At 42.6% G+C, this 68,585-nt stretch overlaps 1 protein-coding gene across 1 annotated transcript; it reads right to left on the bottom strand.

Moving 5' to 3' along the window:
• Positions 1-21,706: 21,706 nt before the first annotated feature.
• Positions 21,707-54,283, bottom strand: LOC129867854 (septin-4-like). The gene is made up of 14 exons (XM_055941338.1): positions 54,275-54,283; positions 45,465-45,704; positions 37,463-37,559; positions 37,198-37,284; positions 36,890-37,013; positions 36,583-36,717; positions 36,385-36,502; positions 35,891-35,992; positions 30,234-30,330; positions 29,959-30,104; positions 24,446-29,791; positions 24,262-24,317; positions 22,867-22,989; positions 21,707-22,714 (listed from the first exon to the last, which is right to left on the bottom strand). The coding sequence occupies exons 1-10, from the start codon at positions 54,281-54,283 to the stop codon at positions 29,986-29,988; spliced, it is 1,128 nt and encodes a 375-aa protein (XP_055797313.1). The 3' UTR covers positions 21,707-22,714; positions 22,867-22,989; positions 24,262-24,317; positions 24,446-29,791; positions 29,959-29,985.
• Between the last annotated feature and the right edge of the window lie 14,302 nt (positions 54,284-68,585).

Here is a 68,585-nt window from a genome sequence, read left to right as displayed (position 1 = left end):
GCCAAACCCTCCCTACCCCGGACGACGCTATGCCAATTGTGCGTGGCCCCACGGACCTCCCGGTCGCGGCCGGCTGCGACCTCAGTACTTTGTTGAAACACCTTTGGCAGCAATTACAGCCCGAGTCTTCTTGGATATGACGCTACACGCTTGGCACACCTGTATTTGGGGAGTTTCTCCCATTCTTTTTTGCAGATCCTCTCAAGCTCTGTCAGGTTGGATGGGAGCGTTGCTGTACAGCTTTTTCAGGTCTCTCCAGAAATGTGATATGGGGGAATCAAGTCCAAGCTCTGGCTGGGCAGCTCAAGGACATTCAGAGACTTGTCACGACGCCACTCCTCCGTTGTTTTGGCTGTGTGTTTAGGGTTGTCGTCCTGTTGGAAACTGAACCTTCACCCCAGTATGAAGTCCTGAGCACTCTGAAGCAGGTTTTCATCAAGGAGCTCTCTGTACTTTGCTCTGTTTATCTTTCCCTTGATCCTGACTAGTCTCCCAGTCCTTGCCGCTGAAAAACAACCCCACAGCATGATGCTGCCTCCACCATGCTTCACCATAGGGATGGTGCCAGGAGTCCTACAGGCGTGACGCTTGGCATTCAGGCCAAAAAGTTCAATCTTGGTTTCATCAGACCAGAGAATCTTGTTTCTCATGGTCCGAGAGTCCTTTAGGCAAACTCCAAGCAGAATGTCATGTGCCCTTTACTGAGTAGTGGCTTCCGTCTGGCCACTCTACCATAAAGGCCTGATTGGTAGAGTGCTGCAGAGATGGTTGTCCTGGAAGGTTCTCCCATCTCCACAGAGGAACTCTGGAGCTCTGTCAGAGTGACCATCGGGTTCTTGGTCACCTCCTTGACCAAGGCCCTTCTCCCCCGATTGCTCAGCTCTAGGAAGAGGTTCCAAACTTCTTCCATATAATAATGATGTAGGCCACTGTGTTCTTGGGGGACCCAAGAAGAAAGCAGAAATGTTTTGATACCCTTCCCCAAATTTGTGTCTTGACACAAACCTGTCTCGGAGCTCTAAGGACAATTCCTTCGACCTCAATGCTTGGTTTTTGCTCTGACATGCACCGTCAACTGTGGGACCTTATATGGACAGGCGTGTGCCTTTCCAAATGATATCCAATCAATTGTATTTACCACAGGTGGACTCCAATCAAGTTGTTGAGACATCAAGGATGATCAATGGAAACAGGATGCACCTGAGCTCAATTTAAAGTCTCATAGTAAAGTGTTTAAAATACTTACACAAATAAGGTATTTTATTTTATTTATTTTTTATACATTTGCAAACATTTCTACAAACCTGCTTTCACTTGGTCATTATTGGGTATTGTGTGTAGATTGGTGAGGATTTTTTTTTATTTAAATCATTTTAGAATAAGGCTGTAACGTAACAAAATGTGGAAAAAGGGACAGAGTCTGAATACTTTCCGAATGCACTGTATCTACAGTTGAATTCGAAAGTTTACATACACTTAAAACTCGTTTTTCAACCACTCCACAAATTTCTTGTAAATAAACTGTAGTTTTGGAAAGTCAGTTAGGACATCTACTTTGTGCATGGCACAAGTAATTTTTCCAACAATTGTTTTACAGACAGATTATTTCACTGTATCACAATTCCAGTGGGACAGAAGTTCACATTGACTAAGTTGACTGTGCTTTTCAACAGCTTGGAAAATACCAGAAAATTATGTCATGGCTTTAGAAGCTTCAGATAAATGATGTCAATTAGCCTAAGTCAACTGGAGGTGTACCTGTGGATGTATTTCAAGGCCTACCTTCAAACTCAGTGCCTCTGTGCTTGACATCATGAGAAAATCAAAAGAAATCAGCCAAGACCTGAGGAGAAAAAAAAAAATGTAGACCTCCACAAGTCTGGTTCATCCTTGGGAGCAATTTCCAAATGCCTTAAGGTACCACGTTCATCTGTACAAACAATAGTACGCAAGTATAAACACCATGGGACCACGCAGCCTTCATACCGCTTAGGAAGGAGACGCGTTCTGTCTCCTAGAGATGAACGTTCTTTGGTGTGAAAAGTGCAAATCAATCCCAGAACAACAGCAAAGGACCCTGTGAAGATACTGGAGGGAACGGGTACAAAAGTATCTATATCCACAATAAAACGAGTCCTTTATCGACATAACCTGAAAGGCCGCTCAGCAAGGAAGAAGCCACTGCTCCAAAACCGCCATAAAAAAGCCAGACTACGGTTTGAAACTGCACATGGGTACAAAGATCGTACTTTTTGGAGAAATGTCCTCTGGTCTGATGAAACACAAATAGAACTGTTTGGCCATAATGACTATCATTATGTTTGGAGGAAAAAGGGGGATCCTTGCAAGCTGAAGAACATCATCCCAACCATGAAGCACAGGAGTGGCAGCTTCATGTTGTGGGGGTGCTTTGCTGCAGGAGGGACTGGTACGCTTCATAAAATAGATGGCATCATGAGGCAGGGAAAATATTTGGATATATTAAAGCAACATCTCAAGACATCAGTCAGGAAGTTACAGCTTGGTCGCAAATGGGTCTTCCAAATGGACAATGACCCCAAGCACACTTCCAAAGTTGTGGCAAATGGCTTAAGGACAACAAAGTCAGGGTATTGGAGTAGCCATCACAAAGCCCTGACCTCAATCCTATAGAAAATTCGTGGGCAGAACTGAAAAAGTGTGTGCGAGCAAAGAGCCCTACAAGCCTGACTCCGTTACACCAGCTCGGTCAGGAGGAATGGGCCCAAATTCACCCAACTTATTGTGGAAAGCTTGTGGAAGGCTACCCAAAATGTTTGACCCAAGTTAAACAATTTAAAGGCAATGCGACCAAATACTAATTGAGTGTATGTAAACTTCTGACCCACTGGGAATGTGATGAAAGAAAGAAATAAATATTCTCTATTAATATTCTACTATTATTCTGACATTTCACATTCTTAAAATAAAGTGGTGATCGTAACTGACCTAAGACAGGGAATTTTTACTTGGATTAAATGTCAGGAATTGAGAAACTGAGTTTAAATGTATTTGGCTAAGGTGTATGTAAACTTCCGACTTCAACTGTATTCATGTGTATACATAAAACACTCAGCAACAAAAGAAACGTCCCTTTTTCAGGACACGGTCTTTCAAAGATCATTTGTAAAAATCCAAATAACTCCACAGTTCTTCATTGTAAAGGGTTTAAACACTGTTTCCCATGCTTGGGAATGAACAATCAATGAACAATTAATGAACATGCACCTGTGCAACGGTCGTTAAGACACTAACAGCTTACAGACGGTAGGCAATTAAGGTCACAGTTATGAAAACTTAGGACACTAAAGAGGCATTTCTACTGACTCTGAAAAACACCAAAAGAAAGATGCCCAGGATCCCTGCTCATCTGTGTGAACGTGCCTTAGGCATGCTGCATGGAGGCATGAGGACTGCAGATGTTGCCAGGGCAATAAATTGCAATGTTCGTACTGTGAGATGCCTAAGACAGCTCTACAGGGAGACAGGACAGACAGCTGATCGTCCTTGCAGTGGCAGACCACGTGTAACAGCACCTGCACAGGATCGGTACATCCGAACATCACACCTGCGGGACAGGTACAGGATGGCAACAACAACTGCCCGAGTTACACCAGGAACACACAATCCAATCAACAGTGCTCAGACTCTCAGCCTATTGTGGACAGAGGCTGGACTGAGGCCTTGTAGGCCTGTTGTAAGGCAGGTCCTCACCAGACATCACCGGCAACAATGTCGCCTATGGGCACAAACCCACCGTCGCTGGACCAGACAGGACTGGCAAAAAGTGCTCTTCACTGACGAGTCGCGGTTGTGTCTCACCAGGGGTGATGGTCGGATTCGTGTTTATCGTCGAAGGAATGAGCGTTACAGCGAGGCCTGTACTCTGGAACGGGATCGATTTGGAGGTGGAGGGTCCGTCATGGTCTGGGGCGGTGTGTCACAGCATCATCGGACTGAGCTCGTTGTCATTGCAGGCAATCTCAACGCTGTGCGTTACAGGGAAGACATCCTCCTCCCTCATGTGGTACTCTTCCTGCAGGCTCATCCTGACATGACCCTCCAGCATGACAATGCCACCAGCCATACTGCTTGTTCTGTGCGTGATTTCCTGCAAAACAGGAATGGATGCACATTTGTGGCCTGCTGGAGGTCATTTTGCAGGGCTCTGGCAGTGCACCTCCTGGCACAAAGGCGGAGGTAGTGGTCCTGCTGCTGGGTTGTTGCCCTCGTACGTCCTCCTCCACGTCTCCTGATGTACTGGCCTGTCTCCTGGTAGCGCCTCCATGCTCTGGATACTACGCTGACAGACACAGCAAACCTTTTTGCCACAGTTCGCATTGATGTGCCATCCTGGATGAACTGCACTACCTGAGCCATTTGTGTGGGTTGTAGACTCCGTCTCATGCTACCACTAGAGTGAGAGCACCGCCAGCATTCAAAAGTGACCAAAACATCAGCCAGGAAGCATAGGAACTGCGAAGTTGTCTGTGGTCACCACCTGCAGAATCACTCCTTTTTTGGGGGTGTCTTGCTAATTGCCTATAATTTCCACCTTTTGTCTATTCCATTTGCACAACAGCATGTGAAATTTATTGTCAATCAGTGTTGCTTCCTAATTGGACAGTTTGATTTCACAGAAGTGTGATTGACTTGGAGTTACATTGTGTTGTTTAAGTGTTCCCTTTATTTTTTGGAGAAGTGTGTGTATATATATATATATATATATATATATATATATATATATATATATATATATATATATATATATATAAAAAAATTATTGCTGGACATAAGACTGTAAAAACACCAGGAAATTAGCTCCATATGATTTTATTTCAGAAATCTGTTCCCAAGTATTCCCACACATAATAAAGAGACACGTGATTGTGTGCAAATGTAAGCAAGGTTGGAAATGTATGTTTTAGTCAAATATATGTTTGGGCTTCTTGCAGTCAATTTGCAGTCTACAAATGATTTGCAATTACGTTCTGGATCCCCGACCATCTGCTCAAGAAAAAAAATTGGGCCGTGGCTGAATCTAGTTGATGATCTCTACTGTACAGACACAGGGATCTGAGATATCTGATTGGCCAGTGGTAAGCCTGTATGTGCACTTGATTTGCTCTCTGGACACTATTTGCCTTCCCAGCGCTAGGGCTACTAATTGAAGTGCACCTACCACCAACAGCGCAAAAAAATATATAATTGTAATGCAAGGTTTTCGTTGTTTTTTTTACAGAAATGTTTGGTGATCGACTAAGAATGCCTTGAAGATCGACCAGTCGATTGTGACCGGTTGGTTACTACTGTTCTAAATCATTCTAATTCTATGGGACCAACATCCTACCCGTCACATCATATTACCCACAACCCACTACAACGGGCTTAACGCTAGGCTCTCTCTAATACGCTGATCTCCGGTAAGAGGGGGAGGGGGGGTTGGCGACTTAGTCTAGCACACGAACACACACTTGTTTACCTACTACAGTACATTGTAACCTACAACAATTCAACAAATATAGATGTAACTAAAGGTCTAGATCTTAAACTCTTCTTCTCCGTATGTAGGGTTTTCAGCAATTACATTTGCCCACATTTGGCTCTGTGTAAACTACAATTCCGACACTATTTTAACTTTTAGAAACGTCAAAAATCAGCACTTTCAATAAGGTTTTTCTAAACATATACTGATGTGCCTCTTATCTTTCAGCTAAACGAGAATCTTTCAAATTAAAAAGATACACTTACTGTAGCAGTTTTGCACAGATCCATACACCGTGTGTGCCTCCAGTTGAGAAACTACACTTCCTCCCCAGTTAGCTACACACAGGTGTTCAAAGCAGTTAGCTAATTAGCATATGTGGGGGCCAGTCTTTCCCGAAAACAAGTGCTGTAACATGGAGATCTGGCAATGTGGGAACACTAACCTTAACCCTATAAAAGGTGTGTAGTAATTTACCTTTAGTTTTTTTTATTATTATTTCTTGCTGATATGAAAGATATATTCCTTATGTTTCCAAAACAGTACGACAAGCAATGTGAGTTAATGTTTAGAAGAAGTGTTGGGCTCTTAACAAAGATACTATCGTTAATAGGCGCTAAAGTCTATGAATGGGGTACTAAAAGGTCCTACCTGGATGTCTGAACAGAGTGCAGAATAGAGACCAGAGGAGAGGGTAGGGAGGACACAAGAAGTTATGGGAAGATAACATGCTGTTCAATCAATAAAGAGATGAATTGATCAATGTAAAACTGTCTGACCTGGAAAAACGGATATCAATTTAAAAAAAAATAGACTATAGCAGAATAAACTAAAATATAGACCATCTATTGCACAAAAAAACATTATCCAACATAACACCATAACTGCAAGTAAAAGTAGAAAATGTTAAATCATACATAGAACAGAGCGTAGGCTCTTTTTCAATAATATTGCAGTTGCTATTTCAAAGTGTTAGATCCCATGACTGCACCCCGAATTTACCAGGTTTGAAGCTGCTACGTAACCTGACAGGCGTCGATATGTGGTCCATGTTGCGGTGCAGTGCGCTGTCAGCTGGTCATCGGACGGCTGGATCGCGTACCTTCCGTGTCTGTCAAAACAAACTCGCTCCGTCAATGACCGGATTTTGATCCAACTAGGCCTTAAACCAGGGGTTCGTTCAGTTTGCTTGAACGTTTGCTACGCTGCAGAACTGCTTGTACTTAACGACACGTTTTGACAAAACGTTCTTGAACAGACTTTGAGATATGTGTGCGGGGGTGTGGCTTGCAGCAACGAGTGACCTATTTAAAGGGCAGCGGTGAATTTTGAACCCACAAGCCAACCTTTCCCCGTTTTTCAACTGGTTACGCCGCTCCTTTTCAATTGGATGTTCTGTACAATTTTTATGTATTCAACGCAGCCCTGACCAACTGAGCTAATTGATCAGCTCACTTCAACACGCCTGGTCTTCCAGGTCGGTTAAATAACAAACATGAAGTGCCTGCGCCACACCAAGACCAGGGTTGCCTACATATTTCAGTGGGTTCAAGACAACTCGGAAAGAAAACTAGATCCGACTGGGGAGAAATCGTCATCCAACTCGGAATTCCAAGTCGGAAACTCGGGCATCTTTCTAGAGCTCTGACTTTCCGACCTGAAGCTCACTGACGTCATGATTTGATCTTGTTTATTCCCGAGGTCCCAGTTGTCTTAAACACCATTAGTCAATGCTTATAAACTGAATATTGTATGTGAATTTCTATATGACACTAACAAAAGAGTTGAATTGTTAAGCAACATGTGCAGTTAATGCTAACATGGCTTTGGTGATGAAAGGTACATAATGCTTTTATTGTCATATTCTTATCAGGCCACTGCACTGCACTCCACCTTCAGTGGTGCCCGGAAGCACAAAGCCCCTCTCTGTCTCACAGCCATTCTTTCAACATGCATTGTATGTAACCACTCAAATTCATGCGAACCACTACAGATGCAATCACTGACTTATATTCACAATGTCTACTTGTCCCATTCTTCAATCTTGTCTGGGATATATTTTAGTTGACACACCTGTGTGATGTCTGATATACATGAATACAAATGTATTCACCCTGGACATGACACTTGCATTTACTTTAGACCATCTGAATCATAAGCTCCAAGTTGTCTTTGTTTAAGTTACCGCAAAAGTCAGTGTGAAGACCAATGTGACAAACATGCTATGAAAAAGTTGTTTTGTAATCTAACAATAATTAAAAAAAAATTAGAATACAAAACAATTGCATTTGGAAATCCCCAAAATGTTTTTAGAAAGGATGCAACTATGAAGACTTTCTAAGGGAACTGTATGCTGATAGCTGACAACAGGTTGGCAGGTTATTTTTTTATAAAAAATGTTTACCCCCTTTTCGTCCCCAATTTCGATCTTATCTCAGAGAGGCGAAGGTCGAGTCATGCGTCCTCCGTAACATGACCCGCCAAACCGTGCTTCCTAACACCCACCCGCTTAACCCGGAAGCCAGCCACACCAATATGTTGGAGGGAACACCGTCCAACTGACTACCGAAGTCAGTGTAACCGATGGGAAATGGCTAGCTAGTTAGCGGTGGTGCTCGCTAATAGCGTTTCAATCTTTTGTCTGGACAAAAGGAGTATGGCGTGTCACCTTTTCTGTCCAGACAGTATCAGATATGTAGTCAATGTAAGACAGGGGTGTTGTTTCAGCAGAGAGGGAGAGGCTAAGCGAGAGGGGTCACTCTCGCTAAAATCTGTCCTGAATAAGCTCAATACGTTTCGATCAAAATAATATGCAGACCTAAATTTGTCGACTGCATTACCGCCTTGTCATTATATATGGATCTCTGGTTTCAGCCACTTGCAAATTAGAAAGAAAAGTTGGTGGGTGCATTGTTCGGATGCTGACTTCCCCTAAACCAAATTGATGTTTTTCCACAACTATATAATTACTCCTGTCTAAATGAAATCATTTAAAAATACTTAGCTACACAGGATCATTACCTTCTTTTTTTAAAAATGCTGTGGATTGTTTCAAATCACAAGTGCATAGGCCTATGCAGTGGCGACCTGTCATTCAGGGCAGGTGGGGCTCAAAACAGGTGGGGCTCTGCATACAAACATGGTATTTTTTTTGCTTTCTTGTATAAGGGAGCTCTAAAATGCAGGTGTTTAAGCCTAGCTCAGTGCTTTCTGTGGTGGTGGGGCAACCAGCGGAAAATACGGAGCGTAGGGGTTGGTAATGTTCTCTAGTTGCGCCGTGATTGGCTCAGTGTTCTGTCACTCATGGGGACTCTACGTCACAGCAGAAACTACGGGTATAACTCAAATTCAACCCCCCTGGGTGCTGCCATAGTTACATTAGAAGTACCCCTCCAAGAAGGCTCAAGGTCATTGGCACCAGATAATATTATGTCAAATCAGGTTATATCTACCGTAGCTTTGATTGGACTGATCATGTCAACATCATACTTTCAAAATCTTAGCTAGCAAGCTAGCAGTCATCATCATGAATCAAGTCAACAATCTACTGGCAAATTATTTTCAATCCTTGTCATATGAAGAGAAAGTATGAAGATAAAACGTATCGGTGCTCATTGGCCATTGGACATAACCATTACACAACAAGTTGGAAATTGCATTTTCAACAATGAGTGGTTTGGAAGGAATCAGTGGCTCACTGCAAGCCTTGCAAAGTAATCACTAGCCTGCTATTCATTGGAGTGGGTGCGTGGCCCAAATCTGTGTTTTAGAAGCACCCACCTGTAGCACTCGCTCCAGCACGTATATCTCTCTGGTCACCCCCAAAGCCAATTCCTCCTTTGGCCGCCTCTCCTTCCAGTTCTCTGCTGCCAATGACTGGAACGAACTACAAAAATCTCTGAAACTGGAAACACTTAGCTCCCTCACTAGCTTTAAGCACCAGCTGTCAGAGCAGCTCACAGATTACTGCACCTGTACATAGCCCATCTATAATTTAGCCCAAACAACTACCTCCTCCTCTACTGCATTTATTTATTTTGCTCCTTTGCACCACATTATTTATATTTCTACTTTGCACATTCTTCCACTGCAAATCTACCATTCCAGTGTTTTACTTGCTATATTGTATTTACTTCGCCACCATGGCCTTTTTTTGCCTTTACCTCCCTTATCTCACCTCATTTGCTCACATTTTATATAGACTTTTTTATACTATATTATTGACTGTATGTTTGTTTTACTCCATGTGTAACTCTGTGTTGTTGTATGTGTCGAACTGCTTTGCTTTATCTTGGCCAGGTCACAATTGTAAATGAGAACTTGTTCTCAACTTGCCTACCTGGTTGAATAAAGGTGAAATAAAAAATAAAAAGGGTCTCTCTTCCAAGCTTAAAAGGATAAACATTCCACATTGAACATGCTGTCAATCCAGCATGACTTTTGCTGCGTTCAAAACAACTGGAAACTCAGAACTGGGAAATCTAAGATTTCAGTGAGTTCAAGACAACTGGGAAATCGAGCTCCGACTGGGAACGGTCATCCAACTCGGAATTCCAAGTCGGGAACTCAGGCCTCTTTCTAGAGCTCTGACCTGAAGATCACTGACGTCATGATTCAACCTTGTTTTTTTAATGAGTTCCCCGTGGTCTTGAAAGCACCATAAATCCAGAGAATGTTAGACATTGAGGACAAAATTTTCCCAAGAAGGACCGCCGTGCCACCTTCCTGTTTAAGTGAGCACAGCACAACAAAGTGAGTCCAAAAATGTATTGTATGCTGCTGCTTAAATGATGTAATATGCCAGGGAGATATGTATACTGTAGCTAACAAAATAATAGTACTAAGTGTATGTTGCGTAGTAAGCTGTTAGTAGCCCATGTGCCTCAACCTAATAATTAGGTCCCCCTTTCCCTCTCATAATTTAGCCTACTGTTATGACTTGGTGGTGCATATGTAGACTATAGTCTATTTTAGAGAAATGTAATCATTGAATATTGTAAGAGCTTTCATTGTCTGCTTTTATACCCCCTTTATTTATCCTAGGGTTCTGACTTGGTGTTCAAGGAGAATACTGTAAGAAAGGCCCATATTCTGAATTGTGTCGCTGTACACTTCAAAAGTGCTGAACAAATAGTTATTGACTACGTCCATCCTAGCTCGCTCATTAATGTCTTAATCGTAATTACAGATTGCCTCTTATCCGCTTGTTGTCCCCTTATGACATAGTTAGGAGATCTCAGTTGTCAGTAGAAACCAATTATTTTAAAGCACGTCAGCCCTATCAGCTATGTTTTTTATATATATATATATATGTGTGCATTTCTCTCCAGAATGTTAACACCAATAAACCCATGCGTTTAAAACATATTCTGTAAATGTCCACCTAGCAAGCCAGGCAACTACAAGCAATTTTCTAAACAATGTTTCAGGTTCGTTGCTAGCTAGCTGGTTGGCCAATTCAAATAATGACCAGCGTATAGCTGACAATTAGGGGTGTGCCGAGTAGTTGGACAAAACAAGTATTATAACGGATATGGGAAATTGTCCTGATACGATTATGATCAGATTTTTTTTTTGTTATTATCCGTGATCATTTTTCAAATCGGGTGCCAGCGCGCATCTTTCAATCACATTCAAGGTGCTATGTGTCTGTAAAGAAATGGGCAGGCTGTACGTTGATCCTGCTGCTCTGACTGGATAAAGCGACAATGTATTTCTAAATCCACTCGCTTCGTTTCGTAATTTTACCCGAAGTTGCATGTTTCGGTCTGGTCATTTCTTGATGCTGCCTTCTGTTAGCCTGCTACTATGATAAATCAAATGGGTAGAATGTTTGCTCAAGCTACAGTGCCTTCAGAAAGTATTCACACCACTTAACAAAATGTGGAAAAAGTTGTTACAGCCTGAATTTAAAATGGATTAACTTGAGATTTATTGTCACTGGTCTACACACAATACCCCATAATGTCAGCGTGGAATTATGTTTTACAATATTTGTACAAATTAATTAAAAATGAAAAGCTGAAATGTCCTCAGGAAACTGAGGATGGATCAACAACATGACAGAATGAAAAGGAAGCCTGTACAGAAAAGAAAATATTCAAAAACATGTATCCTGTTTGCAATAAGGCACTAAAGTAAAGCTGTAGCAAATAAATTAACTGTATGTCCTGAATACAAAGCATTATGTTTGGGGCAAATCCAATACAACAATTCACTGAGTACCACTCTCCATATTTTCAAGTATAGTCGTGGCTGCATCATGTTGTGGGTATGCTTGTAATTGTTAAGAACTGGGGAGATTTTCAGGATAAAAAGGAAACTGAATGGAGCCAAGCACAGGCAAAATCGTAGAGGAAAACCTGTTTCAATCTGCTTTCCATCAGACACTTGGAGATTAATTCAACTTTCAGCAGGACAAAAACCTAAAACACAAGGCCAAATCTACACCGGAGTTGCTTACCAAGAAGACAGTGAATGTTCCTGAGTGGCCGAGTTACAATTTTAACTTGACTCTATTTAAAAAGGTCAAGACCTGAAAATGGTTGTCTAGCAATGATCAACAACCAATTTGACGGAGCTTGAAGAATTTTCAATAGAATAATGGACATGCTGCAGAATTCAGGTGTGGAAAGCTCTTAGATAATTATGCAGAAAGATTCACAGCTGTAATGGCTACCAAAGGTGCTTCTACAAAGTATTGACTCAGGGGTAAATTATATTTTTACCTCTTTACTTTGGTCTGGGGGAAAATGTATCCATAACTGATATAGGGGTTAACTAGTTTGTTGTCTTCTTTTACTAAACCAGAAGTAAGTATCCTGGGTGACCTAAATTATGATTGGGAAATGCAGGCTTCAGTCAATCAAAACAGCATGTGTAATGATCTAAACCTAACCCAGCTGGTGACTAAACCTACACGGCCCAACCCTAGAGATCCTGCAAAGTCAACTCTGATTGATCTTAATTTAATGAATACACTGGTGTCTTCGCCCAAGACATTAGTGACCATTGCCCAGTTGTTTGTGTTAGAGATGTGTGGATACAAAAATCCAAGCCTCGTGTCATCACAAAGAGGAACATTTAAAAATTCTGTGATCTTTATTTTAGTGACCTTGATTATATTTCAGCTATCCCTGAACCTGATTTAGACTGCTGCCTCTTTGCAGATGTCTTCAATACTGTTGTGGAAAATCATGCTCCCTTCAAAGAATTAAGGATTAAAAGGTAGACCGAATGCCGGGTACACCCCAGAATTCAAGTCATTCATAAAAGTGATGATGCTTGGGTCAAGGCCAGGAACACAGTCTTAGGCCTAGACTGAAAAGCTTTTTAAGCAACTCAGGAATCATTTTGAAAAACAAATCAGAATGGATAGATCTGATTACTATGTAACCACTCTATCAGAACGTCATGGTAACCCTGCTAAATTCTGGAAAACTGTCAAATCCCTGAAGGGTTCTACTTCCTCCTCTCTGCCACAAGATATTAATTAAGACACTGACCTCATTTCGGAAGAAAATGCCATCATTGATGCATCATTTTACTCCAGCGGGCTCCTGATGGCACAGCGGTCTAAGGCACTGCATCTCAGTGCTTGAGGTGTCACTACAGACACCCTGGTTCGAATCCAGTCGTGATTGGGAGTCCCATAGGGTGGTGCACAATTGGCCCAGCGTCGTCCGGGTTTGGCCGGGGTAGGCCGTCATTGTAAATAAGAATTTACTCTGTAAACTTGCTGAATGATCAGTGAAATGATAGTCAAAGTTTTTCTTTTAGGCTATTTATAGACAAGTAAGTCCTGGTGCTTTGCTAGCAATAGACAAGGAATCCACAGAGTCCGACCAATTGGATCCTGTTCTGCTTAAGTGTAGCGCCTATCATTGTTGGCTGAATAACACACTTTTTACTTAACATTGTTATCAGGAAATATTCCACAAGTATGAGAAAAGTATTTTTGAATGTTAATCAGTCAAGGTTTATGCATGGGCATAGCACTTATCAAAACAAAATCAAATCATTAAAGCAACCATTTTAGTTGTTAATGATCTTGTCAATGCTTTAGACACTAAAATTAAATGTTTTTTTAGTGACAGAACTCAGGCTAACGTGACTGATGGGGTTAACTCTGAATTTCTTAAAGTACATAAAGGTGTACCACAGGGGTCAATTTTGGAACGTGTTCACTTCACTACTTATATAAACACCATTGGTCAATCTGTAAAAAAATTGTAAACTTCATCTACACTACATGACCAAAAGTATGTGGACACCTGCTTGTCGAACATCTAATGTTAAAATCATTGGCATTAATATGGAGTTGGTCCTCCCGCCTCCAATTCAATCAAAATGTGTTCGATGGGGGCTCTGTCAGGACTCTGTGCAGGCCAGTCAAGTTCTTCCACACCGATCTCGACAAGCCATTTCTGTACGGACCTCGCTTTGTGCACTGGGGTATTGTCATGCTGAAACAGGAAAGGGCCTTCCCCAAACACACCTACTAATTCAAGGGTTTTTCTTTATTTTTACAATTTCTACATTGTAGAATAATAGTGAAGCCATCAAAACTAGGAAATAACACATATGGAATCATGTAGCAACTGAAAAAGTGTTAAACAAATCAAAGTATATTTAAAATTCTTCAAAGTAGCCACCCTTTGCCTTGACAGATTTGCACACTTTTGGCATTCTCTCAACCAGCTTCATGAGGTAGTCACCTGGAATGCATTTCAATTAACAGGTGTGCCTTGTTAAAAGTTAATTTGTGGAATTTCTTCCCTTCTTAAACCTGTTGAGGACAGAGGGCGCTGTTTTCACTTTGGGGGAAAATCGTGCCCAATTTAAACGGCCTCGTTCTCAATTCTTGCTCGTACAATATGCATATTATTATTACTATTGGATAGAAAACACTCTCTAGTTTCTAAAACCGTTTGAATTATATCTGTGAGTAAAACAGAACTTCTTTTGCAGCAAACTTCCTGACAGGAAGTGGAAAATCTGAAATCGATGCACTCTTCTAGGGGCTGCCTATTAAAGTCCTTGTTATTTATTAGTTTAGATGCACTTCATACGTCTTCCACTAGATGTCGACAAGCAGTGAGAGAAGAAATTGAGTGTGTAACTTGATCTGGACTTGAATCATAGCTCTTGGCATGACGTGTCACCAGTTTCCTGTTTTCTGGAGAGCGCGAGGAGGGACCTGGATTTGCCTTCTGATAAGCTGACGTTATGGACGACTAATATCTCCGGCTTTGATTTTATTTGATACATGTGACAATATCATCGTAAAGTATGTTTTTTCAATATAGTTTAATCAGATTATTGAATTTTTTTCGGGAGTTTTGCCGTGTTCCGTTCTCTTCCGTTTGTTGACATGGAGAGATTTGCGCCACTTGGCAAGTGTGCTTGCTAAATCGAGAGGGAAAAAGGCCGTTCTAAATCCAAACAACGATTGTTCCCGACAAAGGACCCCTTGTACAACATTCTGATGAAAGATCAGCAAAAGTAGGACCCATTTTATGATGCTATTTCATATATCTGTCGAACATGTTGTGCTAGTCGTTTGCGCCCAGCTTTTGGGTACTCTCTCGCCATACCTAAGCTGGATGTCGTAATGAAGTTATTTTTAGAATTCTAACACGGCGATTGCATTAAGAACTAGTGTATCTATCATTTCCTATACAACATGTATTTTTTAGTTATGTTTATGAATAGTCATTTGGTCAGAATATGTGTGTCAGAAAGTGTCAGAAAAATATCCGGACGTTGTGGGAAAAATCTGCTACGTTAGCACAATGTATAACCACTGATTTCAGCTCTAAATATGCACATTTTCGAACAAAACATAAGTCTATGTATAACCTGATGTTATAGGACTGTCATCTGATGAAGCTTATCAAGGTTAGTCAAAAATTATATATCTTTTGCTGGTTTGTCACGATCGCTAACTTTTACTACTGGGGAATGGCTTGTGTTTCTGGCTATTGTGGTAAGCTAATATAACGCTATATTGTGTTTTCGCTGTAAAAAATATTGGCTGGATTCACAAGATGCCTGTCTTTCATTTGCTGTACACCATGTATTTTTCAGAAATGTTTTATGATGAGTATTTAGGTATTTGACGTTGGTGTCTAATTATTATGGCTGCTTTCGGTGCAATTTCTGATTGTAGCTGCAATGTAAACTATGATTTATACCTGAAATATGCACATTTTTCGAACAAAACATAGATTTATTGAATAACATGTTATAAGACTGTCATCTGATGAAGTTGTTTGTTGGTTAGTTTGGTTGGTTCTTGGTTAGTTAGGTTGGCTTTGTGCATGCTACCTGTGCTGTGAAAAATGTCTGTCCTTTTTTGTATTTGGTGGTGAGCTAACATAAATATACGTGCTGTTTTAGCTGTAAAACATTTAAAAAATCGGACATGTTGGCTGGATTCACAAGATGTGTACCTTTCATTTGCTGTATTGGACTTGTTAATGTGTGAAAGTTAAATATTTCTAAAAAATATATTTTGAATTTCGCGCTCTGCCTTTTCAGTGGAATGTGGGAGGTGTTCCGCTGGCGGAACGCCAGAGTAAGACAGGTTAAGCCAATCAGTTGTGTTGTGACAAGTTATGGTTGGTATACATAGCCCTATCTGGTAAAAGACCAAGCATATTATGGCAAGAACAGCTCAAATAAGCAAAGAGAAACTACAGTGCATCATTACTTTAGGACATGAAAGACATTCAATATGGACCATTTCAAGAACTTCTTCAAGTGCAGTCGCAAAAACCCTAAAGAGCTATGATGAAACTGCCTCTCATGAGGACCGCCACAGGAAAGGAAGACACAGAGTTACCTCTGCTGCAGAGGTACCATCCTCAGTAATTGCAGCCCAAATAAATGCTTCACAGAGTTCAAGTAACATCTCACATCAACTGTTTAGAGGAGACTGCGTGAATCAGTTCTTCATAGTCGAATTGCTGCAAAGAATCCACTACTAAAGGACACCAATAAAAAGAAGAGACTTGCTTGGGCCAAGAAACACGAGCAATGGACATTAGACTGGTGGAAATCTGTCCTTTGGTCTGTTGAGTCCGAATTTTAGATTTTTGGTTCCAACCGGTGTCTTTGTGAGACGCATAGTAGGTGAACGGATGATCTCCGTGTGTGTGGTTTCCCACCGTTAATTATGGAGGAGAATGTGTGATGGTGTGGGGGTGCTTTACTGGTGACGCTGTCAGTAATTTATTTAGAATTCAAGGCACACCAGCATGGCTAGCAAAGCATTCTCCAGCGATACGCCATCCCATCTGGTTTGCACTTAGTGGGACTATCATTTGTTTTTCAACAGGACAATGACCCAACACACCTCCAGGCTGTGAAAGGGCTATTTGACCAAGAAGGAGAGTGATGGAGTGCTGCATCAGATGACCTGGCCTCCACAATCACCCAACCTCAACCCAATTGAGATGGTTAAGGGATGAGTTGGACCGCAGAGTGAAGGAAAAGCAGCCAACAAGTGCTCAGCATATGTGGGAACTCCTTCGAGAGTGTTGGAATATCATTCCAGGTGAAGGCCAAGAGTGTTCAAAGCTGTCATCAAGGCAAAGGGTGGCAACTTTGAAGAATCTAAAATCAAAAATTTATTTTGATTTCTTTAACACGTTTTTGGTTACTACATGATTCCATGTGTTATTTCATAGTTTTGATGTCTTCACTATTATTCTACAATGTAGAAAATAGTAAAAATAATGAAAAACCCTTGAATGAGTAGGTGTCCAAACTTTTGACTGGTACTGTATATAAATATCTATATATACAGTTGAAGTCAAAAGTTTACATACACTTCGGTTGGAGTCATTAAAACTCGTTTTTCAACCACTCCACACATTTCTTGTAAACAAACTATAGTTTTGTAAAGTCTGTTAGGACATCTACTATGTGCATGACACAAGTAATTTTTACAACAATTGTTTACAGACAGATTATTCAACTATAATTCACTGTATCACAATTCCAGTGGGTCATAAGTTTATATACACTAAGATGACTGTGCCTTTAAAAAGCTTGGAAAATACCAGAAAATTATGTCATGGCTTTAGAAGCTTCCGAAAGGCTAATTGACATCATTTAAGTCAACTGGAGGTGTACCTGTGGATGTATTTCAAGGCCTACCTTCAAACTCAGTGCCTCTTTGATTGACATCTACATTTATTGGATGCCAACCACTGTATATATATAATAATAATAATATTACAAATAACAACAAATACCCTACCATCTACCACTATACTCACAAAAAAATAACAATAAATACCATACTCCACTATTTGAATCTATTCAGTTCTACTTCAGGCCAACAGCCTGAAAGGATGGGACACCACCACTTAACACACCATGTAACCATTCTGATGTCTCGCGCACCCAAACACCTCTTTGCAGCTACCACCACAATCTCTATTTTCCACGACTTACAATCCATCCCTGCAGTACAGTTGATAACCATTACTATAAATGCCAAAAATCCAATCTTACTGAAACATATATCACTTGTACTGGTACAGATCTACTACTCACACCCCTCCTCTCAGAAACCCTCCCCCTTGACCAATCTTCTTCTACTTTCTTCACTGCCTCAGCATATGACAACTTCTGCACTACTCGAAACCTCAACCTGCCTCTCTCGCACTGGACATCTGATCCCCAGCCCCATAGGCACCCCTACAATTAACACATACCACAACTTTCCCCAATGCTACATATTTCTTTGTCTCATGCCCTTTTGCACACATCTCACACGTTGGAACCTCCCTCCAACACATTGCTGCCACATGCCCATAAGCTTGCCACCTGTAACAACATAATGTAGTCGGCATAAAAGCTTGTACAGGATCATTTATATTTCCTAACATCACTTTGTCAGGCAAAGACTCAACATCAAAACTCAACAGAACAGACAATGACTCCTCTGTTTCTCCACTCACGCCATCCTGTCTGCGTCGCACCAAACGGCGAGCATCACAAACACAGGGAATCTTCAGTTGGTCAGCTTTCACATTTACTGCTACCCCCAGTAATCACTCTTTCAATGGCACCCTTTTCTTGAGAGCAAAACAATTCACATCTCTTGCCCCCATTCGTTTAACACGGAGCACCTGCTCCCTCTAACCAGCAAACACATACAATTGTCACAAGACCACTTCTGGTTACCCTCACCGATTCCACAGCATCCAACTGTTTTCACCTACCCTGAAACCTCAAATGGATCAGCCAAAAGGCAAGGGTCCACTTTACCAAAAACTTCACTCCTATTGTCACAGACTCATCTTTATCCTGACCCTTGGTGCAAACCTCGGGCTCAGAGAACTTCACACCAACCACCTCCAATACTTCGCCCTCATTCACTTCCATTTCTCCGCCTGTCTTCAGCTCCCTCTGCTTACACTTCCTACCATTCTTCTTTAATTAACAAACCATTTCCTTTTTCCCACAATTTTTAACCAACTCAAGCTCAACCTCTTCCTCCCTCTCTGACCGCCTCTTTTTTCTCCTTATGATAATGCTGCACTTCTCTTGACATACATCTTGTTCTTGCCTTATGACCATTTAACCAGCTGTCACAATCTCCGTACAACCAGCACAAACTCCTCCGGATGTAGCACTCAACAATGCATCCCACTTGTAAAGCAGCCACTTCGTCTTGATGTTCTTCTTTACCAATATCTACCTCAACGCTCTCTTTCTCCCGTATTCCTCGATTTCCTGGAACCTGAAGTCCGCCTCCAAACCTCTCCACTACCCTTCCCATTTGGGCATTTACACGCGCCTGTCATTATGCGGAAGCATCCCAAAACTGAGGGTGTAGATGCCAATTTGACCCTCCGATCCCAGTATGGCGCCACCGGTAGAGGGCGGCTTGAGAACGTTCTTAATGGTGGAGTTAATTTTGCATGGCCCGATGCCCCGGGTGAGCGGAGGTTGTCAATTGTATTCCATTGCATTATTTCTTAAGTGAAATATCCACTCACCCGGGGCATCTGGACATGCAAAACGAACTCCACCAATGGCATGACATGGCCCAATGACTGAGGTGCAACCTATGAATAGCAACATTTGTTTAGCATTTGCCTATTTTGCCCAGGTCTCAGATTGTGTGTATGTGTGTTTGTTTGCCAGCCTGTCCGTCTGTCTTGGACTATTCTATATTAGGCACTACTACAGTGCTAGCTAGTACATGTACATATGGATTTACAGAACTAATCATATTTCATTGATGTACAGGGTCCACTTTGACCCAAGAGAACAATCCAGACTAAGAATTTGCAAAAGGTAAGATCATAATGAATATGGACAGATTGGACTTGATCGTAGATCAGCACTCCTACTCTGATGGCAAATTCTCTCTCCCCCATCCTTTCTATAACTTCAGATTGGTCTATGATTAGTAGATGTGGGTGAGTGGACATACAGATCTGGAACTAGCCTGGCAACAGCAGCTCTTCTCAACTATTGGCAAGGATTCATTTGACATCCAATCACCAGGAGATGCTTTATTTTGCATTCAACACTTCTATTGCAGGAGAGGAGAGCACCTATCAGATCCCCCTGCTGTCCTTTGCCTCTTGGTGCAGTCTGCTGACCATCACTGAGGCCAGGAATAACTCCACCAGCCAAAGTAGGAGCCATGTTAATCGCCATGCAACGGTCTACTGACCGAGGTAGACTATTCTTTGAGTAGCAACTAACTGACATGCAGGCAGGCAGGCACACACACATTTTACATTACTCGTCGGTATAGGTACCCTCTTCTCCCTTCCCATTGATCTCCCTTTCACCACCTTAGGTGCCAAGTGGTCTCCCATCTCCTTCATAGTAGCATCAGCTGGACCCCGCTGCATAACCTCTTGGTCTAGAAAGGTGAATCAAGAGCTTCACCAGAGGCAGAAGTAGAAGTGAGACATCCCACTCCCAAATGTTTTCTGTTTCAATTCAAGTCAATGAACTAAGTAGAGCAGACCCAGCTGCTATCGGATTGGGTGTCTATGGGGGAGCCACCCCCTTAAATAGACAATGGTACACGGCCTGAGTAAACAATCTGAATTTATCCACCATCTTTGGCTTCCTCTGAAACTCCACCCTAAGTGTATCCCCAAAGATGGGGGAAGCACATCTGCTTGCTCTGTCCCTCCAGTACTGTTTACACCATATTTGCTTGAACAATTAAAGTTGTTGCTTGAGTCAATACTTTTAAAGATACATCTTGTTTCACGAGATAGAAAATCCTACAATAAATGCATATCAAGTGGTTCCTTGCCACTGTCAACATGAAAAGGTTGTGTGAGGTATAATGTAAATAACGTTGATATCATTAGTTCATTGATTTGTCATGGCCAATCTGAACATTTAACAATATACCCTTACTGTAGCCTTGTGGATCTATGATGGAAACATTGTCCTAAAGGTTACGCAGTCATTCTTGTCCTAAAAATGCACTGGTGTTCAACAAACAGGTTACAATTTTTCTAAGTAGTACGCAACTATACTAAACAAAAATATATACGCAACATGCAACAATTCCAACTATTTTACTGAGTTACAGATCATATAAGGATTAGGCCCTAATCTATGGATTTCACATGACTAGGCAGGGGCGCAGGCATAGGCCCACCCACTGGGGAACTAGTCCCAGCCAATCAGAAGGGGTTTTTCCCCCCAAAAAGGGTTTTATTATAGACAGAAATACTTCTCAGTTTCATCAGCTGTCCAGGTAGCTGGTTTCAGACAATCCTGCAGGTGAAGAAGATGGATGTGGAGGTCCTGGGCTGGTGTGGTTACACGTGGTCTGCAGTTGTGAGGCCGGTTGGACGTAGTGCCAAATTCTCAAAAACAGCTTATGGTAATTCTCTGGCAACAGCTCTGGTGAACATTCCTGCAGTCTGCATGCCAATTGCACACTCCCTCAAAACTTGAGACATCTGTGGCATTGTGTTGTGTGACAAAACTGCACATTTTAGAGTGCAGCACAATGTGCACCTGTGTACTGATCATGCTGTTTAATCAGCTTCTTGATATGCCACACCTGTCAGGTGGAAGGATCATCTTGGCAAAGGAGAAACACTCACTAACAAGGATGTAAACATATTTGTGCACATTTGAGAGAAATAATATTTTTGTGCGTATGGAATCTTATTTCAGCTCATGAAACACGGGACCAACACTTTACATGTTCCTTTTATATTTTTGTTCAATGTAGGTTTCCAACAAAGTGGACAGAACTTCACTAAAGAGCATGTACATGTCTGTATTGTAATTATATTTACAGAATACATTGGCCATATGACTATGTAACACCTACCGCCTATAGAGTTACCTAACATGGCCCAACTACCAGACTACAGCAGTTCCTTTTTACTGAGGGGGAACCATAGGAAGACTGGTTCGTGTCAAGCCACCCATTGAATTGGCTCATGAGTTCTGAGCATTACAATGGACCAGGCAACACTTTATAAAAAGTGTATTTTTAAGTTACAAGATTAAAACAACTGGCACTTCCTGTTTGTTAGCCAGTTCCAACAGTCATCAATCAATAATACATAGCCGGCTGGTAGTCTCAGACGGGTTGCCTCCCACAATGTACCGGCTTATACGTCTGCACGTTAAAAAAACGTCAGTTTGGCATTGAGGATCGGGCGGAGTTGGGACATCCGGCATTCCTACGTCACTGCCGTATCCGCATTATTGCCCTAGCGCAGTGTTTCACAACTCCAGTCCTCAAGTACCCCCAACAGTACACATTTTTATTGTAGCCCCAGACAAGCACACCTGACTCAACTTGTCAACTAATCATCAAGCCCTTGAGTTGAATAAGGTGTGTTTTTTCCAGGGCTACAACAAAATGTGTACTGTTGAGGAACGGAGTAGGGAAACACTGCCCTTTCACAATGAGGGAGTTCTATTAATCTGAGCTGCGGTGCAACGGGATGGCCTGTGAGATCCTGCTCCCCTAAGAGGTGATCAACCACAAACACCGGTGGACTACAGGTTATAAAAAGGCAGAGGGCATGACATGCAAGGAGAGGAGTTAAGTAATATGCTCTGAATCACAACAGGAGGGTATTTCAACATTTTCAGGTAATGAAACACAGTTGGTTGGAGTGGAGGCTCAGTAGTTGGAGTTGAGTACTGCAGGATGCTTGTGGTAGGAAGGAACGTTTGTGGTTTCTGGAATGGAGATACAAGCACGTCAATTAGGATACACATAATATAAAAAGTGCATGCATTTTACTTTTCGGGGAAAGGAGGCGGTAACCAGGCAACTTTAGGCCAATTTGGTACCACAACATCCCTTACTTTCCATGGGAGAACATCCTCACCTGGCTGATAGTGGGCAGATCTAAAAAGACAGGTGGTCTGCTGGAGCACCTAGAGGAGCTGCTGAAGTTAACTACACACTTCAATGGCATTGGTCAGGTGTCCCACTCCCTTCTCATAATCTCCTGAGGGTTGGAAAACAAAATAGATTAGGTGAAAGGCACACTGTCAGGTTGGGATTAGATGAAGTCTAAATTATTATAAACTAACTATACTGAACAAAAATATATAGGCAACAAGTTAAGTGTTGGTCCCATGTTTCATGAGCTAAAATAAAAGATCCCAGAAATGTTCCATATGCACAAAAACCTTATTAATCTCACATTTTGTGCACAAATTTGTTTCATCCCTGTTAGTGAGCATTTCTACTTTGCCAAGATAATCCATCCACCTGACAGGTGTGGCATATCAAGAAGCTGATTAAACAGCATGATCATTACACAGATGCACCTTGTGTTGGACATTAAAAGGCCACTCTAAAATGTGCAGTTTTGTCACACAACACAATGCCACAGGTGTCTCAAATTTTGAGGGAGCGTGCAATTGGCATGCTGACTGCATGAATGTCCACCAGAGCGGTTGCCAGAGAATAGAATGCTCATTTCTCCACCATAAGCTGCCTCCAATGTTATTTTAGAGAATTTGTCAGTATGTCCAACCGGCCTCACAACCACAGACCACATGTAACTACACCAGCACCTCCACATCCGGCTTCTTCACCTGTGGGATCGTCTGAGACCAGCCACCCGGACAGCTGATGAAACGGAGGAGTATGTCTGTCTGTAATAAAGCCCTTTTGTGTGAAAAAAATAATTCTGGCTCCCCAGTGGGTGGGCTTCGCTCCCAGGCCCACCCATGGCTGCGCCCCTGCTCGGTCATGTGAAATCCATAATTAGGGCCTAATTAAATGATTTCAATTGATTGATTTCCTTATGTGAACTGTGAATCAGCAAAATCCTTGGAATTGTTGCATGTTGCGTTTATATTTTTGTTCAGTATGATATAGAAAATAATTTATTCCAAAAAAACTTCTGTAAACTCCTAATCAGGCAACAGCCCACTTACAGTCCCCGGTACTTTACATTTTACATTTAAGTCATTTAGCAGACGCTCTTATCCAGAGCGACTTACAAATTGGAAAGTTCATACATATTCATCCTGGTCCCCCCGTGGGGAATGAACCCACAACCCTGGCGTTGCAAGCGCCATGCTCTACCAACTGAGCCACGCGGGACCGGTACTGTCCCCTGAGGGAATATAATCATTCACTATTGTAAGTCATCTGACCCTGATAACATTTCATTTATAAAGTAAAATCAGCGCCTCTAGAAGAATGTGAAGCCCCTAGTTGATAAATGAGGCTGGTGGAAGCAAACAGGATTGTAACTGTAATCCACCTGGAAGCCAAAGCCAGCTGAGGCCACCATGAAGTAGATGGGAGACCACGTGGCACCTAAAGTGAAGAAAGGGAGGTGAAATGGGATAGGAAGGAAGATGGGGCTACCTGTGAGTAGAGTGCTGTCACTATCAGGTCAAGTCAAATGTGAGTGCGTTTCAGTTGCTACTCAAAGCATAGTCTACCTCGGTCAGTAGAGCGTTGCATGGAGATGAACATGGCTCCTACTTCGGAGTTCTTCCTGGCCTCAGCGATGTTCAGCAGAATGCACCAAGGGGCTCACCTCTCCTGCAAAAGAAGTGTTGAAAAGGATAAAGCATCTCTCATGGTGATTGGATATCTAATAAATCCTTGCCAATAGTTAAGAGCTACTGTTGCTAGGTAAGTCCCAGATCTGTATGTCCACTCACATCTACTAATCATAGACCAGAGGGTCAATCTGAAGTTACAGAAAGGATGAGGGAGACAGAATTCGCCATTAGAGTAGGAGTGCTGATCTAGGATCAGGTCTACTCTGTCCATATAATACTAGTATTCATTATGATCTTATCTTTTTCAAATTATTAGTCTGGATTGATGGCACTGACAGAGATGGTCGCCTCGCTTCTATTCCTTAGGAAACTATGCAGTATTTCATTTTTTTAATGTATTATTTCTTACATTGTTAGCCCAGAAAATTAAGTGTTATTACATACAGTCAGGAAGAACTATTGGATATCAGAGTGCCGTCAACTTATCAACATCACGACCAGGAATACGACTTTCCCGAAGCGGATCCTTTGTTCGCACCACCAACAATCAGGACTTTGGATCTGATTCCAGAGGCCAACCTAAAACAACGTCGCCGCAGAAGAGGTAGACGTAGCGGCCTCCTGGTCAGACTTCGAAGGCATGCAACACCAACCACCTCTTCCGAGTATATTACTCGCCAATGTGCAGTATCTAGATAACAAGGTAGACAAAATTAGTCGGTACAGCCATTCTTTATGCGTCGCGCCGACAGAAATAAACATCTCTCTGGGAAGGAGGAGAGCGGGGGTGTATGCGTCATGATTAACGACTCATGGTGTAATCGTAACATACAGGAACCCAAGTCCTTGTGTTCACCTGACCTAGAATTCCTTACATATCAAATGCTGACCACATAATCCCCCAAGATAATTCTCGTCAGTCATTATCACAGCCGTGTATATCCCTCCTCAAGCCGATACCACAGCGGCCCTCAAGGAACTTCACTGGACTCTACGCAAACTGGAAACCATATATCCCGAGGCTGCATTTATTGTAGCTGGGGATTTTAACAAAGTAAATTTGAGAACAAGGACACCTAAATTCTATCAGCATATTGATTGTAGCACTCGTGCGGGCAATACACTGGATCACTGATACTCTAACTTACGCGATGCATACAAGGCCCTCCCCCGCACTCCCTTCGGCAAATCCGACCACAACTCCATTTTGCTCCTACCGTTCTATATAGGCAGAAACTCAAACAGGAAGTACCCGTGACTAGAACTATCCAACGCAGGTCTGACCAATCGGAATCCATGCTTCATGATTGTTTTGATCACGCGGACTGGGAAATGTTCCTGGCAGCCTCAGAGAATAACATTGATTTATACGCTGATTTGGTGAGTGAGTTTATAAGGAAGTGCATTGGAGATGTTGTATTATTAAAACTATTAAAACCTACCCTAACCAGAAACTGTGGATAGATGGCAGCATTCGCGCAAAACAGAAAGAGCAAAACACTGCATTTAACTACAGAAAGATGACTGGGAATATAGCCTAATATAAACAGTGTAGTTATTCCCTCCGCAAGGCAATCAAACAAGCTAAATGTCGGTATAGGGACACAGTGGAGTCGCAATTCAACGGCTCAGAGACGAGACGTATGTGGCAGGGTCTACAGGCAATTACGGACTACAAAAAGAAAACCAACCACGTCACGAACACCGACGTCTTGCTTCCAGTCAAACTAAACACCTTCTTTGCCCTCTGAGGATAATACAGTGCCACCAACGCGGCCCACTACCAAGGACTGCGGGGCACCCCTCTCCTTCTCCGTGGCAGATGTGAGTAAGACATTTTAACATTTTAACGTGTTATCCCTCGCAAGACTGCCGGCCCAGACGGCATCCCTAGCCGCGTTCTCAGAGAATGCTCAGACCAGCTGGCTGGTGTGTTTACGGACATATTAAATCGCTCCCTATCTCAGTCTGCTGTCCATACATGCTTCAAGATGGCCACCATTGTTCCTGTACCCAAAAAGGCAAAGATAACTGAACTAAATGACTATCGCCCCATAGCACTCACTTGTCATCATGAAGTGCTTTGAGAGACTAGTCAAGGATCATATCACCTCCACTTTACCTGCCACCCTAGACCCACTTCAATTTGCATACTGCCCCAATAGGTCCACAGACAATGCAATCGCCATTACACTGACCTATCCCATCTGGACAAGAGGAATACCAACGTAAGAATGCTGTTCATTGACTATAGCTCAGCATTCAACACCATAGTACCCTCCAAGCTCATCATTAAGCTTGAGGCCCTCTCAACCCCGCCCTGTTCAACTGGGTCCTGGACTTTGACGGGCCACCCCCAGGTGGTGAAGGTAGGAAACAACATCTCCACTTTGCTGATCCTCAACACTGGGGCCCCACACGTTTGCATGCTCAGCTAGGAGGCTGAAGAAATTTGTCTTGTCACCCAAAACCCTCAAACTTTTACAGATGCAGAATTGAGAACATCCTGTCGGGCTGTATCACCGCCTGGTACGGAAACTGCACCGCCCACAACCGCAAGGCTCTCCAGAGGGTGGTGCGGTCTGCACAACGCATCACCGGGGACAAACTACCTGCTCTCCAGGACACCTACACCACCTGCTGTCACTGGAAGGCCAAAAAATCATCAAGGACAACAACCACCCTAGCCACTGCCTGTTCATCCTGCTACCATCCAGAAGGCGAGGTCAGTACAGGTGCATCAAAGCTGGGCCTGAGAGACTGAAAAACAGCTTCTATCTCAAGGCCATCAGACTGGTAAACAGCCATCACTGACACAAAGGTTGCTGCCTACATAGACTCAAAATCATTGGCCACTTCAATAAATGAATCACTAGTCACTTTAATAATGTTTACATATCTTGCATTACTCATCTCATATGTATATACTGTATTCTATACCATCTTGCCTACGCTGCTCAGTCATCGCTCATCCATATATTTCTATGTACATATTCTTATTCCATCCCTTTACTTAGATTTGTGTGTATTAGGTATTAGGCATGTGACCAATAAAATTCGATTTGATTTATTCATAGGTTGCACCGCTGTCACGTCATTACATTGGTGGAGTTCGTTTTTGCATGGCCCGGTGTCCCGGTTAAGGGGACATTTCACTTAAGGACTCATGGAATGGTCTAAAATAAGCAAACTCTGCTGACCTGGGGCACCGGGCCATGCATAACAAACTCCACCATTGTTATGAACGTTCTTAAACCGCCCTCTGCCAGCAGCTCCATGGTGGTGCCAAAAAGTTGTGATAGATAGAGGCCAACGACTTTTGTCTAAATGGTCTGGAAATATGACATTGCTAAAGTAGGCAGATCTTTAGTAGGAAACAACTTTGCCATCATTATCATGTTGAAAGGATGGCAAGCTGTCATTAGCTAACAAAGTTTGTCAAAAACATAGCTAGCAATGCTAACGGTCGCTAGTTAAAATCCGCGTTGGTCTCCCCCCAATCTTAACATTATACTGCAACTAAAGTAAATCTGGGAACATCAAAAAATTATGACTAAAGGTTAATTGAATATGCTCGATCAGTCAGTCGGACATGCTTTCCAGATAGGGGCTTGCTTGTTCTTGAGAATAGCCATAGCTAGCTACCATAGTGATCATCTCGAGAGTATCTCATTTCAGTGCATCATTCAGATATAGTTTGTTAACTAGTTGGTTGTGCTAGAGAATATATGCTAGTTAATTGTTTCAACGCAACTTCCAAATATGAAATTACAAGACAAAAGGGACAGTTACCTAAACTCTTCCTCTATGTCCTCTTAGTTGCAAAGGTAGGAGCTAGTCTCCTTCCAAGAGACTTCTGCCCAAATGCAGTCCATAGGGGTTTAGAAGTAAATGTCTGACTTTGTTTTGGGTCACCACATAACCTGTTCGGATGCATTTAAGATGCATTAGTTTGTATCCATGAAATGTCCCATGTCTGCCCAGTTGATCAAGACGGAATAACGTTATGTCAAGGAGGTCCGATAGTTTTTTCTGTCTGCCTTAGAGAACTCAAATTTCTTTGCAATGTAGGTAAAATACTGACAACACCATCTACAGTATATTGCACAATGACACGAATATCTCCCAATGCCTCAAATTGTGGAGAAAAATAAAACTGGCCATAATGTCATGCTGTGCATGAGATGAAGTCAAGCCGGCCAAGTACCCTATGCTAACATTTCAGCATAATAAAGGCTCTCTCTCATAATAACATGCAATCAGCTTATTTCGTATTAACTTGATCTTTCATGTCTTAAAGTAATGGACTGTCGTTTCTCTTTGCTTATTCGAGCTGTTTTGCCATAATATGGACTTGGTCTTTTGCCAAATAGGGCTATCTTCTGTATACCACCCTACCTTGTCACAACACAACTGACTGGCTCAAACGCATTAAGAAAAGAAATACCCCAAATGAACATTTAACAAGGCACACCTGTTATTTGAAATGCATTCCAGGTGACTACCTTATGAAGCTGGTTGAGAGAATGCCAAGAGTGCCACTGGCCTCCCGGGTGGCGCAGTGGTCTAGGGTACTGCATCGCAGTGCTAGCTGCGCCACCAGAGTCTCTGGGTTTGCGCCCAGGCTGGGCTGGGTTCGCGCCCAGGCTCTGTCGCAGCCGGGAGGTCCGTGGGTCGACACACAATTGGCATAGCGTCGTCCGGGTTAGGGAGGGTTTGGCCGGTAGGGATATCCTTGTCTCAGTATGTAAAATGTAATAAAATGTATGCACTCTACTGTAAGTCGCTCTGGATAAGAGCGTCTGCTAAATGACGTAAATGTAAGAGTGTACAAAGCTGTCATCAAGGCAAAGGGTTGCTACTTTGAATAATCTTAATTCTAAAATATTTTTTTGATTTGGTTATGACATGATTACATGTGTTATTTCATAGTTTTGATGTCTTCACTATTATTCTACAATGTAGAATGTAAAAATAAAAATGTCAAAATAAAGAAAAACCCTTGAATGAGTAGGTGTTCTAAAACTTTTGACCAGTAGTGTATGCATTCCTCACTGAAGTCAAAAGCATTTTGTCTTGTCATCTAGCACAATAGAATGAGAAAGATTGAAAACAAACTAAACTGACACAGCATACTGTACACACAGTATCAAAAAGGGAAACCAATTCTACATTTAGCTTGTGACTTTATTCCAGTAATAGTGAAAGCAGTGTTTTGTTTCTTTTGTTTTACACCAAAGGCCTCCCGGATTAGATTGTAGTGTGTCAGAAGTCATAATCCTAAAAGAGAATGAAGTTATTGGAGATTTGACATATTGGCAATAAAGTATTATTCTATTCAATTAATAACTTATTTAATATGATCAATATTATTTCATCAATCAACAAAAACAATTGACCGAAATCATAAGCACAAGGACAAATCCCTTTCGCGTGTATCTCCCTACCACATCAGTGCGTTGGCTCTTGCACAGCTACTGTGCTCTGTAACTCTCGTAGTGTGTGTCATGGGTCATGTCCTTCAGGTCCTGCATATGAGTCCTCACCAACATGTTCCTCAGGTGGACAAAGTCACTGTGATATGGGTTCTCCACTGACAGCACAACAAGACAACAGTGAACTGCAATAAACTTAAATGGAGTGTACAGTACATTTATCTCAAGTTCACTTACAAGGTGTGTGAGTGTGCATGTTCGTGTGTGTGTCTGTATTTATTCTGCACCTTCCACCACTCCCCAGGGGTAGAGACGGGCGCGGATCCGCCGACCATTAACATCCACCACCATGTTACTGCCAATCACTGCAAACGGAACGCTCCTCTGACAAAGAATGAGAGACAGAAACTTTTATAGAACACACTTCCTCATTTAGCAGCAGGGTAAATCCATTTGAACGGATTAGATTTTTTGTTGTCATTGACAGCATCCCTTTTGATTTAAACAAAACTTTCCTTACATGTTTGCCCATGGAAGAGGTGGTGGATGTTGAATGCAAAAACATTTAGGTGATAAAGGTCCTCAAAGTTCACCCATTTTGCATACCTTTACGAGACAATGTCTTATTACTGGAAAAGATAAATGGTTGAGTTTGATTTCATTTAAAAGCTTACAGTGTTGTCAAACTATTTTATTATATAATTATAAAAAATAAAACATTTTTAAACCTTTAATGTCAATTATCTAAAAACGTGTCAACTCAGATTGTCATTCGCATATGTGGTAGCTTAGACCCTATTTCACATCTGAAGCTTTTGTGTTGTGTCCGCCATCGGTTGGGACAACATGCTCTTGAATAAAGCGTGGGTGTCATTTCAAGCATAGAAATAAGTCACGGAATGGACCTGTTCCTTCAGACCACTGCAATTTAGCTGGTACACCCCTCACCCACCAACCGGCGAGGACGCTGTAATCAACTTATCTGATAAGGTACTTACTACACATCAGGCGTCTGCTTTAAGCAAAGGCCTCCCTTTTGTCCCCACATGAAACCAACTCTTTTGAGATAAAGAGTGATCTTTTTTAGCTTAAAAAAAAAAAATCTAATTTAGGCATATGTTTGGCAAGTCTAATGACTCCAATGATGCACAAAGGGCCAATATCTCTGTGTACAAACCCAAGAGCCTCAAGTACCAAATCCTTCCATTCACACCTTCTGTAGAATTGTGGAACAGAATGTTTTACATTTTTCATTCCAAACGGACTTATTCCCCAAAGAAGGTGAGCCGAGAGGAAAGACTAGCTATTCAGGAACTTGGATTGTCATTAAACCTGCCGATAAAGGAGGGGCTATAGTCATTCACACTATAAGGCAGAAGATTATCACCAGCCTGATGAACATTTCTATAGGAAATTCCGAACTGACCCTACATAGGACTTCCAGACAAAGATAAGCAACTATCTGACATTTGCTGTTGAACAGAACTGGATCTCTAAACATGAATTTGACTACCTTCATTGCAAATTCCTTGTCATACCGGTTTTCTATATGCTACCTAAGATCCATAAGCGCTTATACAAACCTAAGGGCAGACCCAAAATTGCCAGTATTGACTCTCTTCTGAAGCCACTCGCCAACTTTGTTGACTCCTTCATTAAGCCTATTGTGCAAAAACTTCCAGCATTCGTCAAAGATTCCACAGATGTGATTAACAAAATATCAGAACTGTCTAATCTCCCTGACAACTTATTGGCTACATTTGATCTAGAGATCCTCTACACGAATCTCTCATGAAAAAGGCCTAGATGCACTGGGATATTACCAACAGGACCGTTACAAAGAAATGTCACCACCTAGTGAATTTATCTGTGAACTGGCTTCTCTAGTTCACAAGCTCAACTACTTTAACCTTTGAAAAACACTTTTTCCTTTGTTAGTGGAGTTGCTATGGGCTCCACCTTTGCCCCTAATTATGCTAATTTATACGTGAGCAATTTTGAGCAAACGTTTCTGTGATGAGACCAGAAACCCTTACTTCTCCAAGATCCTCCAATGGTTTAGGTATATTGCTGAAATTCTGTGTGGATTGGAAATGAACAAGACTGAGTTCACTTCCTTTTTGAACAATAGGAACACTGACCTGAAGTCTCTCTTGAATATGACCATAAGGGGGTCAATTTCTTGGACATGTGGATCGAGGTTGCTAATGGGGAACTTATCACCACTCTATATCAGAAGAGACTGACAAACACATTTCTCCTAGCAAGTAGCGCTCATCCTAGTGCCCAAGAGCCAGTTCTATAGGCTCAAACGTGTGCGTCATTCGACAGAGGACTATATTGATAAAGCTGTCAACATGAAACAATATTTGCTGGACAGGGGTTACTCCACTCCGTGTTTGGAAGAGGCATACCGAATTGCGCTCTCTAAACCTCGCCAGGATATACAAAAAAAAGTTCAAACGTCTGAGTTGTTTGTTACTTGCATTTCTACATTCACTGGCATATGCTCACCTCAGACCCAGCACTCAGCCAGGAATTCAAGGATCCCCCTTATTCATCTACAAACGGGACCCCAATTTTCACAGTTGACTAGTCCTTGCCAGCCTCAATACGGGTTCTAAACAAACCCTCCTTACTCCCATGAGACAGAAACTACCCCTGTGGAAATTGAGCTCAGTGCAACACCAATACAACACCTCAGCGTCCCGACACCCTAGGCCTGGAAAAAGATAGCGTTAAAGGCCATAATAAAATGTGACTTACATCCTACGCTGTTTGTGATAACATGTACGTGGGCAAGACATCCAGAAGCTTGAAATAGAGAATAAGTGAACACAAGAGTTCTATAAAGACACCAGGATTAAAATGACCGTTGCTTGTCACTTTGTACAGTGCTCAGCGTCTTCTCTACACTTAAAGGGCATTGAGAAGGTGGAAGTGTCACCAATATGAGACGAAGACAGTAAACTCTGGCAGAGAACTCTTTTGAAGATTTTTAAACGGGGGTCAAGTTATCATTCCTATTGTCATCATCTTACAAACACCCTCCCTGTTATTAGGGTGTCCTAAATTCATGACGGCCCTAGTGGCTCAATTCTTCCTCGACGGGTTACCTTTATCTAGTTATTTTCTAGATTTCTCCTGGTTCTATATTTGAAGGTGTCCACATACTTTTGTATATAGTGTTATATGTTTTCCTTCTTGTCTTTTGCCTTTTTTGCTCTCTCTTTGAGAGTATGGGTTCCTTATACTAACACCACATTCCCTGTGTAGATGTGTTTTTGTTCTAGTAGAAATCCATATCATGTTCTGTTCTATCCTGTAATGACACCTTGTGGATACTTTAGATTACTACAGGTGTCTGCAATTACCTCTGGCTCACTGTGTGGCCTTACCTGTCCCACTTTTGTTTGTGGAGTTATGCTTTGATGAAGGTCGATTGACCGAAAGCTTGGATATAATTAAAATACATTCGCATCTGACTGGAAGTGAGCACGCCCCCATTCTCATCGACGGGGCTGTAGTAGAGCAGGTTGAGAGCTTCAAGTTCCTTGGTGTCAACATCGCCAACAAACTAGAATGGTCCAAACACACCAAGACAGTCGTGAAGAGGGCACGACAAAACCTATTCCCCCTCAGGAGACTGAAAAGATTTGACATGGGTCCTCAAAAGGTTCTACAGATGCAACATTGAGAGCATCCTGACTGGTTGCATCACTGCCTGGTACGGCATTTGCTCGGCCTCCAACCCCAAGGCACTACAGAGGGTAGTATGTGCAAGCCAGTACATCACTGGGGCTAAGCTGCCTGCCATCCAGGACCCCTACACCAGGAGGTGTCAGAGGAAGGCCCTAAAAATTGTCAATTCGCCCATTCTTCACAGCAAAACTGCTCCAGCAAGTTGGATGGGTTCTGCTGATGTACAGCAATCTTTAAGTCATACCACAGATTCTCAATTAGATTGAGGTCTGGGCTTTAACAAGGCCATTCCAAGACATTTAAATGTTTCTCCTTAAACCACTCAAGTGTTGCTTTAGCAGTACGCTTAGGGTCATTGTCCTGCTGGAAGGTGAACCTCCGTTCCAGTCTCAACCCTCAAGAATTTCCCTGTATTTAGCGCCATCCATCATTCCTTCAATTGACCAGTTTCCCAGTCCCCGCCGATGAAAAACATCCCCACAGCAAGATGCTGCCACCACCATGATTCACTGTGGGGATGTTGGTCTCGGGGTGATGAGAGGTGTTGGGTTTGTGCCAGACATTAACATTTTCCTTGATGGCCAAAAAGCTAAATTTTAGTCTCATCTAACCGGAGTACCTTCTTTCATATGTTTGGGGAGTCTCCCACATGCCTGTTGGAGAACACCAAACGTGTTTGCTTATTTTTGTCTTTAAGCAATGGCTTTTTTATGGCCACTCTTCCGTAAAGCCCAGTTCTGTGGAGTGTACGGCTTAAAGTGGTCCTATGAACAGATACTCCAATCTCCGCTATGGATCTTTTCAGCTCCTTTAGGGTTATTTTTGTTGCCTCTCTGATTGCTAATTGAAATACATTCCAGGTGACTACCTCATGAAGCTGGTTGAGAGAATGCCAAGAGTGTGCGAAGCTATCATCAAGGAAAAGGGTGGCAACTTTGAAGAATCTCAAATATATTTTGATTTTCTTTAAAACCTTTTTGGTTACTACATGATTCCATATGTGTTATTTCATAGTTGATGGTCTTCACTATTATTCTACAAATGTATAAAATAATAAAAAATAAAAACCATTGAATAAGTAGTTGTGTCAAAACGTTTGACTGGTACTGCATATGTTGGAGGTCAATGAAGGGTGAATTAGAACTTTGTGTATAGAAAGTTATTGAGTGAGACAAGGGGAAGTGCAGAAAGTTCATATTCTGTTTAAACATGTTATTGCGGAATATTAATATTTCTAAAGGAAGGAGGCAAAGGGTAGCAATCTTGTTTCAGTTCCTGATAAGGCAGGCCAGCTGCTATGGAACTAGGACAATGAGGGATGTGCAACTCAACTCAAGATAAGTCAACAGTTTAAGGGAGAAGACACTGCTGGGAGGGGGGCCATAGGGGTCCAACCTGAAGACCATCTGACTACAGTCCTATCCCATATTCACACACTTCCACGCCCATGAGGGTTCTAGATTTAGGCAGGGCCATGACAATACCAGTTAGAGGAACAATTCTCAGTCTGTTCCTCTTACACATACAAGGAGGTGACTGCCTAGTCAGATGGTATAAATATGTTATTTTGTGACTTGTATGTTGTGTTCGCAGCAGAAGTACCCAGTGGGTTGAATAAACACGGTTTTAGCTTTTTCTCGGTTTGTTCAGAACCTAACAATATATACACACACACGACTGACATTGCTTGTCCTAATATTTCTTAATTATATTATTTTACTTTTTATATGTGTGTATTGTTAGATATTACTGCAGTGTTGGAGCTAGGGACACAAGCATTTCACGACACCCATAATAACATTGCTAAATGTGTATGCAACCAATAAAATTTGATATTTGAATTTGAAAGAAATCAGAGATTATATTTTTTTTGATAATTGACGTTAAAAGTAACAAATATATATTTTTTAAATTATAAAAGTTTGACAACCCTGTTTGGAGGCTTTTAAATTATATAAATCTCAACCATTTATCTTTTCCAGTGATGAAGACATGGATGTCTCATTGTACGGTGGGGGATACAAAATGGGTAAACTTTGAGCACCTTTATCTCTTGAATGTTTTGGCATACAGGTCCAAAAAGTCTCTTTCTGAGCACTTCTACAATGGGCAAATATGTATGTAAGGTTTTGTTCAAACCAAAGGGTGTGCTGTCAAAAAGTGATTGAATTCAAATGGTTTTAACCAACATTTTGCTGACAAAACTGTTATTGTCATCATCCGTCTGTCTGTCCGTTTTCACCTTGAGCTCCATGTCCTGCCTCCTGAACTCCTCGTCCTCATCAGAGTCACAGTCTGGTAACTGGTAGATCTTTAACCTGTACTTATCTATCTCACTTAGGATCTGTATGGGTGAGGAAGAAGGGGGAGGGAGGGGGAGAGTTAAGTAGAGAAAAAGGGAGGAAGAATACAAGGGATAGGGGAGCGGGATATGGGGAAGGGGAGATATAGAAGGCAAGAAAGGGGGTGGGAGAGGGGAAGCGAGAGAGGGGGGGAGTGAGGGGGAGATAGTGGGTAAGAGAGTGAGAAGGAGCAGGAGGAAGGGGGAGAGGGGGGTGGGGGTGAGACAGAGGGGAAAAGGGAGTTAGGTTTACAGGCATAAACCTCTGGCTTCTATTTTAGAGTGAAAATGTGTAATAAAGGTAAAATATCTGCATGGTGAAATAAACAATTGGTGGGAAAGGTGATAGCTTGAGACATGTCACTAACTAGCGTCTGGAAAACTATTTTATTTACCCTGATCTTCTTCTTCTTTACCTCATCATAAGTGAGACTATCAGATTTGGCCACAACAGGGATGATGTTGACCTTGTCCTGCAGAGCCCTCATAAACTCTACATCCAATGGCCGCAGACTGACAACACACACACAGACACACAGTGTGTAACGTTTGTATAGGTTGAGTGTGTAGTATGAGTGTGTGTAGTATGGTACCCATGTCCGAAGGGAGAGATGAAGTAGAGGCAGCAGTGGACTCTGTTATCCTGGATGTTCTTTCTGTTCAGGCCGAATTCATCCCTGCGGTACTGCTCAAACTGATGGTCAATGTAGTCGGACACACACTTATAGCTACAGCAGCACACACACACAGGACAGAAGTGTGTGTAAGTACAGCTCCCATGACACACATTCACAAGCGCGCACAATGGCTCTGGGGAGGACTGTCATTTTGAGACGAGGCTAAGCTTATTACTATTTAGCGTCTTTATGACTCTACATGTACCGGTGAATACCTCTATACCTGTCTGTATTATTGATGGCATCTCCATAGCCTTGTGTGTCCACTACATTGAGTTTGAGCTTCACTCCCTTCTCCTCGATGCACACTGTGTTCTTAGTGATGCCCACAGTCTGAGCCAGCCTCTCTGGTCAACACACAGATGCGCGCACACACAATCAAAAAAAAGATCAGAGGTTATATAAAATCAATCTTGTAGATCAGGGTTGGGTAGGTACAGTAGAGACAAACCACTCCACAGGATACAACTTGATGTTGCAGAAGTACAATAGCAACAGTAATGGACCCCCATTGAGAAATCACACTCTCACCCTCTGCATTCAGCACCTTCCTGTCCTTGTAGAGGTCTGTAAGGAACAGACTGTTGACTAGTGTAGATTTACCCAGACCAGACTCTCCTAGAGAAAGAGGGAGGGAGAGAATGATGAAGAGAATGAGGGAGATAGAGCGCAAGAGATCCTGCTTAGCCTCAGACCCTGATCATATCCCTGCTAAATACTTCTAATTTAGCAGTGGAAACATTGTCATGAAAGTGAACAAACTACAACTCCCTGACAGCCCTTCCCCTGTCCTCACCTACCACCATCAGAGTGAACTCAAATCCCTTCTTCACTGACTTCCTGTGTACCTGGTTGGGCAGAGTAGCAAAGCCTACATACTCCCTGTCCTGGTCCTGCAGGGGTTGACCACATGACAAACCAACATAAAGCAAAGACAAACAGATTATACTGTAACTCACTACTCGCAAAAAAGAGAATATACAGTACTCACTGCTTGCATAAAATAAACTCAGCAAACAAAGAAAACGTCCCTTTTTCAGGACCCCGTCTTTCAAAGATTATTCGTAAAACTCAAAATAACTTCACAGATCTTCATTGTAAAGGGTTTTAACACTGTTTCCCATGCTTGTTCAATGAACCATAAACAATTAACGACCGTTCTACAGGTGCATGTTCATTAAGACACTAACAGCTTACAGACGGTAGGCAATTAAGGTCACAGTTCTGAAAACTTAAGGCACTAAAGTTTGGGGTCCCTGCTCATCTGGGTGAACGTGCCTTAGGCATGCTGCAAGGAGGCATGAGGACTGCAGATGTGGCCAGGGCAATAAATTGCGATGTCCATTCTGTGAGACGCCATTTACAGCGCTACAGGGACAGGACAGACAGCTGATCGTCCTCGCAGCGGCAGACCACGTGTAACAACACCTGTACAGGATGGGTACATCCGAACATCACACCTGCGGGACAGGTACAGGATGGCAACAACAACTGCCCGAGTTAAACCAGGAACGCACAATCCCTCCATCAGTGCTCAGACTGTCCACAATAGGCTGAGAGAGGCTGGACTGAGGGCTTGTAGGCCTGTTGTAAGGCAGGTCCTCACCAGACATCACCGGCAACAACGTCACCTATGGGCACAAACTCACCGTCACTGGACCAGACAAGACTGGCAAAAAGTGCTCTTCACTGACGAGTCGCGGTTTTGTCTCACCAGGGGTGATGGTCGATTTTGCGTTTATAATCAAAGGAATGAGCATTACACCGAGGTCTGTACTCTGAAGCGGGATCGATTTGGAGGTGGAGGGTCCGTCATGGTCTGGGGCGGTGTGTCACAGCATCATCGGACTGAGCTTGTTGTCATTGCAGGCAATCTCAACACTGTGCATTAGAGGGAAGACATCCTCCTCCCTCATGTGGCACCCTTCCTGCAGGCTCATCCTGACATGACCCTCCAGCATGACAATGCCACCAGCCATACTTCTCGTGCGTGCGTGATTGCCTGCAAGACAGGAAAGTCAGTGTTCTGCCATGGCCAGCGAAGAGCCCGGATCTCAATCCCATTGAGCACGTCTGGGACCTGTTGGATCGGAGGGTGAGGGCTAGGGCCATTCCCCCCAGAAATGTCCGGGAACTTGCAGGTGCCTTGGTAGAAGACTGGGGTAACATCTCACAGCAAGAACTGGCAAATCTGGTGCAGTCCATGAGGAGGAGATGGACTGCAGTACTTAATGCCGCTGGTGGCCACAACAGATACTCACTGTTACCTTTGATGTTGAACCCCCTTTGTTCAGGGACACATTATTCAATTTCTGTTAGTCACATGTCTGTGGAACTTGTTCAGTTTATGTCTCAGTTGTTGAATCCTGTTACTGTCATACAAATATTTGCACATGTTAAGTCTGCTGAAAATAAACGCAGTTGACAGTGAGAGGAAGTTTCTTTTTTTTGCAGAGTTTATAATATGCAGCTCAATCAACAGAGATATTGTAAATAGTTATGATGGCATCATGAGAAAGCTCTGAAAGCTGCCTGTTTTCAGACCATATATCACGTTTCACCTTTGACTCATGAAATCTAGGTTTTGGGTATTCATCAGCAAAATCTAAATCCATTAACAACTCAGCACAGGAGCCAATGTGGGCTCTTAATACTACAGTTCTCTCCCTGTGCCTAGGGTTGCAAAGGGTTGGAAACTTTCCGGGAAATTTTCCATGGAAAGTTAAGCCCGGGAATTTGGGGAATTTTGCTTAACCTCTCTTGGGTAGGGGGCAGTATTTTGAAGTTTGGATGCCCAGAAGCTAGGATATGCATACAATAGATTTGGATAGAAAACACTCTAAAGTTTCCAAAACTGTTAAAATAATGTCTGTGAGTATAACAGAACTGATATGGCAGGCAAAAACCTGAGGAAAATCCATCCAGGAAGTGGGATTTTTCAATGTGGGTTCTTTTCTATTGAATGCCTATAGAGTATCTAAATGGTTAGGACCCAGATTGTTGACATCTAGTGGAAGCCATTGGAACTGCAGTCTTTAGACATTGTTTCAGGCTTGTTATCTGAAAAATGAAGAAGAATGAGACCATTTTGTAAGTGGACTGTAGAATCAAGCAGAGCTGGTTTGCGCACTTAACCGATTGCGCGCCCGTCGTTATTTTTCCTATTAAGACGCTATTGTCCGGTTGAAATATTATCGATTATTTAGAAAATAGACAACCTGAGGATTAATTATAAACATCGTTTGACATGTTTCGATGAACTTCACCGGTACTATTATGATGTTTTCTGCATGTTTTGACCACCTTTGAGCCAGTGGATTACTGAACAAAACACGCCAACAAAACAGAGTTTTTGGATATAAAGAGGGACTTTATTGAACAAAACGAACATTTACTGTGTAGCTGGGACTCTTGTGACTGCAACCAAAAGATGATCTTCAAAGGTAAGTGATTAATTTTATCGCCATTTCTGACTTTTGTAATTCCTTTACTTGGTTGTAAAATGTTTGTATGCTTTTGTAAGCGGGGCGCTGTCCTCAGATAATCGCATGGTATGCTTTCGCCGTACAGCCTTTTTGAAATCTGACAAAGCGGCTGGATTAACAGGAAGTTAATCTTTAAGCCTATGTATAACACTTGTATTTTTATGAAAGTTTATTATGACTATTTCTGTATTTTGAATTTGGTGCTCTGCAATTTCACCAGATGTTGGCCAGGTGGGACGCTAGGTTAAATTTATCCCTCAAAAAGTTAGCTTATAACAGTGAACTTTTTTTTGTGGGATACACAAGGCAATTCTAAGTCTTGTGGCATATTTTGGTTAAACTATCCCCAATTCAATGGAATTGCCACTCTCTGCAGGCACAGTGCATTCTTCCATCACATGTGCAGTGCACTCTTCCATCACAAGTAGAGCTGATTCTCAAGATCTTGCACACTAATGAGATGCTATTGAGCCCACGCTACTACACTGTCTGAGCCAAGGACCACATGCTTTCTGTTAAGTTTTGATTACAATACTGGGTGAGGTGAATATATTTTATATGACATACATGCTTTTTTTGCTAACTAGTAAATAGTTGCCTACAGCAAAGTGTGTTTAAATAATTTCTAACTTGTTAGCAATTTCTGCTAGTTAGTTTTTGCTACCATGTGGGTTTTTAGCTTGCTTGAGCCTTCTAACTGAGGAGTGTTAATTCACCTGTTTCCAAACATGTTTTATTTTAGGAGTTATTTAATTTAACTGTTAATCTGTACATGGAATTGTATTTGGGTTTTCTATTTACTATTTTTTCTCTAATCTTTACAGGAAAATGCCACGGGCACTATCTGATGTGTGGAGACATTTCACTGCAGCTAATGTAGAAGGAAAAGCTGTGTACATTTGCAAATACTGTGCCAAATCATATGTGAAGAATGCAACAAAGATGCAGAGTCATCTGGCCAAGTGCATAATGTTCCCTCAGTGCTCACAACAAGCAACCTCTGACAAAAGTCCCTCTACTTCTATTCGAGGTGAAAATGAAGAATCAGACACCTTATCGATAGCAACAGCTCATGGTCCTCCTAGAATCTGATGTTTTTTTTAGCTCAATGGAGGAACGTAGTCAGAGAAAGGCTGATGAATGTCTTGCTCGAGCTGTGTATGCAACTGATTCACCTCTGATGCTCACAGGCAATGTGTATTGGAAGAGATTTCTGAATGTTCCTCACCCAGCTTACACCCCTCCAACCAGACATGCTTTATCTACTCTTTTGCTGGATACAGAGTTCAACAGAGTTCAAGTGAAGGTCAAGCAAATCATAGAGAAAGAAGACTGTATTGCAATCATCTCTGATGGGTGGTCAAATGTTCATGGGCAAGGAATAATTAACTACATCTCCACCCCTCAACCAGTATTCTACAAGAGCACAGACACAAGGGACAACAGACACACTGGTCTCTACATTGCAGATGAGCTGAAGGCAGTCATCAATGACCTTGGATCGTAGAAGGTATTTGCACTGGTGATAGACAAAGCTGCAAACATGAAGGCGGCTTGGTCTAAAGTGGAGGAGTCCTACCCTCACATCACACCTATTGGCTGTGCTGCTCATGCATTGAATCTGCTCCTCAAGGACATCATGGCACTGAAAATAATGGATACACTGCCAAGGAAATGGTTAGGTAGGTGAAGGGTCATCAAGTTATAGCAGCAATCTACCTCACCAAGCAAAGTGAGAAAAATAAGAGCACCACATTGAAGCTGCCCAGCAACACCCATTGGGGTGGTGTTGTCATCATGTTTGACAGTCTCCTGGAGGGGAAGGAGTCTCTCCAAGAAATGGCCATATCATAGTCTGCCGATATGGACAGCCCCATCAAGAGGATCCTCCTGGATGATGTATTTCGGGAGAGAGTGGTATGCAGCCTGAAACTCCTGCAACCTATAGCAGTAGCCATTGCACGGATTGAAGGAGACAATGCCATCCTGTCTGATGTTCAGACTGCTTGCAGATGTAAGATAAGAAATCCGTACTGCCCTGCCCACTTCACTGTTGCTCCAAGCAGAGGAAACCGCAGTTCTGAAATTCATCAAAAAGCGTGAAGACTTCTGCCTGAAGCCCATACATGCCGCAGCGTACATGTGGGACTCTAAGAGCATCATTTTACAGATGTATGTTGAAAACGTTTTTGGGAGAAGTGATGGATCATTGGGGATCAATCAATATTACCTTTCTTTTGTTGTTCAATGAAATCATCCCATGTGAAGAGTCAACTCATTTAATAAAGTTCAAATTGTAACAATTTTTATTTTTATTTATATTGGAAGGATTTAATCATTTGCAATTATGTCAACTTACAATAAGGGCAAATGTTTATGTTTCTGTCTCCATATGATATGGTAAATATATCTAATTCAAAAAACATCTACATTTAATGGTCTAAATATTAATTTGCATATATATACAGTGGGGAGAACAAGTATTTGATACACTGCCGATTTTGCTGGTTTTCCTACTTACAAAGCATGTAGAGGTCTGTCATTTTTATCATAGGTACACTTCAACTGTGAGAGACGGAATCTAAAACAAAAATCCAGAAAATCACATTGTATGATTTTTAAGTAATTAATTTGCATTTTATTGCATGACATAAGTATTTGATACATCAGAAAAGCAGAACTTAATATTTGGTACAGAAACCTTTGTTTGCAATTACAGAGATCATACGTTTCCTGTAGTTCTTGACCAGGTTTGCACACACTGCAGCAGGGATTTTGGCCCACTCCTCCATACAGACCTTCTCCAGATCCTTCAGGTTTCGGGGCTGTCGCTGGGCAATACGGACTTTCAGCTCCCTCCAAATATTTCCTATTGGGTTCAGGTCTGGAGACTGGCGAGGCCACTCCAGGACCTTGAGATGCTTCTTACGGAGCCACTCCTTAGTTGCCCTGGCTGTGTGTTTCGAGTCGCTGTCATGCTGGAAGACCCAGCCACGGCCCATCTTCAATGCTCTTACTGAGGGAAGGAGGTTGTTGGCCAAGATCTCGCGATACATGGCCCCATCCATCCTCCCCTCAATACGGTGCAGTCATCCTGTCCCCTATGCAGAAAAGCATCCCCAAAGAATGATGTTTCTACCTCCATGCTTCACGGTTGGGATGGTGTTCTTGGGGTTGTACTCATCCTTCTTCTTCCTCCAAACACGGCGAGTGGAGTTTAGACCAAAAAGCTCTATTTTTGTCTCATCAGACCACACGACCTTCTCCCATTCCTCCTCTGGATCATCCAGATGGTCATTGGCAAACATCAGACGGGCCTGGACATGCGCTGGCTTGAGCAGGGGGACCTTGCGTGCGCTGCAGGATTTTAATCCATGACGGCGTAGTGTGCTAATGGTTTTCTTTGAGACTGTGGTCCCAGCTCTCTTCAGGTCATTGACCAGGTCCTGACGTGTAGTTCTGGGCTGATCTCTCACCTTCCTCATGATCATTGATGACCCACGAGGTGAGATCTTGCATGGAACCCCGGACCGAGAGTGATTGACCGTCATCTTGAACTTCTTCCATTTTCTAATAATTGCGCCAACAGTTGTTGCCTTCTCACCAAGCTGCTTGCCTATTGTCCTGTAGCCCATCCCAGCCTTGTGCAGGTCAACAATTTTATCCCTGATGTCCTTACACAGCCCTCTGGTCTTGGCCATTGTGGAGAGGTTGGAGTCTGTTTGATTGAGTGTGTGGACAGGTATCTTTTATGCAGGTAACGAGTTCAAACAGGTGCAGTTAATACAGGTAATGAGTGGAGAACAGGAGAGCTTCTTAAAGAAAAACTAACAGGTCTGTGAGAGCCGGAATTCTTACTGGTTGGTAGGTGATCAAATACTTATGTCATGCAATAAAATTCAAATTAATTACTTAAAAATCATACAATGTGATTTTCTGGATTTTTGTTTTAGATTCCGTCTCTCACAGTTGAAGTGTACCTATGATAAAAATGACAGACCTCTACATGCTTTGTAAGTAGGAAAACCTGCAAAATCAGCAGTGTATCAAATACTTGTTCTCCCCACTGTATTTCGCCACCCCCAGTTTTTTTTCTACAAAACTTCATCTAAAACTGTTGAATGGGATTCCTGTAAACAATAGATATTATATTCCTTCTCTTTTAGCCAGGTAAATACTGATCGTCTTTTCTTATTATCTGCTAGGCCATTACAATTGTAACTGGCTATACTTATTTCACCACTTACCATAATGAGACAACTTTCAATAATTTCTATCAAAATATATGTTTGCAAACGTACCATTAAAAAGTAACATGATGATTGAGTGTCTATATAGCTGTACCATATTTGCATTCCTACTAAGTAAACCTCCAATTGGTCCCTACTATTCCACCCGCTAAAAGCCCTCATCCCGAGTTGGATTGTAATCCCAATGCCCGGCAGACCACCCTCGACCCCCTAGATCCCATTAGCCCTGAACCGACTGGGATCCATCCTTTGAAAAGAGCACACAGTGCTCACACATGCGTACTATTGTTTGTACAGATGAACGTGGTACCTTCAGGCGTTTGGAAATTGCTCCCAAGGATGAACCAGACTTGTGGAGATCTACAATTTTTTTTCTGAGGTCTTGGCTGATTTCTTCTGATTTTGATGATGTAAAGCAAAGACGCACTGAGTTTAAAGATAGGCCTTGAAATACATCCACAGGTACACCTCCAGTTGACTCAAATGATGTCAATTAGCCTATCAGACACTTCTAAGGCCATGACATCATTTTCTGGAATTTTCCAAGCTGTTTAAAGGCACAGTCAACTTAGTGTATGTAAACTTCTGTTCCACTGGAATTGTGATACAGTGAATTATAAGTGAAATAATCTGTCTGTCAACAATTGTTGGAAAAATGTATTGTGTCATGCACAAGTAGATGTCCTAACCGACTTTCCAAAACTATAGTTTGTTAACAAGAAATTTGTGGAGTGGTTGAAAAACGAGTTTTAATGACTCCAACCTAAGTGTATGTAAACTTCTGACTTCAACTGTTTCCACCTCTGAATATTCTCCAAAATGTGCAACCCTACACTGTGCCTAAAGCCTAATTGTGAACTTACACAAGTAAGCAACGCAAGAACACAACTACACAAAATGGCTGTTCTGCGTACTTGCGTAGCAAATATATGCAGACATGTGCAACCCCGCAATTTGTATCTCGACGCAACTACACAGGGTCGCAATTGTGTGAAGCCAATTGGGTCTTTCTGTGTTTACTTCCTTAAGGAATAAATTCGGCTTTAGGCCGTAGCTACATTACCTCAGAGGTGTATGGGTCTAGGCAGCCCCAGGGGCTCTTGGATAGTGGGTGGCGGTCAGAGGTCCCGCTGGTGGGTGTGGCCAGATAGCAGTGTTCCGGGAGAGGGGAGGAGTAACAGAAGTTTTCGGAGATCGATCCTGTGCCCTGGTGGGAGGAACAGTTGTAACTGTCCTGGGGAAACTCCCTGAGGAAACTCTCCATACTCAAGTTACCCATTTCATCTATAGCCAGGCTGGAGAACTAGACAGAACAGAGGACAGAGAGGAGAGAGATGAGAACGAGTGTGAGAGGAGAGGGAGGGTTGTATAGGAAGGAGAAGTGGAGAGGAGAGGGAGGGGGATAGATTCCTTATTAAAACGGTGTGGTTTGTGCTACTGTATGTCTGAGTGTAGGGTTTACAATAGCTTACATATGGAGAAAAAATCTGATGACACTTCATCATCATGGGCATGGCACAGTGATAGCAACAATATTTTTGGAGATACTGTTTTAACTGCTTTCTGTGCACTCTACTTACCTCTCCATCTGAAGGCAGTGCAGGTATGGTGGCAGAGAGAGAGAGACACACACACACACATATTCAGGATCATAAAGAGAGAGGGGACCAGAATGATGTCAGCACAATTTCAACACCAAAGGGCAGAATCTTACTGTTATATTATAGGCTAGCCTACACCTGCTGAACATAACATCAAAATACCTCAATTGCAGCCAAGAAATGTGTGAGTATCTGACAGACGGCAATAAGCTACATTTCTATTGATTATGCAGGGCTCTACGGTGACATTTTTTACAAGGAGCAAATGTGCTCTAAGTAGAAAGATGTAGGAGCACAATAAAAATATTTGAGGTATTAAAGCGGCAATCTGCATTTGAAACAATAAAGCATTCTCAGCGCCACTGTTTCTGTAAAAGGTTGAGGGACGCGGTTGGTGAAACGAAACAACACTCAAATTCATAGACAGATGGATGCATCCATGATATCAAAATGACAGTTTGAACTATGTTTTGAGGCTACACAGTGTTTAATTACATTTACTTTGTTTACAAACCTTGGGAAAATAAGCGTATATTTTGGCTTCTGATGTGGTACGACAGTTAAACTAAGTTATGGGGCATTTTAAAGTGATATTTTTCAATAATCAATGTGTTTACATCATTCATTTATAAGTCCAAAAAGTGATGTAGTAACTGCAGCAAGCCCCTTTAAAATATAAGAATTGCCAGCAATAACAAAATACAGTGTTTAGGAGCACCAGAAAAATGAATTTTTAAGATTGGGCCTATGAATCCTAGCTACTTTTGAAGCAGTCCCTTTTCCTTTCTTTGTGCTACCACATATTAGCACCACTGTGGCTGCAGGACATTCAAACAATTATTCCATGAGTGATTTTTTCTTCCTAGGGGCACTGGTTCCAGGTAGCACAGCAAATTCCATGTAGCACAGCTGGCCACTCCATTATAGACAGAATACCAGCTGACAGCTTCTTCCCTAAATAGTTCCCGCATAGTTTGGATCTGTACTTTCGGTCATTGTCCTGTTGTAGGAGGAAATTGGCTCCAATTAAGCGCCGTCCACAGGGTATGGCATGGCGTTGCAAAATGGAGCGATAGCCTTCCTGCTTCAAGATCTCTTTTACCCTGTACAAATCTCCCACTTCACCATCACCAAAGCATCCCCAGACCATCACATTGCCTCCACCATGCTTGACAGATGGCGTCAAGCACTCCTCCAGCATCTTTTCATTTTTTTCTGCGTCTCACAAATGTTCTTTTTAGTGATCCGAACACCTCCAAATTAGAATGGTCTGTCCCTAACACTGTTTTCTAATCGTCCTCTGTTCAGTGTCTGTGTTCTTTTGCCCATCTTAATCTTTTATTTTTATTGGCCAGTCTGAGATATGGCTTTTTCTTTGCAACTCTTGCCTAGAAGCCCAGCATCCCGGAGTTTCCTCTTCACTGTTGACATTGAGACTGGTGTTTTGCAGGTAATATTTAATGAAGCTGCCAGTTGAGGACTTGTGAGGCATCTGTTTCTCAAACCAGACACTCTATTGTACTTGTCCTCTTGCTCAGTTGTGCACCGGGGCCTCCCACGCCTCTTTCTATTCTGGTTAGAGACAGTTTGCCCTGTTCTGTGAAGGGAGTAGTACACAGCGTTGTATGAGATTTTCAGTTTCTTGGCAATTTCTCACATGGAATAGCCTTCATTTCTCAGAACAAGAATAGACTGACGAGTTTCAGAAGAAAGTTCTTTGTTCCTGGCCATTTTGAGCCTGTAATCGAACTCACAAATGCTGATGCTCCAGATACTCAACTAGTCTAAAGGTGGCCAGTTTTATTGCTTCTTTAATAAGTACAAGTTTTCAGCTGTGCAGACATAATTGCAAAAGGGTTTTCTAATGATCAATTAGCCTTGTAAAATTATAAACTTGGATTAGCTAACACAACGTGCCATTGGAACACAGGACTGATGGTTTCTGATAATGGGCCTCTGTACGCCTATGTTGATATTACATAAAACAATCTGCCGTTTCCACCTATAATAGTCATTTACAACATTAAAAATGTGTCTACACTGTATTTCTGATCAATTTTATGTTATTTTAATGGACAAAAAAAACTTTTCTTTCAAAAAGGACCCAAACTTTTGAACAGTAGTGTGACATAAACCCTCAAAGTTCCAGGATGGTTTGAAAATGACAGCCATGTTAGTCAGCAAGAAATCCAAACCAGTCTAAAAAATAAAAAAAATAAAGGCATGTGATATACACTATATATACAAAAGTATTTGGAGACTCCTTTAAATTAGTGGATTCGGCCATTTCAGCCACACCCGTTGCTGACAGGTATATAGAATCGAGCACACAGCCATGCAATCTCCATTGACAAAACATTGGCAGTAGAATGGTTCTTACCCAAGAGCTCAGAGACTTTCAATGTGGCACCGTCATAGGATACCACCTTTCCAACAAGTCAGTTCTTCAAGCTTCTGCACTGATAGAGCTGCACCGCTCACCTGAAAGTGCTGTTATTGTGAAGTGGAAACGTCTAGGAGCAACAACGGCCCAGCTGCAAAGTGGTAGGCCACACAAGCTCACAGAACGGGACTGCTGAGTGCTGAAGCGTGTAAAAATGAATCACAGTTCACCATCTGGCAGTCCGACGGACAAATCTGGGTTCACCATGCGCAATGCCAAGTGTCGGTTGGAGTGGTGTAAAGCTCGCCGCCATTGGACTCTGGCGCAGTGGAAACGCATTCTCTGGAGTGATGAATCACACTTCACCATCTGGCAGTCCGACGGTCAAATCTGGGTTTTGCGGATGCCAGGAGAAGGCTACCTGCCCCAATGCAAAGTGCCAACTGTAAAGTTTGGTGGAGGAGGAATAATGGTCTGGGGCTGTTTTTCATGGGTCGGGCTAGGCCCCTGAGTTCCAGTGAAGAGAAATATTAACTCTACAGCATACAATGACATTCTACACGATTCTGTGCTTCCAACTTTGTGGCAACAGTTTGGGGAAGGCCCTTTCCTGTTACAGCATGACAATGCCCCCGTGCACAAAGCGAGGTCCATACAGAAATGGTTTGTCGAGATCAGTGTGGAAGAACTTGACTAGCATGCACAGAGCCCTGACCTCAATTCCATCAAATACCTTGGGGATGAATTAGAATGCCGACTGCAAGCCAGGCCTAATCGCTCAACATCAGTGCCTGACCTCACTAATGCTCTGGTGGCTGAATGGAAGCAAGTCCCCACAGCAATGTTCCAACTAGAGGTCAACTGTTTATGATTTTTCAACGCCGATACCGATTATTGGAGGATCAAAAAAAGCCGATACCGATTAATCGGCCGATTTTTTAAAATGTATTTGTAATAATGACAATTACAACAATACTGAATGAACACTTATTTTAACACATCAATAAAATCAATTTAGCCTCAAATAAATAATGAAACATGTTCAATTTGGTTTAAATAATGCAAAAACAAAGTGTTGGAGAAGAAAGTAAAAGTGCAATATGTGCCATGTAAGAAAGCTAACGTTTAAGTTTCTTGCTCAGAACATGAGAATATTTGAAAGCTGGTGGTTCCTTTTAACATGAGTCTTCAATATTCCCAGGTAAGAAGTTTTAGGTTGTAGTTATTATAGGAATTATAGGACTATTTCTCTCTATACCATTTGTATTTCATTAACCTTTGACTATTGGATGTTCTAATAGGCACTTTAGTATTGCCAGTGTAACAGTATAGCTTCCGTCCCTCTCCTCGCTCCTACCTGGGCTCGAAGCAGCGTTACCCATGCAGAGCAAGGGGAATAACCACTCCAAGTCTCAGAGCAAGTGACGTTTGAAACGCTATTAGCGCGCACCCCGCTAACTAGCTAACCATTTCACATTGGTTACACCAGCCTAATCTCGGGAGTTGATAGGCTTGAAGTCATAAACAGTGCTGTGCTTGTGAAGAGCTGCTGGCAAAACACGCGAAAGTGCTGTTTGAATGAATGCTTACGAGCCTGCTGCTGACTACCACCGCTCAGTCAGACTGCTCTATCAAATATCAAATCATAGACTTAGTTATAACATAACACAGAAATACGAACCTTAGGTCATTAATATGGTCGAATCCAGAAACTATCATCTCAAAAACAAGACGTTTATTCTTTCAGTGAAATATGGAACCGTTCCGTATTTTATCTAACGGGTGGCATCCATAAGTCTAAATATTCCTGTTACATTGCACAACCTTCAATGTTATGTCCTAATTACGTAAAATTCTGGCAAATTAGGCGGCCCAAACTGTTGCATATACACTGACTCTGCGTGCAATGAACGCAATAGAAGTGACACAATTTCACCTGGTTAATATTGCCTGCTAACCTGGATTTCTTTTAGCTAAATATGCAGGTTTAAAAATATATACTTCTGTGTATTGATTTTAAGAAAGACATTGATGTTTATGGTTAGGTACACATTGGAGCAACGATACGCACCGCACAGTTCCTAGGCCGTCATTGAAAATAAGAATGTGTTGTGTTCTTAACTGACTTGCCTAGTTAAATAAATGTAACAGTATAACTTTAAACCGTCCCCTCGCCCCGACACGGGCGCGAACCAGGGACCCTCTGCACACATCAACAACGGTCGCCCACGAAGCATCGTTACCCATCGCTCCACAAAGGCCACGGCCCTTGCAGAGCAAGGGGAAACCCTACTTCAGGTCTCAGAGCAAGTGACGTAACCAATTGAAATGCTATTAGCGCGTACCCGCTAACTAGCTAGCCATTTCACATCCGTTACATAAAGATTAAATAATGGTGTAAAAAAATAACAAATAAATCGGCCAAATCGGTGTCCAAAAATACAGATTTCCGATTGTTATGAAAACTTGAAATCGGCCCTAATTAAATCGGCCATTCCGATTAATCGGTCGACCTCTAGTTCCAACATCTAGTGGAAAGCCCTCCCAGAAGAGTGGTGGCTGTTATAGCAGCAAATGGGGACAAACTCCATATTAATGCCCATGATTTTGGAATGATATTTTCGAGGAGCAGGTATCCACACACTTTTGGTCATATAGTGTATCAGAAATGTTGTAATAGCATTATTGTCAACCTAAAATGATGTAATATGTTTTATACCAATTTTCTGTATAAATACCCTCTAAAATATATGTAAACAGACCATAAATGCCTAAATTTCAGTGGTGTAAAGTACTTAAATAAAAATACTTTAAAGTACTACTTAAGTCGTTTTTGGGGGTATCTGTACTTTACTATTTATATTTTTGGCAACTTTTACTTTTCCTTCACTACAGTCCTAAAGAAAATAATGTACTTTTTACTCCATACATTTTCCGACACCCAAAAGTACTCATTACATTGTGACAGGAAAATGGTCCAATTCGCACACTTCCCTGATCAACATCCCTGATCATCCCTACTGCCCCTGATCTGACGGACTCAATAAACACAAATGCTTTGTTTGTAAATTATGTCTGAGTGTTGGAGTGTGCCCCTGGCTATCCGTCAATAAAAATTGTGCCTTCTGGTTTGCTTAATATAAGGAACTTGAAATGATTTATAATTTTACTCTTGATGCTGAAATGTACTTAAGTAATTCCATTTACTTTTAATACTTAAGTATACTTACAACGCAAATACTTTTACTCAAGTAGTATTTTACTGGGTGACTTGAGTCATTTTCTATTAAGGTATCTTTACTTTTACTCAAGTATGACAATTGAGTACTTTTTCCACCACTGCTAAATTTGAGTTGAGTTGAGTTCTTGGAAAGCTATATGTGCTATTATATGATAAAATATCAGTACTTGTTGCAATTACAACTTGTCTAAGTCCTATACTCAACTGATTTCAGCCAGTGTATGGCTGTAAATTGACTGCATTGTTTGAATAGAATGTTGGCATATTGGCAGTTTATTAGAAATATTTATAGAATCATTCATCTAAAACTGTCTGGCTAGTTAACAAACATACAGTGCAGATAAATTCTTCTAATTCATTATTTTACACAATATCATTTCACAGCACTGGCAAACCATGGTTGACCTTTATCCTATCATAAGGTTCATGTCCATTCTAGTATTCTAATTAAGCATTAAGGCCCAAGGAGGTGTGGTATATTGCCTATATACCACGGCTAAGGGCTGTTCTTGCGCCCACCGCAGTGCCTGGACACAGCCCTTAGCCGTGGTATATTGGACATATTTCACAACCCCCTGAGGTGCCTTACTGATGTTAGATACTGGTTACCAACGTCATTAGAGCATTACAAATAAATGTCATACCCATAGTATATGGTCTGATATTCCATGGCTGTCAGCCAATCAGCAATCACGGCTCGAACCACCCAGTTTCTAATTCTTAATTATATGCCCAGAAATGTTAAAGTATGTCATGTTGCTAGGTAGCCAATGTGCCTGTGCAGCTAGCTTAGCTAGAATTTGTAGAAAGTCATTTGGCTACAACTAGCTAGCCCAAGATGTACTCTTCAAGAGCCAACTGTTACTCCCTAAGGTCCAGGGCCCTTATATGTTATTTACTGAGGTAGACTCGCTTTGGGAGCCAAAACAGCCATATACTCCATCTAAACAGGAATCGATTCTCAATCGTGATATCTAGAAACATAAAGCCCTTTACTTTCATATGACATCAAAATAACTTCACAAATGCAACATATAGACTTACTGTACACTGTTTTAACCAGATTTCACTTTTGCAGCCGACAGTATTTTTTAATGACAAGTTTTGGGAGCCTTCTTCCATTACACAGGTGTTCAGAGCATGCTAGATAGCTAATTAGCACTCAGTCTTCCGTAAACACGCGCTGTAACATGGAGATATGGCTGTCTGGGAACACTAACTCACTAACTACACACTAAGGTGTGTATCATAATCATAAGGTGTGTATCAAACGTTGTTTTTTATTATTACAACATTTCTTGATGATATAAAACGATCCTTATGCTTCCCAAAACGTACCGCAATCGATGCGTATTAACGTTCAGACTGAAAACAGAAAATGCCTTCATCCAATGACTCTTACACGTGTAATGTAATGAAACGGAGTCATGATCACAGGCTAGATAACTAGTTAACAAGACGTTTAAGAATTGAATTCACCCTCACCACGCTGTAACTAACATCATGTAGCTATGTACACAGACATGAACACCTGCAAATAAGACTTATTAGACTAGCCTACCTGGAAGGCCTTCATCTGTCTGTGTGCCTGGAGTGGGAAAATGTTTAAGGTTTTAGCTCATAAAAGTTAGCTTTGTAACCCACTCAAATGGCATAATGCCATGTTATGACTAAATAACCCATGTCCAACTGTTATCTCTATACAACAAAGTCACACATGGACAAGTGGGAAGCAGGGAAGTTACGATTTGTTTTCTAGTTGCTAGCTACCTCAACCTGGTCTCAGAGCACTTCATATTATTGTAAGTAATCCGAGAAACTCACATTTAGTTTGATATGTTACGTTTCGTATGGTATGTATTAATTTGTGGATATCCATCATCCATTTCGTGTAATGTTACAAATTACAATTTGTATGACTTGTTAAGAACTTGAAAGATGTCCAATATGTTACGAATTCTAGTCAATGCCACTGACATTGCTCGTCCTAATATTTATACATTTCTTAATTACCTTTTTACTTGTATATGTGTGTATTGTTAGATATTACTGCACTGTTGGAGCTAGGACACAAGCATTTCGCTACACCCGCAATAACATCCGCTAAATATGTGTATGTGACCAATACAATTTGCTTAGAATTTTCTAAAAGTATGATATGTTACAAATTCGAATTTGTTGTGGCTAACATTAGCTAGGTGGCTTGGTTAGGAGCAAAAACGTACTAAGTAGTTGAAGTTGCTAATCAGCTAGCTAAAGTACTCCGTGATGAGATTCGAACAAGCAACATTTGGGCGGCTAGATGTTCGTGTTTTGTCTTATGTAGCTAACGTTAACCATATCAAACCTAAGAAATCATACTAACTTGTACATCCCGGATTTACATGTACTATGTTACGTCTACTATATGAGACCAGGATGGCTACCTAGGTAACATTCTCACTGTAGCATGGAATCGAAGCTGTTTTCAACCCACAATAAAATACACAAGGCAAACTAACGTTAGCTGGAGACAGCCAATAGCTTATTTGGTGTAACGTTATACTGCAAAAGCAAACGGGACGGGTGAAAATAAAGGTGTTATTTTAGTCGATATTGATGTGGCTGGCTTATTATGGTCTCATTTTTTGTCTACAATTTGTGTTTACCTTGTTCATCGTTGTACATTGTATTTATGTTGTCATTAGATAGCGAGGTTCTCAACGGTTAGAAACGTTACATTTAAAAGTAGGCTATATAACCACTGCGTTCGGGCACCAACATATAAACAGCAAATCCTAAAATCCGCGCGCTCGACGACGTGCCAGTGGCGCCAAGATACACTACAGCATGTGTTACGCCTCATGTCCATCAGATGCATCAAACGCTTTGCGTTCCGCCAGAAGTAATTCATTATCAATCTAGTAGACCGCAACGCTACGTTGGGCGTGCAGCGCTAGACTTCTTCGGTGGGGTTTATCGGTGGTTGGCATCCAACGTTATGGTGCATTACCGCCACCTACTGTACTGGAAAGTGGGGCCAGAAACAGGGAGAAACTAAATCCTACCTGCCAGCCCTGTTGCTCTTCAAAAGAGAACATATTTCAGACTATATCTAATGACGTTCTACTCCATATACTCTTTAAACAAATGTCCTGTATCCCCTTCCCCCTCATACTAGATCTCATCCTCTCCCTTTCCCGCCAATAATGTCCACACTGTATCAAAACATACTCCACTGTCTCTGTTTCCTGGCAATAATCACATTTTCCTGTTGGATGCTTTCCTATCACATTTAAGGTCTTATTCAACTGGCTGTGTTCCATCCTTAATCTTGTAAATATAGTCTCCTCTCTTCTGTCCCTTCCTGCCGTTCTCCCCTCCCCAACTTTCCTCTGTACTTGAAATAAATGCCTGCTCTTAGTATCTCTATCCACTGCTCCTGCCATTTCTCCACCATCACTGTTCATATCATGCTTTTTGCCTCTGCCTTGCTCATTGAAACTACCACATCAACATCCCCACTACTTAGTGCTTGTTTAGCCAGTATATCAACTGCCTCGTCCCTTCCACATGAGCTGGGACCCATGTAAATATTATCTGTATACCCACTTGTTTACTCCTGCCATGGGTTTGTAGTACCTCATAAAGCAGGTTTTGTCTGCTACGTGATATAAAGAACTGGAGACGCCTTAACACTGCACATGAATCAGAGCAAATAACTACCCTTTCTGGCTTAACTTCCTCCACCCAAATGCAAGGCCAACAGTTTGGCCATCATCTCCGCCGTATATAGAGCCAGATGATGTGTAATATATTTCCTGACTTTCTCCCTACCTCCTTGCACTATAAATGCTGACCCAGTACATCCTGTCCTTGGATCTTTTGAACCATCTGTGTATTTGGCTACAAAATCCCGATACACAGTATCAAGACTTCTCTTAAAACAAATCAGATGGACCAACACCCTCCCTATCTTTCTGTAGTCTCTCCAATACTTCTAGATCAACTGCTGGAAGCGGGGGTAGTCATGGTGGATTGACAGGAATAGCTACCGTTGGGCTAAACTACCTTCCATACAGTCCCATCTCCTTTGCCTGGGTATTACCCACCCACCCAAAGCTCGTGTTCTGTCTTCGCTCATGTTCCCAGCATGCCTGTAAAATCCCTTTTATAGGATGAGATACCCCATGTCCCTAAAGGTTGACCCAATAATTCATTGCCAGCTGCTGTCTCCTAATCTGCAATGGAATTTCCCCCATCTCCACCTGTAGTGCAGCCACTGGGGACGTCCGAAACGCCCCACTACATATTCTGAGTCCTTGTCCCTATATGACATCTAGCCTTTCCAATGATGTCCGGGCTGCAGAACCATACGCTATACTGCAACATATATGGTCTTCAATGAGGCACGCCCAGCCCCCTACTCCTTCCCTATCAGACAGCACATCACATTCAGTACCTTCTTACACTTTCCCACCACTCTCAATGTGTTCTGCCCAGGTCATTCTAGTATCAAAGTATACCCCAAGGAACCTGAAGGCCCCCACCCTCTCCAAGTTGCTCCAAGCATACCTCATCTCCCACCTTCCTCCTGGTAAAGAACACTGTCTGAGTTTTCTCTACAGAGAACCTGAATCCCCACAGGGGATGCTCCCTGTACCTTCCTGACTATGTATGGCACATTTCTTCCCCTCTTCCATAAGGCCCCATCATCTGCAAATAACGACCTCCCAATATCCGGCCGTACCTAAGAGTAAACATCATTAATCACGATTGAGAACAACAAAGGACTAATCTAACTCCCCTGTGGTTTACCATTATCCACCAGGCAGCTGCCTGATAAAGGATTTCCTGTTTGGAAGGTTTATCCAGTTGTACATTCTTCCTCCTAACCCCACAATATCAAGCTTGATTAACAATTAACAATATCAAACTTGATCCAAGATGGTGTAGCAGTCAGACGCCTTTGTCCTTCGTCTTGTCCCATGTACATATCCTTTTCTTTGCATAACTTATTTATATATTTTTCTAAACCTCAACTTCAAAACACTCTCCTGCAACCCGCCTCACCCAATGTTGTGCGGATCTGTCTTTTTTCTAAAGTATTTTTATTCACCTCGAATCCGGAATCCCTCAACAGAAGCTAGCCAGCTCACTAGCTACTAGTCAGCTAACCTTTAGCTCGGAAAGCTCTCGCCAGTTTGTACAACGCGACTCAAACCAGAGCATACCAGACCTATTTTCTCTCCATATCCCCGGGTTCCTACTGCAAGCTCTGGACATTTTCACCTGGATCATCGCAGCTAGCTAGCTGCTATCCGAGTGACTACTGGCTAACGTCAGTCCCGGAGCAAGCACCAATTAGCCTGGAACTAGCCCATGCTAGGCCCTTTCTCCTGGCTAGCTAAAGAGGCCCATCAGCCACTCCTGGGCTACAATACCCGGACCCCTTCGACTGCCGGTACGGGGCACGGAACCCCGCCGATCATTCACGACTGGACTACAACGTAATCTGCTCGAGGGGGTACTCAATGGGCCTCTACATCGCGACGTCCCCTGAATGCCCATCTGCTAGCCGCGGCCCGCTAGCTGTCTAGAGCATATTAGACTGTTAGCTGTATAGATCCATCGGCCAATTTCTTCGACCACTATACCTATTTTGCCAGTTGGACTTGGACCCCTCTGCTACTCGGAACCCTACTAGTCTATCACGACTGGTCTATCGACGTCACCGCACGCAGAGGCTAAAACAGACTTTCCTCCATCGAGACGTCCCACTAAGGCCCTTCTGCTAGCTTGCTAGCCCCGGCCTGCTAGCTGTCTGAATCGCTGTGTCTCCAGCCAGCCCATCCACTCACTGGACCCCTATTGATCACCCGGCTACGCATGCCTCTCCCTAATATCAATATGCCTTGTCCATGACTGTCCTGTTTAGTGATTGTCTTATTTGACTGTAGAGCCTCTACCCTAACTATAAAATTTTCCGACAAGATAGAACTGCCAAAGGGGGCGATGTTGCAATCTACTGCGGAGATAACTGGAGTTCTGTCTTACTATCCAGGTCTGTACCCTAACAATTTGAGCTTCTACTTTTAAAAATCCACCTTTCCAGTAACAAGTCTCTCACCATTGCCACTTGCTATAGACCGCCCCCAGCTGTGCCTGGACACCATATGTGAATTGATTGCCCACCCAATCTTCAGAGCTCGTGCTGCTAGGTGACCTAAACTGGAACATGCTTAACACCCCAGCCATCCTACAATCTCAGCTTGATGCCCTCAATCTCACACAAGTTATCAATGAACCCACAAGGTACAACCCCAAATCCGTAAACACAGGCACCCTCATAAATATCAGCCTAACCAACTTGCCCTCCAAATACACCTCTGCTGTTTTCAACCAAGATCTCAGCGATCACTGCCTGCATCCGTAATGGGTCTGCTGTCAAATGACCACCCCTCATCACTGTCAAACGCTCCCTAAAACACTTCAGCGAGCAGGCCTTTCTAATTGACCTGACCGGGGTATCCTGGAATGACATTGACCTCATCCCATCAGTAGAGGATGCCTGGTTATTCTTTAAAAGTGCCTTCCTCACCATCTTAAGCATGCCCCATTCAAAAAAAAATTGAACCAGGAATAGATAAAGCCCTTGGTTCTCTCCAGACCTGACTGCCCTTGACCAGCACAAAAACATCCTGTGGCATACTGCATTAGCATTGAATAGCCCCGTGATATACAACTTTTCAGGGAAGTTAAGAAAACCTCTTTCAGCTAGGGGGCAGAATTTTTATGTTTGGAAAAATAACGTTCCCAAAGTAAACAGACTATTTCTCAGGTCCAGATGTTAGAATATGCATATAATTGACAGATTAGGATAGAAAACACTCTAAAGTTTCCAAAACTGTCAAAATATTCTGTGAGTATAACAGAACTGATTTTGCAGTTGAAAACCTGAGGAAATCCAACCTGGGAAGTGCCTTTTATTTGGAAAAATCTGTGTTCCATTGCCTGCCCCTCCTCCATTTAAAGGGGTATCAACCAGATTCATTTTCCAATTGCTTCCTCAGGCTGTGACCAGGCTTTAGACATAGTTTCAAGCTTTTATTTTGAAAAATGAGCGAGATTTCTCTAAACGCGTCAGGTGTCCTTTGATTAGTTCATGCGCCCGAGAGTTGCAGCTCGACATTTTCTTTCTCTGTAGTATTGAATAGTTTACCATCCGGTTGAAATATTATCGACTATGTATGTTAAAAACAACCTGAGGATTGATTATAAAAAACGTTTGACATGTTTCTACGAACATTACGGATACTTTTTGGAATTTTCGTCTGCCCTTCAGGACCGGAACGAGCCTGTGGTTTTCTGAACATAACACGCAAACCAAATGGTGGTTTTTGGTTATAAAATTAATCTTTATCGGAAAAAAAATAACATTTGTGCAACTGGGAGTCTCGTGAGTGCAAACATCCGAACATCAAAGGTATAAATATTTTTAGTATTTTTGCTCTGCAATTCAGCGTTTTTTTACGAAAATGATCCCGCTAAAGGGATCCGTGCGTCAAGAGGTTTTTAGAACAAATATACACAGGCAGTTAAGAAAGCTAAGGCTAGCTTTTTCAAGCAGAAATTTGCATCCTGTAGCACTGTTACGTACGCCTCTAGGAAGAGGGAACGCAACACCCTGCTACAACTCAACTCCCCGTGGAGTGAAAGAGGTATGGGATTGTAGGTGCGAGTAAGGATGACAAAAGGCAGATAATTTACTGTTTACTAGGAATTTATTCCTTCACAGTAAATTTGGGGAGAAGGGGCTGAATGGAACCAAAGCAAAGAAAGTAAATATCAAAGCCCCCTCTCCTACCTTACCTGCCTACCCACTACTTACCTAACTTAGCACCACCTGGTGCGCTAACCAAAATACAGGGGGTGGTCCACCCAGGTCTTACATAGTGTGTATAGACAGTAAATACTACAGGTTATGTATCCCCACAGGCCTCTTGCCTAAGCACTCCCTAAGTGCCTTCCCCTTACCCCCTGGGAACAAATGAAACAGAATAACACAAACAATGTCAATAATCAACAACAACAACAAAAACTGCATCCTATTGACAAACACAGGACATACTAATAAGCTCTCTCAGCAACAACCAACATAGGACATACAAATCAGCTCTCTCAGCAATAACCACAGAACATAACCATCAGCTCTTCCTAAGCAACAACCAACGCAGTACATACTAATCATCTCTCTTCTGAGCAACAGAACACTGGCTTATATAGCTGGAGAAGGAGTCTGTAATGGGATACAGCTGTATCCTGACGAGGGGGCGGGGTCAGCTCTCCAATCATCAATGGGGCCGACCAATCAGCTGCTTGGGGGAATCCAGGAAGCCATTTTACTGAAACACACACATACAAACAAAACCACCACACAGGAACTAGGGAACGTAACAAGCACAAACTCAAATGTTCTGGGACACTGTAAAGTCCATGGAGAATAAGAGCACCTCCTCCCAGCTGCCCACTGCACTGAGGCTAGGAAACACTGTCACCACCGATAAATCCACTATAATTGAGAATTTCAGTAAGCATTTTTCTACGGCTGGCCATGCTTTCCACCTGGCTACCCCTACCCCGATCAACAGCCCTCCACCCCCCACAGCAACTCGCCCAAGCCTCCCCACTTCTCCTTCACCCAAATCCAGATAGCTGATGTTCTGAAGGGGCTGAAAAATCTGGACCCCTACAAATCAACCAGGCTAGACAATCTGGACCCTCTCTTTCTAAAATTATCTGCCAAAATTACTAGCCTGTTCAACCTCCCTTTCGTATCGTCTGAGATTCCCATAGATTTGAAAGCTGCCGCGGTCATCCCCCTCTTCAAAGGGAGAGAAACTCTAGACCCAAACTGCTACAGACCTATATACACTGCTCAAAAAAATAAAGGGAACACTTAAACAACACAATGTAACTCCAAGTCAATCACACTTCTGTGAAATCAAACTGTCCACTTAGGAAGCAACACTGATTGACAATACATTTCACATGCTGTTGTGCAAATGGAATAGACAAAAGGTGGAAATTATAGGCAATTAGCAAGACACCCCCCAAAACAGGAGTGATTCTGCAGGTGGTGACCACAGACCACTTCTCAGTTCCTATGCTTCCTGGCTGATGTTTTGGTCACTTTTGAATGCTGGCGGTCCTCTCACTCTAGTGGTAGCATGAGACGGAGTCTACAACCCACACAAGTGGCTCAGGTAGTGCAGTTCATCTAGGATGACACATCAATGAGAACTGTGGCAAAAAGGTTTGCTGTGTCTGTCAGCGTAGTGTCCAGAGCATGCAGGCGCTACCAGGAGACAGGCCAGTACATCAGGAGACGTGGAGGAGGCCGTAGGAGGGCAACAACCCAGCAGCAGGACCGGTACCTCCGCCTTAGTGCAAGGAGGTGCACTGCCAGAGCCCTGCAAAATGACCTCCAGCAGGCCACAAATGTGCATGTGTCAGCATATGGTCTCACAAGGGGTCTGAGGATCTCATCTCGGTACCTAATGGCAGTCAGAATACCTCTGGCGAGCACATGGAGGGCTGTGCGGCCCCACAAAGAAATGCCACCCCACACCATGACTGACCCATCGCCAAACCGGTCATGCTGGAGGATGTTGCAGGCAGCAGAACGTTCTCCACGGCGTCTCCAGACTCTGTCACGTCTGTCACATGTGCTCATGTGCTCAGTGTGAACCTGCTTTCATCTGTGAAGAGCACAGGGCGCCAGTGGCGAATTTGCCAATCTTGGTGTTCTCTGGTAAATGCCAAACGTCCTGCATGGTGTTGGGCTGTAAGCACAACCCCCACCTGTGGACGTCGGGCCCTCATACCACCCTCATGGAGTCTGTTTCTGACCGTTTGAGCAGACACATGCACATTTGTGGCCTGCTGGAGGTCATTTTGCAGGGCTCTGGCAGTGCACCTCCTTGCACTAAGGCGGAGGTACCGGTCCTGCTGCTGGGTTGTTGCCCTCCTACGGCCTCCTCCACGTTTCCTGATGTACTGGCCTGTCTCCTGGTAGCGCCTGCATGCTCTGGACACTACGCTGACAAACACAGCAAACCTTTTTGCCACAGTTCGCATTGATGTGCCATCCTGGATGAACTGCACTACCTGAGCCACTTGTGTGGGTTGTAGACTCCGTCTCATGCTACCAGTAGAGTGAGAGCACCGCCAGCATTCAAAAGTGACCAAAACATCAGCCAGGAAGCATAGGAACTGAGAAGTGGTCTGTGGTCACCACCTGCAGAATCACTCCTGTTTTGGGAGGTGTCTTGCTAATTGCCTATAATTTCCACCTTTTGTCTATTCCATTTGCACAACAGCATGTGAAATGTATTGTCAATCAGTGTTGCTTCCTAAGTGGACAGTTTGATTTCACAGAAGTGTGATTGACTTGGAGTTACATTGGGTTGTTTAAGTGTTCCCTTTATTTTTTTGAGCAGTGTATATTCTACCCTGTCTTTCTAAGGTCTTCGAAAGCCAAGTTAAACAGATTACCGACCATTTCGAATCCCACCGTACCTTCTCCGCTATGCAATCTGGTTTCAGAGCTGGTCATGGGTGCACCTCAGCCACGCTCAACGTCCTAAACGATATCATAACCTCCATCGATAAGAGACATTACTGTGCAGCCGTATTCATCGACCTGGCTAAGGCTTTCGACTCTGTTAATCACAACATTCTTATTGGCAGACTCAGCAGCCGTGGTTTCTCAAAAAAATTGCCTCGCCAGGTTCACTAACTACTTCTCTGATAGAGTTCAGTGTGTCAAATCTGAGGGCCTGTTGTCCGGACCTCTGGCAGTCTCTATGGGGGTGCCACAGGGTTCAATTCTCGGGCCGACTGTCTTCTCTGTATACATCAATGATGTCGCTCTTGCTGCTGGTGATTCTTTGATCCACCTCTACACAGATGACACCATTCTGTATACCTCTGGCCCTTCTTGAGACACTGTGTTAACTAACCTCCAGACGAGCTTCAATGCCATACAATTCTCCTTCCGTGGCCTCCAACTGCTCTTAAATGCAAGTTAAACTAAATGCATGCTCTTCAACTGATCGCTGCCTGCACCTTTCCGCCCGTCCAGCATCACTACTCTGGATGGTTCTGACTAATTTGAGAATATGTAGACAACTACAAAGGTGTATGTGGACACTACAAAGGTGCCTGGCTAGACTGTAAACTCTCCTTCCAGACTCACATCAAACATCTCCAATCCAAAATTAAATCTAGAATCGGCTTCCTATTTCGCAACAAAGCATCCTTCACTCACGCTGCCAAACATAACCTCGTAAAACTGACCATCCTACCGATCCTCGACTTCGGCGATGTCATTTACAAAATAGCCTCCAGCACTCTACTCAGCAAACTGGATGCAGTCTATCACAGTGCCATCCGTTTTGTCACAAAATCCTCATATACTACCCACAACTGCGACCTGTACGCTCTCGTTGGCTGGCCCTCGCTTCATACTCATCGCCAAACCTACTGACTCCAGGTCATCTACAAGTCTCTGCTAGGTATAGCCCCGCCTTATCTCAGCTCACTGGTCACCATAGCAGCACCCACCCGTAGCACGTGCTCCAGCAGGTGTATTTCACTGGTCACCCCCAAAGCCAATTCTTCCTTTGGCCGCCTCTCCTTCCATTCTCTGCTGCCAATGACTGGAACGAACTGCAAAAATCACTAAAGCTGGAGACTCTTACCTTCCTCACTAGTTTTAACTGCACTGACAGCACTAGCTCACAGATAACTGCACCTGTACATAGCCCAACTGTAAATAGCCCATCCAACTACCTCATCTCCATACTGTATTTATTTATTTATCTTGCTCCTTTGCACCCCAGTATCTCTACTTGCACATTCATCTTCTGCATATTCCACCATTCCAGTGTTTAATTGCTATATTGTAATTACTTCGCCACCATGGCTTATTTATTGCCTTACCTCCCTTATCCTACCTCATTTGCACATGCTCTATATAGACTTTCCTACTGTATTATTGATTGTATGTTTGTTTATTCCATGTGTAACTCTGTGATGTTGTATGTGTCGAACTGCTTTGCTTTATCTTGGCCAGGTTGCAGTTGCAAATGAGAACTTGTTCTCAACTAGCCTACCTGGTTAAATAAAGGTTAAATAAAATAAGTTTAAAAAAATTAACAGTCCCTCCTTCCACATCATACAATACGCCTTCTCCACCTCAAAAAATACAGCTACAACAGTCTCCTTGTTCACCTGAGCCTTCCTGACCTCTGCTTCTAACAGAGCACTGGGTCCATTGTTCCCCTCCCCTTCCTGAACCCACTCTGATGTGGCGATACTAGCCCCCTGCTCTCCAGGAAGTAAGTTAGCCTCTCCATAATCGTACGTTACATAATCGTACATACATGTGATGTTAAAACTATTGGCCGATAGCTTGTTTGCCTCGTTGGGTCCTTCCCTGGCTTCCGGATTGGTACCACTACTGCCTCCTTCCAACTGCCTGGTAGTTTCTCCTCCTCCCACACGCTGTTGTACAACACCAATGCCTTATCCAGTGCCTCATCACTAAGATGGGCCAACAAAACATATCACACCTCATCTTTCCCAGGTGAAGTTAACCCAGCCTTCCCTATTGCCCTTTTCATCTCTACCATGGTAAGTGGTGCATTCAAGGCATCATCTACATCCTCCCTCCTATCCAGCACTCCATGATGTTCCTGTCTCGTTCTCTCTCTCCCCCTCTGCCCCGCCTCTGACAAATTTGCCCGAGCTATGCACTTGGACAAACACTTTGGCCATCATCTCTGCTTTCTCCTCATCTGTTACTACCACATCCTTCCCACTCATCAACACTGGATAATCCCACTCCCTTCTGACCCCACTCATCCCCCACAGTTCTCCCACTGGTGTCGCCCTTCCAATGGTGTCACAGAACCGACGCCAACATGACCTCTTTGCCTGACGGATAGTTCTCCTCACCAGGGCCTGGGCCTGCTTATACTGAATCAGATGTTGGAAGTTATGTGTCCTTTTCAGTACTCTAAATGCCCTGTTCCTACTCCTCACCATTGCCCCACACTCCTCCATCCACCACGGGACTGCTTTCCTCCTCCTCCTCCTCCCTGAACTCTTAGGTATAGCCTCAGTAGCTGCCCACACTAACGCTGTTCTCACCCAGTTATTCATACTATCCACATCCCCTCCCATATCCAACCGAGCCATCACCTGCTCGCTCAGCTCCTGAAACGGATCCCACTTTGCCCTTCCAAACACCCACCTGCCTACTCCATCCACTAACACCTCTTCCTCCCTTCGGCCTACTGGGCATACATGGGGTAATGATCAATCCCTACTGTCGACTCCCCCCCCATACCTCCCACTCACAGATTCCTGCCATCGCACTAGATACCAGAGTGAGGCAGACTCTTTCTGTGGCTACATCAATCCTGGTCCCTCGGCCATCATTCAGGACCACCAGATCTTTAACTTCTATCAGATCTTCCATGGGAATTAAAATCCCCACACCACATGACTTTAGTTCTATCCTGGCCTTCCACCCTCTCCTAGGGTTCAATACCTGACACGGACTACAGAAGTTCACTACCACTATCATCCCTCCTCTCAACCACACCTCCACCACCACATATTCCTGTTCAGTACCTTTGCCTAGCATCCTGCAGGGAAGTCCTTGCTTTATGAAGGTGGCACATTCCTCCCCCTCTACATCCCTGTATTATAAACTCCACATTCGGATTGAGCCATGTTTCCTGCCCACAAATCACATCAGGCTTAGCTGGCATATCCACAACGAACTGCTGAAACTCCTGCCCATTAGCCAACAGGCTTCAAGCTTTCTATTGTAGTACTACCACCATAACTAAGATCCAGCAATACATGACTCCATCCTCAGCTGATTGAGATCATCTCGAAACTCTTCATGCCATACTGAGATGTCTCCCAGCCGCTTTCACTATTAGCTGAATCCTCTCTGTTTTAGACTATGAACGTCACCAGTTTTCTCTTATCTATGTATACCATATCGCCGCACACATGCCCCATAATCCCCGGTCTAGATGCTCCTACCCATCTCTCCCTTGAACCTGTATCTCCCTGGACCTGGACCACCCTCACTGCCTCAGCATATGACACCCTTCTCTCCACTCTCACTTGTTGCACCTCCACTGCCTGCTTTATTGCCTCACACCCACTATATGCCACACTATGAGCACCCCCACAGCTGTAGCACTTTGGTTGTACACCATCCCCACACTTCCCTTACTCATGCTCCCCTCCAAACCTGGCACACCTCTTTTTCCTCTCTACAGGCTGTTGCCACATGCCCAAACTTCTGGTAGTTATAACAGCTTAAAGGCTTCGGTAAATAAGCCCTCAGATAATAACCTATATATCCTATGGTTACTTTATTTGGCAGTACCTGGTCCTTGAAGTGTAACAGAATAGATGTGCTATCTACCCTAACTTGTTGCTTGCAATCTATGAACAATCTCTAGAATGCCTCTTCTCAAGTTGTCGCTTACCTCTTTATTACTAACACTCACAGGCCCTCCTGTTATCACCCATTTAATCCACTGCTTCCCTGCTTGATCATTCCAGCTGCTCGACACCACCTTACACTTCCTTATTTGCTTCCTCTCTGAGAGCTTTTTCCCTCTGCGCCATGTCTTTACAGAACACCAACAAACTCCCATCTCTAAAGATGTCTTCAGCCTGACGTCTTCCCAACTGACTTGAACCAGATGTCGTTTCAGGTCTCATGGCGGTCGCTTATTAAAACAAATCTTAAGATAGTGAATCTTCTCAGGCACATGCACAGATATGGCTCTACCTGTGCAGAGCACTTGCCCCTTTTCCCTATACATTTTTTGTCGTTGTTCTGAACCCATTACTCGCAAGTCGTCATTAAATTCATATCTATTCTTCAGAACCGAAAAGCTGCGCCACGAGTCTTGATTGTTGATCAATGTCCAGTTATCAGCATTGGCGCGCAAAGGCGGGCCTATCCAGATTAGTGAACAGAAACAACTTGTTTTGTTCCCTCCAGTTTTGCCTAGCAAAACTAGAGTAGGACTACATTTATCATCCATATAAAATACAGTTTAGCAATCTACTACTGACTCATGATCATTTTCATGTTTCAGATAGGCCCAGTTTGGGTGGCTATATGTCTAAAGATAAGCAGCTGTAACATCGCACTGCCGTCAATATTATGGGATGATGATGTAACATATTCTGGCAAATGTATTATGATATTTGTGAGGAAGAAAAGGGCTACCAGGCTGGCAACAAGCACTCTGCAGGCAGGTTGCCCTCCAACGTGATGGCACGCTTTCCATCCGATCCTGCAACCTCTGCTAAAAGTAGGCCATATGATTTAGCTTGCTCTGGACTCCAGAGATGTGACATCATATATCCCTACTAACATGAATGACTTTCAGTTATGACTGAAATGACAGGCAATGTTTGGAGTTGGGTTGGATATAGTAATGGTAGGCTACAGTATTTCCTGCAATCTTCTATTTTGACTGGAATTATGTTGGTTATTGTTAAGTGGTGAATTTATTCCATTTCAAAATAGTTTTTTAAAATTGCCACCATCGTTTGGTCTACCATTTATTTTACAATTCAGAAGGACTGTTTTGAGGTAAAGGCGCCGAATTTGGAAGCAAGTTTATTTTATGGACCCTGGAAGATGTAGATTTGGAACCCCCACAGATTTGGCGCCTGGGGGTCGTGGCAGACTGTACCACTATTTTACAAACCATTAATCTACAAAAAGTTATTGCCTTTTAAAAGTAATATATTTATTGCCTATACTACTTGCCCTGGAACTCCTGAAAACCAAACGATTTGACATTAACACACAGTATATTTCAGTGAGTACAGAGGGAAACACAGCAGTCATGTAGGCCACATTTTTTATTTTTTATTCTAGGATAAGTGTAGCAGAGTCGAGTTAAAACACTCTGGTGATGAAGTAGCCCTGCATACAACTTAAAACCACCCTTGGCCAAAGACGGACTATTTCTTTGGTCTAATGGTTAAGAAGTTTGGTTCTGTTTATGTACTGTACATGTGCACCTCACTCAGGTTTCAACTCAGGTTGCATAGCCTTAACTTAGGTATGGAATACTATGTGATACGTGTGTGTGTAACAGTATATAAAGTATGCTAATGTACTGGTGTGAAGGATTTTGGGCTGTGGTCAAAAATACTTAAGTAGTAATTTAAAGTATTTTTCACTTAAGTATTTTGGGGGGGTATCTGTACATTACTATTTATATTTGGGGAACTTTTACTTTTACTAAACTACATTCTGAAAGAAAATAATGTACTTTTTACTCCATACATTTTCCCTAACAGCCAAAGGTACTCGTCAGGGGCGAAAATCTGAGATCAACCTTGGAGGGGACAATTACATTAAATTTTCTCAAGAGCAATTCCTGAGGGGGACACCAAAAGTAGTGCTGTAACACATAGCATACGTTGTTAAATGTATATTGAGGAACCATAATTCCTACAACTGGATAATTGATAGGTACAGTAGTTAACTGAAGGGTTTTCCCAACTTGTTCAAATGTTTAAATCATTATAATTCTACTACTAATAATAGTTATAGCAGTGCTCCTTACCAGTCCAGTATGTATGCAGGTATTCGTACTTACAACCAGCAATATCAAGAAAGGTCAGTAGGTGACAATGGTACTGTACACTGTATGGGTGTAGTTTTCATAAATACAATGAACATGGTGTGATCACATCTAAAAGAATCTCCATTGAGAACCATCACAAAGTTGGTCTCCGTATTGAATTGACCTTTTAATTTGACTTTTTCTGATACATTTATATAGTCATTAAATATGTGCACCTGGCCTGAGTCTACAATATCTTTGCAAGTACAAAAAGCTTAAAATAAGT

Source organism: Salvelinus fontinalis, chromosome 13 (genome assembly GCF_029448725.1).
Source record: "Salvelinus fontinalis isolate EN_2023a chromosome 13, ASM2944872v1, whole genome shotgun sequence".
Taxonomy (NCBI): Eukaryota; Metazoa; Chordata; class Actinopteri; order Salmoniformes; family Salmonidae; genus Salvelinus; species Salvelinus fontinalis.
This window is presented reverse-complemented; position numbering and strand designations above follow the sequence as displayed.

Bases quoted from the DNA above. Each gene is read 5' to 3' on its own strand.
- LOC129867854 (XM_055941338.1), bottom strand. The intron at 36,503-36,582 runs GTACCATACTAC...GTGTGTTGTCAG, and splicing joins ATCTCTCCCTTCGGACATGG to TCTGCGGCCATTGGATGTAG. The intron at 35,993-36,384 runs GTAAATAAAATA...TCACCCATACAG, and splicing joins TAAAGAAGAAGAAGATCAGG to ATCCTAAGTGAGATAGATAA.